Genomic DNA, 72,089 nt, shown 5'->3' with positions numbered 1-72,089 from the left:
TATATAAGCCTAAATTAATAAAATTAAACAACATATGCAACACTGTTTTATTGTGGCTTTTTGTCTGAACAGTCTGTCTGAAGAATGATAATTATACATGATTATTTAAAGAATATCAATGAATTTAAATCATAATTTGTTTACTGTATCATTATGAAGTTTAGGAATTATCACAATTGGATGATTTGAGTCAACTCCAGCTTTCGCTGGCCTACTAGCTGAACACGTTGCGGTCTGTAAATAATTTAGTCTGGACCAGACAATCCAGTGATTGACATCATGAGCATCGATCCACGCAATTGGGATACGATGACATGCATCAACCAGGTCAGCGAGCCTGACAACCCGATCCCGTTTGTCGCCTCTTACCACAAGCATAGTCGCCTTTGACAGCAAGTGATTCTCAAAGGCACTGTCCCCACTCGTGAACGAGAATGGCTGTAAAACTGAATAAAAACATGGAAAATGCTAAACACACAACTTTCTCTACCACAATTACATCAATTACCTGCATAATGCAATGATCAGCTGATCACGGAGTGACGATATAACCGGCAAGTGAACATGTGAACGAGACTCAATCGCGGATGTTTATGATTGTCTAGAATAACTATAATTTTTTTACTTTAATCCTGCTAAAACACATTTCTTAAATACTACTGTGGTTAGATTTTATCTGTTTGATAACTACTCAGTAAACGCACCCGAGTTACTTCAACTTTACGGCGTTTGTATACAAAAACAGCCCAGTCAGGGTCTTGATGAGAGTGCAGTCCCTTTACCCCATGTCCATATAAGGATCACCGCTTCCGATCAGTCAATTAACAGTAGGTATAATCTCTCGCGGAACACGAGTTCATTCTGTTTCTAGAACACTATGTCTTGTAAGACGTACAACACAGCAGGGTAGGACCCCCCCCCCCCCCCCGCCCCCCTTAGAATATTTTGAAAGTAAAATACGTTTTATTTACATTACGCACTCGGTATAAGTTCATTCATGAACGCATAGGAATATTCATAATTCATAATTGTAACCTTAAAACTCCGACATGAGAAGTATCTTATTCTTTGTTCGTTCTTTATTGAAAAATTCAGTAATATTCAAAATTACTTTAATTGCTGAACTCGTATATTCCCTCCCACATATATACATTGTAGAAAATCATCCCCTCTATCTTACACTGTCATGAATGTATCCTTCTATGTATTTTATTCCTGAATATCAGAAGACATATTCTTTGTAATGTGTAAACTTGCAAACAACAAAAATCTTACTTTTATGAACACTGACAGATAGCATAACACAAATATCCTAAGATTGTATAATATGCACTATATGAACTTTGAATTATTACTGTATATCCCCATTAAGAAGTGGCATAACATTTTTAATTACTATTAATTAGAGAATAATTAGATTTTTGTCTCTTGCTTTTTTAAAAAAAGATTTACTTTATTTATTACATATACCAAGTGTCCAGAAGTGGTCAAGATGGCTATTTTTAAGAGAAAGTTTCTATGTTATTTACACATATAACATCCCTTATATCTCTCGGGCTCGCATGTCAATTAGAGTAGGTATACAGAAATACGAGCCCTGGAGATATACGGGAGACAAATATCACCACCTCGTGGATTTTTGACAAGTTTTCCAGAACATCTTGTAACACCTTCATAGCTAATAAACTATAAACTGTTCCCCTATGCTGCTGTTTATTGTATGCACATGTTCTTCTTTTTTAATGAGGAGGGAGGGTGGCCCCGTCGTCTAAGACGCCACAATTCGATGTGCAGAGTAGCGTCCCTTTGGCACACCAGAAATATAGAACTCAGACGTTTACCACTTTGATGGAACCCACGAGCACGGGTATGGTGCTGACAAACCAAGAAACATAATCGGGGCAAACCGAGATTTGAACCCACTATCATAGGTTTCTGGCGTGCCCAAGGGACGCAACTCTGCACAGCGAATTGCGGCGCCTTAGACGACTGAGCCACCCGGGACCCCCGTCGTTGTCGGATCTTGTAGAGGACCTATATAAGGCGCTTGTGGACCTGCCTTCCTTGGTGTACTGATGAATCCGAGGACCTTAACATGTTCTAATATCCCCCCCCCCCCCCCCCCCCGAAAACCTAAGAAAAGAATGTTTCAAAAAGTTTGAACTCAGTAGTAAATTGTTCAGTGGATGTCCTGGGGGCACGGGTGGTCCAGTCGTCTAAGGCGCCGCGATTCGCTGTGCACAGTTGCGTCCCTTGGGCACGCCAGAAACCTATGATTGTGGGTTCGAATCCCGGTTCGCCCCGATTATGTTTCTAGGTTTGTCAGCACCATACCCGTGCTCGTGGGTTTCACCGAAGTGGTAAACGTCTGAGGCCTGCATCTCTTCGGGCTTTCCTCCCTGACACGCCGTGATATAACTGGAATAATGTTAAAAGCGGCGTTAAACCCAACTCACTCACTCACAGTGGATGTCTTATATAACATTTGACGTGTATAGTGTTTAGTTATCCTTTTCAAAGTAGGAACTTGTATGTTTTGAAGCATTCAGAGAAAAATATCCCGTCTCTAACTCAAAGAGAAGTCCTATCTGATTTAAACATGGTCGTAATGACCGCCATGTTGAATTTGTGATTTGTATCAACAATCAGTCACCAAACAAACCCTGTTATCTATACACCCTTACGTAAACATATTCACCATGCACACATGTTGCGTGTGTGTGAACCCTTTGGAAAAACGTCTTGTGAAGACTTTCACTCCGGCAACAAACATATAAATGACGTCAACAGTTTACATATATACACATATCTATTCACCAAAACACCCAAACATTTTTTGCATGTAGCATTGCTACCCCATAACCACCATACACCTGAAGCTGTTTCATCCCCTTTCATCCTACCACTCTCAACGCCCCGTGGGTTTCCGGGTTAGAATAGGTCCCCAGTAGCCAATGGTGGTCGACTAATTGAGTAGGTTGTCAGACTCGAATACTTAAAAGCTTGGTTCATTGCGTGTCAGCGTAATTCGACGGCGTGATCTCAGCATCGATCACTGGATTGTCTGGTCCAGACTCAATTATGCACAGGCCGCCGTCATACCCCTCGAATATTGCCGAGTGTGGCGTTAAACAACAACAATCAATCAATCCATCGATCAGTCGATCAAGCAAGTAAGCAAGCGAGCAAGCAAGTCTCAACGGAAGGCCAATATCACCTAACAATCTATCTGCAAAGTACTTTTGACCCGTGAAGATCCGGGGTAGAATAGGTCTTCAGGAACCCATACTCCCCGTAAATGGCGACTATGCTTGTGGTAAGAGGCGACATACGTGATCGAGTGCTTAAGCGCGCTGACTTGGCTGACGCAGGTCCCAATTGCGAGGATGGATGCTCATGATAACAATCACCGGATTGTCTGATCCAGACTCGATTATTCACAGACCGCCGTCATATAGCTGGAATATTGATATTCAGTGGATTTTTGTATATCTTTGATTTTCAACTAAAAATATCTTATGTTAGCGATATCATACCCAAAAACATATTCTGGCGTTTTGTTAGCACTCACAAAATACCCTAACATAGTTTTATTTTGTAAAATAAAGTTTGATTAAGAACTTTTAAAAATTAAAAATTTTTTTCCCATAATACACAACTGTGGATGGGTTGTTTTGTTTCCTACCGCAGTCTGCATTGAACCAATATATTTTTACACAAATTACCCAGCCACAGATTACATTGCACAAAATGTTGCAGGATGAGTGATGGTTAAATAGACATTATCAAATATAACCACAGTTGTTTAAATTTTCCATTGGATAAAAATGCGAACTCGGTATTCTTTCTTTTGACCCTCAGTTAATATCTTTTTTGCTCGTGTAGTTCTTTATACATATTGTTCAAAATTCTTAAATATTTTTTTATTCATATTCATCACAATGACTCAGGCCTGTATATTATCTCCATTCTGTTATGATGAATACCGCTAAAAATTACCATTTATTATTGAAAAAGCATGCGCGAAATTTGGAACTAACAAAATCCAAGCAATATTACGGAGAAGGGCGTCAAAATCGGCTCTACATGGTGTACCATTGTGGTGAATTTGTGTGACGAGTCAACGCTTTAAATCTAACCTCGCTGGACAAACACCACCGCCAATGGCTTTGTTGGTTAGGATTTATATAAACAAATGTCAAATCAAGTCAGAAGTGTTGTATATTTCACGCAGGTGTTCACCAGAATAGTCACGTGATGTCATGGTTACGACTTTAGCCAATCGGGAAACACTTCCGTTGCACGCGATTTCATGGATCGAAGCAGACGACGCTTACTAAATCAAATGTCCTGGTGCATGTTAAATTAATTTCAACAAGCTGTTTAGAATTCATTTAAAATAGAGATTACAATGGGCAATTTCTCATGTTTATAGTATTCACGCGCTTCGGTGAACGCTGTTTTTTAAACTTTGGTGTGTCATTTGCATTATGAAGACTTTCCTGCCCTGCCGTGTTTTCACTCTGGAGAGGACGTTGAACAAAACGACAAGGTAAGTGCAGCAATATGTAATTAAACAATCTGTTGGTGAACTTATAGTTATGTAAAAGTATAATCGCTGTGGCTGTAACGAATCACAGATGATGTGATGTTATATTCGATACAAAACAGCACATGCCATGAATACCAGGCCCGTTTGAGAGTTTTTCAGTCGTTGTGTGTGTTTGTATGTGTCTCCGTGTGTGTGTGTGTGTGTCTATGTTTGTGTGTGTAAGTGGAGGGGCGGTTGGGGGGTAGGGGCATTGTCCCATGTCGTCAATACATTTAAAGCATATTACCAAATAAGTATGTACATAAAACCTATTAATTCTAAATTCTGTCTCGCAGCAAATACTCTGTATGTATACAGATGTTGGCCAATGCGTGTGTGTAGTACTACTCGCACGGGCCTGTGTACACCTTGGGAAAAATGTTGTTATTTTTATCTTATGGGATATACAAGAGAGTTACAGCCACTATTATTCCAACTGACATCCAAGTTCCGTATTTGTTATGCTATCACTGATGACGCAAAATGCGAAATACGCTGTATCCGAAAATAGGATTTTCAATATATTGACCTTATATGTACCTTAAAGAAACTGATAAATGATAAACGACTCGTTCGTACGGGGGTGGGGTGGGGTGGGGTGGGGGGTGGGGTGGGGGATTTTAGAAATGGTTTATTAATATTGCATAACTGTGTTGAAGAAGCCGTTATGAAGAAACTGTTTTCTGACTGGTGTTGTATGGAGCAACCATGTTATTAAAACGTTCGCTCCTTTGACGAAAAACAGGGGCCCGTACCCCAAGTGGGTAAATGTGTGAAACGACCCGTGAACATCCGGGTTAAATTGGTCTTCAGCAACCAGTGCTTGCCGTAAAAGGCGACTATGCTTGTCGTTAGAAGCGACAAACGGGATCGGGTGGTCAGGCTCGTTGACTTGGTTGATGCCTGTCATCGTATCCCCATTACATTGATCGATCCTCATAATGTCAATCACTGGATTGTCAGGTCTAGACTCGATTATTTGCAGACCGCCGTCATATAGCTGGAATAGTGCTGAGTGCGGCGTTAAACAACAAACAAACCAAACCGTCGTAATGCGGCTGATATATGATTATTATTGTGTACTTGGCTAAGTTGAAAACACCAACGACATAGGTGTAATTCTTTCCTGTAGGTGTTATAAATGACCGTTTTGACCATACACTGAAACTCCATAATGACCAGCTCAGCTATGACAGGTGTAATAACATCAATACATGCGGTTTTCTTTGTGAAGCCTGCAAAATGTTGGTTTACTGTCAATAAAACTTAGTATCAATTGCAATAAAAACGAGTTTAGCTCCGCCGATTCATCAGTCTTACTTCGACGAGTGTAATCGTTTGGTCCGCTGTAAGCAGCCGCAAATTTAGTACCAGTGTCTGAATAGGTTAGGTGTCACGTTTTTCCTTCGGCATTATATTTTTATCAACAAATGTTCACATTGTGAGACTTTGCTAAACCCTTACACCCATTGGCCGACCTCGACATACATATAACGATTTTAGAAAACGAATTAAGATTCAATAAGAGTTTATATATTTATGTTGAGACTAACTAATATGCTTTTCAGTTTTGTCTTTGGACGCCCCCTCTCTCCACTGAGCTATAAAATTGTATGTTTTTGGTGAGCACCATACCCGCCCTCGTAGGTTTCTCCAAAGTGATAAAAGTATGATACTGCACCGCTCCGGGCTTCCCTCCCACATTAAGCTGACACTTCGTGATATGACTGGAATACTATTCCACGCGGCGTTGAACTCATTCTCTCGCTCACTCGCTCACTCACTCACTCACTCACTCACTCACTCACTCACCTAACTGCCTTCTTAAAGTCATACACACACCAGGGCTCAAGTTAACCTCTTAAGCTGAGTATTGTTACAATTCATATTGAGTATTGAACTTTTTCTTCCTATAGTTTAATTCCCTTGGACCCAATGTATTGGGTATATTGAAACGAATGAGTAGGCATAATTGGCAAAATAATTCTGCTTGAAATGGTGTTTCAAGTAACGTCTGTGTTTGATCTGCTCATGTGCAGCCCCGCGCGTCACGTGACTCTCAACAGCGACACATGTATGGAGACAGGATTTTCTTTCAGCTGCAGACGCAAAAGCAGCCATTTTAGGACAATTTAAAACTTTGAGCTTAAATTAACTTTTAAAATTCTTGTGGCAGACAATTTCTTTTTCAATACTCTGAAGCCTAATGACTTTTTTCAAGTTATTTCTGGGTCAAATTTGTTTTCGATAATTTGTTTTGTTAAAGACCAGCGCCGGTTGTAGCCATGTTCAGATATGGGTCCCTCGCAATTGCAGTAGAATCCGGCCGTTATAAGTAGACCACCAACCCTTTTAAATGTCATTGATATCATTTGCTCAAACCGTTATATTATACGTAATGTTCGCACTGTTGACGATGAGAAGCACGTTTCTTTTTCTATTTGATATCCTTTTCATTCTGACTTAAGAGATGAACTTTTATCACATGCAAATAACATGATACCTAAGTTTAACAATCTTAACGAGTGTGAAAAGTTTATATACATTATACAGAATGATAGTTTAGTAAACAATTTATCAAGAACACTGCTATTCATGTATTAGAAAAAAAAATTCTTTTAGGACATACGTCTGTATGAACATTATAACATCTTAACACGAAACTATTAATCATGTTTTTCTTTATACAGTGATTGTACGGTTGCATATACATAATACCGTGGCACTATTTTATGCATCACCATGAATTTGTGCATATTATACATACTATATGTTAAATACGCGCGACACGTTAATAATAAATCTCTCTCTATTTTAGCTCCAATTGATTCGCGCCACTTTCTTTTAAGATGAGTTAGTCTCTACTGTTTTAGCTCCAGATGAAATACGGTACTTCCTTTTATAATGAATTGGTCTTTTAGGTGACGTTGAGTTGCACCATTTTCTATTGTAATCAATTCTGTTTTAATATTTAAGCTTTCATAATGAGTTGGCCCTTTAATTCCAGTTGAGAAGCGCCACTTTCTATTCATATAAGTTGGTCTTTAATGTTTCAGCTACAGTTGTGACGCTTTACTTCATTTCATGAGTTTGTCTCTATATATATTATATGATGTTCTCTTATGTTTTAGCTCCAGTTTAGATATCTCCAGTCGCAATGCGTTGGTTTCAATATTTTAGCTCCAGTTGAGATGCGCCACCTCCTAGTTTAATGTGATGCTCTCCAATGTTTTAGATCCAGTTGAGAAGCGTCAAATATTGTTATTATTATGTGTTGGTCGTTTAATGTTTGAGCTCCAGTTTGAGACGCATCACTAAGACGAAGAAGAGTTCAGCTCCAGTTGTGACATCTCTTACTAATGATGTTCTCTCATGTTTTAGCTCCAGTTGAGATGCGCCACCTCCTACTGTAATGAGTTGTTTATTTATGATTCATATCCAGTCTGAGTCGCATCACTTAGACAAAGCAGAATATTTTTCCTGACAGAATCATTTTTTCAATATTATGGTTTAAACTCGGCGCTACTTTAACTCCATATAGTTTATATAGTAACGGTGACTTTGACTGAATGTCAACATGTCCTTCTACAATTGTAGGTTATACCCAGACGACCAAGGTGCCTGGACATGGGTTACACATTGCAACTGTCCGTGGTCACGTGGGCTCCATTCTGAGAAAGCCATGTTATGCTGGACTTTCTCTGTGAAGAATGTGGTCAGTAGATATAGGGGTGTATTTTGCTGGTCCGAATGTTCCGAGTAGTGGGGAAAGTATAACCTTCCGCATTCATGGTGAAGTGTAAGAATGAGTTGCGGGTGCTGTCCACACCCAATGATACCCCAGTTACCGTAGAAAGGCAGTTGTAGTGTCAGCTGAGGTCGTCTGGGAGTCTGATCTCTTTTGCACTTATATTGATAGTTTTTAAAAAGCTCTAAGCTTCAGGATAAAATCAAGCGATACACTGTCTCTGTTTGACCATTTACTTAGCACAATTGTCAGAGCAAAGATTTCGAGTTTTGGGCCTCTGTTCTGGCAATTAAAACTTGTAGATTTTTATATCGATCTGTTATTCACTTCCAAAGGCACAAACAAAACATCATAACTCTATATTGAAATGTGCCACCTCCTATAATGATGATTTAGTCTTTTAATGTTTCAGATCCCTTTCAGACGTGCAAAATCCTATTTTTATGACTTGGTCTTTCAATGTTTCAGACCCTGTTATATAGGGTTGCTGTTTTATGGTTTTGCTCCAGTTGAGACGCGCCACTTCTATAAGGAATTGGTCTTTAAATGTTTCAGATCCCATTGAGGCGCGCTACTTCAATAAGGAGTTAGTTTTTTTTATGTTTCAGACCCCGTTGAGGCGCGCCACTTCTGTAAGGAGTTAGTCTTTTAATGTTTCAGATCCCGTTGAGACGCGCAGCCTCCATAAGGAACACGTCTTTTTATGTTTCAGACCCCGTTGAGGCGCGCCTCTTCTGTAAGGAGTTGGTCTTTAAATGTTTCAGATCCCATTGAGGCGCGCTACTTCAATAAGGAGTTAGTATTTTTATGTTTCAGACCCCGTTGAGGCGCGCCACTTCTGTAAGGAGTTAGTCTTTTAAGGTTTCAGACCCCATCGAGGCGCGCCACCCCTATAAGGAACTAGTCTTTTAATGTTTCAGATCCCATTGAGGCGCGCCACTTCTATAAGGAGTTAGTCTTTTAATGTTTCAGATCCCATTGTGGCGCGCCACTTTCTGGTATAATCAGTTGGTGTGTAACGTTTAAGCTCCTGTTGAGAGGCGCCACTTCAATAAGGAGTTGGTCTTTTTTATGTTTCAGATCCTGTTGTGACGCGCCACTTCAATAACGAGTTAGTCTTTTTATGTTTCAGACCCCGTTGAGGCACGCCACTTCAATAAGGAGTTAGTCTTTTCATGTTTCAGATCCCATTGAGTCGCGCCAAGTCAATAAGGAGTTAGTTTTTTAATGTTTCTCTCTCTCGTTGTGACGCGCCGCGTCCCATAATCAATGGCTCCCTTTGTTTCAGCTCCAGCTGAGACGCGCCACTTCCTGTTATAATGATCTATTTGGTGTATAATGTTTTAGCTGCAATTGAGTCGCGCCGCTTTCTTATATAATGAGTTGGTCCCTAATGTTATAGCTCCAGTTGAAACGCGGTACTTCCTTTTATAATGTATTGGTCTTTTAGCTCACACTGAGGTGCGCCATTTTCTATTATAATCAATTATTTTTGGAATGTTTTAGCTTTCATAATGAGTTGGTCTTTTAGCTCCAGTTGAAAAGCGCTACTTTCTATTCATATAAGTTAGTCTCTAACGTTTTAGCTCCAGTTGAGACGAACCACTTCCTGGTATAATGAGTTGGTCTCCAGTGTTTCAGCTCCAGTTGTGACGCGCCATCTCATATAATGAGTTGGTTTCTAATGTTTCAGCTCATCAAGATGTGACATCTCTTACTAATGATGTTCTCTCATGTTTTAGCTCCAGTTGAGATGCGCCACCTCCTACTGTAATGAGTTGTTTTTTTATGATTCATATCCAGTCTGAGACGCATCACTTAGACAAAGCAGAATCTTTTTCCTGACAGAATGATTTTTTCAATATTATGGTTTAAACTCGGCGCTACTTTAACTCCATATAGTTTATATAGTAACGGTGACTTTGACTGAATGTCAACATGTCCTTCTACAATTGTAGGTTATACCCAGACGACCAAGGTGCCTGGACATGGGTTACACATTGCAACTGTCCGTGGTCACGTGGGCTCCATTCTGAGAAAGCCATGTTATGCTGGACTTTCTCTGTGAAGAATGTGGTCAGTAGATATAGGGGTGTATTTTGCTGGTCCGAATGTTCCGAGTAGTGGGGAAAGTATAACCTTCCGCATTCATGGTGAAGTGTAAGAATGAGTTGCGGGTGCTGTCCACACCCAATGATACCCCAGTTACCGTAGAAAGGCAGTTGTAGTGTCAGCTGAGGTCGTCTGGGAGTCTGATCTCTTTTGCACTTATATTGATAGTTTTTAAAAAGCTCTAAGCTTCAGGATAAAATCAAGCGATACACTGTCTCTGTTTGACCATTTACTTAGCACAATTGTCAGAGCAAAGATTTCGAGTTTTGGGCCTCTGTTCTGGCAATTAAAACTTGTAGATTTTTATATCGATCTGTTATTCACTTCCAAAGGCACAAACAAAACATCATAACTCTATATTGAAATGTGCCACCTCCTATAATGATGATTTAGTCTTTTAATGTTTCAGATCCCTTTCAGACGTGCAAAATCCTATTTTTATGACTTGGTCTTTCAATGTTTCAGACCCTGTTATATAGGGTTGCTGTTTTATGGTTTTGCTCCAGTTGAGACGCGCCACTTCTATAAGGAATTGGTCTTTAAATGTTTCAGATCCCATTGAGGCGCGCTACTTCAATAAGGAGTTAGTTTTTTTTATGTTTCAGACCCCGTTGAGGCGCGCCACTTCTGTAAGGAGTTAGTCTTTTAATGTTTCAGATCCCGTTGAGACGCGCAGCCTCCATAAGGAACACGTCTTTTTATGTTTCAGACCCCGTTGAGGCGCGCCTCTTCTGTAAGGAGTTGGTCTTTAAATGTTTCAGATCCCATTGAGGCACGCTACTTCAATAAGGAGTTAGTATTTTTATGTTTCAGACCCCGTTGAGGCGCGCCACTTCTGTAAGGAGTTAGTCTTTTAAGGTTTCAGACCCCGTCGAGGCGCGCCACCCCTAGAAGGAACTAGTCTTTTAATGTTTCAGATCCCATTGAGGCGCGCCACTTCTATAAGGAGTTAGTCTTTTAATGTTTCAGATCCCATTGTGGCGCGCCACTTTCTGGTATAATCAGTTGGTGTGTAACGTTTAAGCTCCTGTTGAGAGGCGCCACTTCAATAAGGAGTTGGTCTTCTTTATGTTTCAGATCCTGTTGTGACGCGCCACTTCAATAACGAGTTAGTCTTTTTATGTTTCAGACCCCGTTGAGGCGCGCCACTTCAATAAGGAGTTAGTCTTTTCATGTTTCAGATCCCATTGAGTCGCGCCAAGTCAATAAGGAGTTAGTTTTTTAATGTTTCTCTCTCTCTCGTTGTGACGCGCCGCGTCCCATAATCAATGGCTCCCTTTGTTTCAGCTCCAGCTGAGACGCGCCACTTCCTGTTATAATGATCTATTTGGTGTATAATGTTTTAGCTGCAATTGAGTCGCGCCGCTTTCTTATATAATGAGTTGGTCCCTAATGTTATAGCTCCAGTTGAAACGCGGTACTTCCTTTTATAATGTATTGGTCTTTTAGCTCACACTGAGGTGCGCCATTTTCTATTATAATCAATTATTTTTGGAATGTTTTAGCTTTCATAATGAGTTGGTCTTTTAGCTCCAGTTGAAAAGCGCTACTTTCTATTCATATAAGTTAGTCTCTAACGTTTTAGCTCCAGTTGAGACGAACCACTTCCTGGTATAATGAGTTGGTCTCCAGTGTTTCAGCTCCAGTTGTGACGCGCCATCTCATATAATGAGTTGGTTTCTAATGTTTCAGCTCATCAAGATGTGACATCTCTTACTAATGATGTTCTCTCATGTTTTAGCTCCAGTTGAGATGCGCCGCCTCCTACTGTAATGAGTTGTTTATTTATGATTCATATCCAGTCTGAGACGCATCACTTAGACAAAGCAGAATATTTTTCCTGACAGAATGATTATTTCAATATTATGGTTTAAACTCGGCGCTACTTTAACTCCATATAGTTTATATAGTAACGGTGACTTTGACTGAATGTCAACATGTCCTTCTACAATTGTAGGTTATACCCAGACGACCAAGGTGCCTGGACATGGGTTACACATTGCAACTGTCCGTGGTCACGTGGGCTCCATTCTGAGAAAGCCATGTTATGCTGGACTTTCTCTGTGAAGAATGTGGTCAGTAGATATAGGGGTGTATTTTGCTGGTCCGAATGTTCCGAGTAGTGGGGAAAGTATAACCTTCCGCATTCATGGTGAAGTGTAAGAATGAGTTGCGGGTGCTGTCCACACCCAATGATACCCCAGTTACCGTAGAAAGGCAGTTGTAGTGTCAGCTGAGGTCGTCTGGGAGTCTGATCTCTTTTGCACTTATATTGATAGTTTTTAAAAAGCTCTAAGCTTCAGGATAAAATCAAGCGATACACTGTCTCTATTTGACCATTTACTAAATATAAGCACAAAAGTCAGAGCAAAGATTTCGAGTTTTGGGCCTCTGTTCTGGCAATTAAGACTTGTAGATTTTTATATCGATCTGTTATTCACTTCCAAAGGCACAAACAAAACATCATAACTCTATATTGAAATGTGCCACCTCCTATAATGATGATTTAGTCTTTTAATGTTTCAGACCCCTTTCAGACGTGCAAAATCCTATTTTTATGACTTGGTCTTTCAATGTTTCAGACCCTGTTATATAGGGTTGCTGTTTTATGGTTTTGCTCCAGTTGAGACGCGCCACTTCTATAAGGAGTTAGTCTTTTAATGTTTCAGATCCCGTTGAGACGCGCAGCCTCCATAAGGAACACGTCTTTTTATGTTTCAGACCCCGTTGAGACGCGCCACTTCAATAAGGAGTTAGTATTTTTATGTTTCAGACCCCGTTGAGGCGCGCCACTTCTGTAAGGAGTTGGTCTTTAAATGTTTCAGATCCCATTGAGGCGCGCAACTTCTATAAGGAGTTAGTCTTTTAAGGTTTCAGACCCCGTCGAGGCGCGCCACCCCTATAAGGAACTAGTCTTTTAATGTTTCAGATCCCATTGAGGCGCGCCTTTTCTATAAGGAGTTAGTCTTTTAATGTTTCAGATCCCATTGTGGCGCGCCACTTTCTGGTATAATCAGTTGGTGTGTAACGTTTAAGCTCCTGTTGAGAGGCGCCACTTCAATAAGGAGTTGGTCTTTTTTATGTTTCAGATCCTGTTGTGACGCGCCACTTCAATAAGGAGTTAGTATTTTTATGTTTCAGACCCCGTTGAGGCGCGCCACTTCAATAAGGAGTTAGTATTTTTATGTTTCAGACCCCGTTGAGGCGCGCCACTTCTGTAAGGAGTTGGTCTTTAAATGTTTCAGATCCCATTGAGGCGCGCTACTTCTATAAGGAGTTAGTCTTTTAAGGTTTCAGACCCCGTCGAGGCGCGCCACCCCTATAAGGAACTAGTCTTTTAATGTTTCAGATCCCATTGAGGCGCGCCTTTTCTATAAGGAGTTAGTCTTTTAATGTTTCAGATCCCATTGTGGCGCGCCACTTTCTGGTATAATCAGTTGGTGTGTAACGTTTAAGCTCCTGTTGAGAGGCGCCACTTCAATAAGGAGTTGGTCTTTTTTATGTTTCAGATCCTGTTGTGACGCGCCACTTCAATAAGGAGTTAGTCTTTTTATGTTTCAGACCCCGTTGAGGCGCGCCAAATCAATAAGGATTTAGTTTTTTAATGTTTCTGATCTCGTTGTGACGCACCGCGTCCCATAATCAATGGCTCCCTTTGTTTCAGCTCCAGCTGAGACGCGCCACTTCCTGTTATAATGATCTATTTGGTGTACAATGTTTTAGCTGCAATTGAGTCGCGCCGCTTTCTTATATAATGAGTTGGTCCCTAATGTTATAGCTCCAGTTGAAACGCGGTACTTCCTTTTATAATGAATTGGTCTTTTAGCTCACACTGAGGTGCGCCATTTTCTATTATAATCAATTATTTTTGGAATGTTTTAGCTTTCATAATGAGTTGGTCTTTTAGCTCCAGTTGAAAAGCGCTACTTTCTGTTCATATAAGTTAGTCTTTAACGTTTTAGCTCCAGTTGAGACGAACCACTTCCTGGTATAATGAGTTGGTCTCCAGTGTTTCAGCTCCAGTTGTGACGCGCCATCTCATATAATGAGTTGGTTTCTAATGTTTCAGCTCCAGTTGTGACATCTCTTACTAATGATGTTCTCTCATGTTTTAGCTCCAGTTGAGATGCGCCGCCTCCTACTGTAATGAGTTGTTTATTTATGATTCATATCCAGTCTGAGACGCATCACTTAGACAAAGCAGAATATTTTTCCTGACAGAATGATTATTTCAATATTATGGTTTAAACTCGGCGCTACTTTAACTCCATATAGTTTATATAGTAACGGTGACTTTGACTGAATGTCAACATGTCCTTCTACAATTGTAGGTTATACCCAGACGACCAAGGTGCCTGGACATGGGTTACACATTGCAACTGTCCGTGGTCACGTGGGCTCCATTCTGAGAAAGCCATGTTATGCTGGACTTTCTCTGTGAAGAATGTGGTCAGTAGATATAGGGGTGTATTTTGCTGGTCCGAATGTTCCGAGTAGTGGGGAAAGTATAACCTTCCGCATTCATGGTGAAGTGTAAGAATGAGTTGCGGGTGCTGTCCACACCCAATGATACCCCAGTTACCGTAGAAAGGCAGTTGTAGTGTCAGCTGAGGTCGTCTGGGAGTCTGATTTCTTTTGCACTTATATTGATAGTTTTTGAAAAGCTCTAAGCTTCAGGATAAAATCAAGCGATACACTGTCTCTGTTTGACCATTACTTAAGTAAGTGCAAAAAATAGAGTTATGGGCCTCTGTTGTGCGTAGCCGTTCCGGCAATTAAAGTTTGTAGAAATTGATAACGATCTGTTATTCACTATCAAAGGATCATTGCGTAAAGAAAATCAAGACTGCATGTATATTGAAATGTGCATCATCCTTTAATGATGATTTAGTCTTTTAGTGTTTCAGATAGATTTGAGACGCGCCACTTCCTGTTATAATAGGTTGCTGTGTTATGTTTTTGCTCCAGTTGAGACTCCTATTGTTTCAGATCCCGTTGAGACGCGCCACTTCTATAAGGAGTTAGTCTTTTAATGTTTCAGATCTCGATGGCTCCTATTTGTTTTAGCTACAGCTGAGAAGCACCACTTCCTATTATAATGATCGATTTCGTGTATATTGTTTTAGCTCATATTGAGTCCAGCCAACTTTCATAATTAGTCTTTAAGCGTCAGTTGAGACGCGCCACTTCCTACTCTGAAAAGTTGGTCTTTTAGCTCCAGTTGAGCCACGCCACTTTCTTTTCAGATGAGCTGGTCCCTGACGTTTTATCTCCAGTTGAACCACGCCACTTTCTTTTCAGATGAGTTGGTCACTAACGTTGTAGCTCCATTTGAGCTGTGCCACTTTCTTTTCAGATGAGTTGGTCACTAACGTTTTATCTCCATTTGAGCCGTGCCACTTTCTTTTCAGATGAGTTGTTCTCTAAGGTTTTATCTCCAGTTGAACCACGCCACTTTCTTTTCAGATGAGTTGGTCACTAACGTTGTAGCTCCATTTGAGCTGTGCCACTTTCTTTTCAGATGAGTTGGTCACTAACGTTTTATCTCCATTTGAGCCGTGCCACTTTCTTTTCAGATGAGTTGTTCTCTAAGGTTTTATCTCCAGTTGAGCCACGCCACTTTCGTTTCAGACGAGTTGGTCTCTAATGTTTTATCTCCAGTTGCGTCGCGCCACTTCCTTTTCAGATGAGTTGGTCTCTAATGTCTTGTCTCCAGTTGAGCCGCGCCACTTTCTTTTCAGATGAGTTGGTCCCTGACGTTTTATCTCCAGTTGAACCACGCCACTTTCTTTTCAGATGAGTTGGTCACTAACGTTGTAGCTCCATTTGAGCTGTGCCACTTTCTTTTCAGATGAGTTGGTCACTAACGTTTTATCTCCATTTGAGCCGTGCCACTTTCTTTTCAGATGAGTTGTTCTCTAAGGTTTTATCTCCAGTTGAACCACGCCACTTTCTTTTCAGATGAGTTGGTCACTAACGTTGTAGCTCCATTTGAGCTGTGCCACTTTCTTTTCAGATGAGTTGGTCACTAACGTTTTATCTCCATTTGAGCCGTGCCACTTTCTTTTCAGATGAGTTGTTCTCTAAGGTTTTATCTCCAGTTGAGCTGTGCCACTTTCTTTTCAGATGAGTTGGTCACTAACGTTTTATCTCCATTTGAGCCGTGCCACTTTCTTTTCAGATGAGTTGTTCTCTAAGGTTTTATCTCCAGTTGAGCCACGCCACTTTCGTTTCAGACGAGTTGGTCTCTAATGTTTTATCTCCAGTTGCGTCGCGCCACTTCCTTTTCAGATGAGTTGGTCTCTAATGTCTTGTCTCCAGTTGAGCCGCGCCACTTTCTTTTCAGATGAGTTGGTCCCTGACGTTTTATCTCCAGTTGAACCACGCCACTTTCTTTTCAGATGAGTTGGTCACTAACGTTGTAGCTCCATTTGAGCCGTGCCACTTTCTTTTCAGATGAGTTGTTCTCTAAGGTTTTATCTCCAGTTGAGCCGCGCCACTTTCGTTTCAGACGAGTTGGTCTCTAATGTTTTATCTCCAGTTGCGTCGCGCCAATTCCTTTTCAGATGAGTTGGTCTCTAATGTCTTGTCTCCAGTTGAGATAAGCTACTTCCTATAAGGAGTGAATCTTTTAGTGTTTCAGGTCCAGTTGAGACGCGCCACTTCTCATTGTAATGGTCGTACCTCCCGTATTCATGGTCAAGTGAAAGAATGAGTTGCAGGTGTTCCAAATGATAGAGGGTAGACACCCTCTATCTTGACTCACCACGTCTAGGCATCCGGCCTACCACTTCATTTGTCATGGCATCCGATTTAAGAACTCCTGTTTGTTATCAATGTACACAGCTAGTAAATCAGAGTTTCATATAGAACGCATGACCATGCGAGTTTATAAGCAAAGGGCTATATATCTTTATATTTTTTGGTCACCCTGTATTAATAACTATATTATGAAAGTTAGGTTTCATCATGGACATACTGGCACCCGCTTACCAAATAAACATTTTGTGGCATCCAGCTTACTGCACTGCGACATCCAGTGAACCCAAAGGGGGGTTGGTACCCCAATGACACCCCTGTTACTGTGCCACCAAAACCCAATTGTAATCATAAGCATGGGCCTATTCAAACAGGTTATCGAAAAGATTATGACCTTTGCAGCTGGCCTAAATATGCTTAAAAGATAGGAAAACACATAGATAAGACACAAGTGGACCTCAGGTAAGACATGAGACATTTTGCCACATAATCGACAATGTTAAGTACTTAACACTTGTTTGCCTGGGCCTAGATTTTCGAAACGATCGTAGCCCTAAAATTATCGTAAATTTATCGTAAGGAAATCGTAGGCTATCGTAGCATATTTTCGAAACTATCGTAGCCCTAAGATATCTTAAGTTTGTGTTAAATCTAAGATAGCCACATAGCTGTCGTAAGGTTATTTTATCTTCATCCAAGATGGCGGCATACTTTGCCATAAATATTTTGACAAACAATTAGTCTGCTTTACGTCCAAACATTGACATTTCATTTTGTAAAACTGTGTGATTCAAATTGACACTTCGAAAACACGAAGAACGCATCAAGTATAACACGTAAAAAATGTTCTTAATCGCGACAGCGATCCACATAACTGTGGAGTCGATAGCCTACAACATATTTCTATCTGAGTCCATGCTGAAGGAGTGTGAAACAACATACCTTTTCGATAATTTGGGAAGGATAAAAACGGAAGGTGTCAGCAGGCTACTGTAATGACCGTGACTTTATTGATAACTCAGGGGGAGCTAATCTTAGTTCAAACTCTAGTTGAGAGTGGTTTCCCTTTGTATTCCCCCAGGGACACCTTGCTCAATGTTACAGTTTTCATAAAGCGCAGAGTTCCGCTGTTATATTTTCTGGATCGCATTTGTGTCAATGCTTTAGTCTTTATTTTCGCATTTTATAAAGTTATATCAATCTACATAAAAAAAACCATACAGGTTTCGCATAAGTTTTTACATCTAAAATCGTGTGGGACGGATGGTTTTAATAATTGAATTTTAACTATACAGTGTAGTATTTATTGACTTAACAAGGAAATACATGTGATCAAATATTTATCAAATATGTAATTTGTTTCGTTTTAAATTCAATACCTATGTTATCTATATCCTATTGAAAGACAATATTTGATAAAAAGTGATTAAAAACTGTCTGTTGAACATTTGCATTCTTTAAAAACAGGTGATTAACGGCATATAGATGTATTCCATTAAATATAACAATTTACTGAAATTATGACAGCAAAAGTTAAGCACAGATTTTCGTATCGACAAATCAAATAAAAATGGGTTCCCATGCTCGTTCGGGTTCTCGTCAAAATGTTGCATAGTTTGCACATTGTCCAAAATACACTTTCCAAAATATGTTCGTAGAAAAAATGTTTTTTGAATGAAATTGACTGATCAATATAAATTACACATTTTCAACACAATAATCTTTGCTTTCAATAAACCGCTTTTAAAATAGTTTGGTCTTTTTAATATTTAAGTCTACATCATCCCGTTTTATGTTTAAAATAAGATATAGATATACTTGAGACCATTCAGACAATACCATCGTAAACGTATAGGGTCAACGGATAAATACTAGTAAATAATTCTCAGCAATTCTGTCAGACGAGCCAAACATCATTGAACTACGTTCTGGAATAGATTTGACACATTACAAAGTATTTCGCTCCTCAGCCAGATTTAAATCAGACAAACCAGTTTATTAGCTCTACGTAATTTAAAAGGATAGAAAATGACATTATATGTGTGTTCACGTTAATTTGTGGCGTGTTCCATGAGACAATATAACTTGACAATTCCTAAATTATCTCTCTTTGCGAACGAAAATTAGCGTCACTGTTAAATTTTGAAAAGAATTATTGATCTAGACAGATAAAAGAAATAATTTCATCATCTAAATACTAATAGCTTGATATTGTATTTAAGTCCTTGGTTAATTCGTGAAATATATTGGATACATAAATAACAAAACAAACTAAACAAGCTTAGATCGTCGTAAAAACTTGCTTGTGGGTGCGCTGCTTCCTGAGCAATTTTTGTTTTGAGTGTTTCCACGTTTAATGTTGGTGTTCACACTAAAATAAACTTGACTTTTGACATAGACACAAAAATATACAGTATACATCACCTTACATCAGACTTGAACACGCATGTTAAATGCTGAACGCATATGCTGTTCGGTCAAAGGTCTCGTCATTGTCATTTAGAATAATGTCCATTACTTTCGTCCTTGACTTTGTACGCGTTGTGTTTATATCATAAAGTTCTGCGCGCTCACGAGAGGACCATTTGAAGGGAGAATAGTGAAGTATCTTTTGGCACGTTATTTCAATTCTAGTAGCTAAAGTGCGGTAACACTACACTTATTGATTACAACATTTATTGGTTTTGAAAAATGCTATTGTATGGCACACGAATGTTATTTGTGTTCCGGTAGTCATGGCATCTTTTATCATAAGAACAAAACGTCTACATGTAGGACATATGTAGGATTGTACAGAATTTCACTCAAATATGTGCATGTTAAACAATGTGACCTGACAATGTAATCATGAATTCCGTGTCACTTATCTATGTTGTTGTTATTGTCAGCAGCTGGGAAATCCTCGTGACGTCATTGGGAAACACCCCGCTTTTTCAATCTCTAACACAAATGAGTTCCTTGTCAGAGTTACGATAGGTATCGTAACTCTGAACGATCTGCGACAGGTTTACGATAGTTTCGAAAATCTATCTTATCTTAACCTTAGGATATCTTATCTTTGAACGTAAGTTGTTAAGATTTATCTTAGCTAAGATCGTTTCGAAATCTAGGCCCTGGTCTGGACTGAATTACTCTTAGGCCGCTGTAGTATAGCTGGAACATTGCTGAGTGCAGCGTTACACTAAACACAAACAATGATAAAGAGAGCTGAAGTAGTGCACTGACGGCAAGCCGATGTTTAATGGTGAGGAGAAAGGTCAAACATACTGATCTGATTTCTCATTGATTCTCCTTAGGGATAGACCCGTGAAGATCCAGGGCAGAATAGGTCTTCAGCAACCCATGCTGGACTAACGGGATCTGGTGGTCAGTCTCGCTGACTTGGTTGATGCATGTCATCGATCCCAGTCAGGGATGCTCATGCTCATGATATCTATCACTAGATTGTCTGGTCCAGACTCGATTATTTACAGATCGCCGTCATATAGCTGGTATATTACTGAGTGCGGTGTTAAACAACAAACCAACAAAACCAAACCTTAGGGATAACAATAAGGTTTCTGTCAAAACTATCAACAGTGAACGCATGCAGACACAGGTGAAAATATACGTATCGGTATCACTCATTAAAGCATTAACATTGACATCAAAATGCACATTTAGTATATGATGTTTTGGTTGGAAAAGGATTTTACCGAATTTTGTAATGTAAATGAAATACGTAGCCCCCACACAAAATCAACTGAAATAACTAAACTAAACTAAACGACAAACCTTTGCCTAATTCACGGGATGGTAGTTCGTCCATATAGTAAACTACGGTTACAACTAACTCAAAGGGACCACTTATTTTAGTTCGTAATAACCGTAGTTCGCTATAAGCATATATTTACAGCATATATACAACAAACGGCCAGGACTAAAAAAATAAGTTCGTTATATCGGTCAGTTCGTTATAAGCGTGTTCGTTATAAACGTAGTTTACTGTATTTGGCGTAGGTTATGAACCAACGTTTCCATGGCCATATGTTGTTAAACACTCTCAGCTGCACATTACTAGAAGCATGAGTACATTTGTGACATATCAAGGACAGAATGCAGGGCAAGATCTTGCTGCTGGTGTCGTGGATGACCCTCGTGGCCGGCGATGTTCCCGTCACCTTCTCCGTCGTATGGGCCAGTGCTGAAAAGGGATCCTTCTGTGTACCAGTTGCCCGGGATCTGCATGGATGGAGGATCCACCTGATGTTCAGTGACAGCATCACGCGACTAGATGTGAGTGTTCTCTCCAACAAACAACACGCTCATGTAGAAAGAGATGTAGTCCTATATTTATATCTTTAGTTAAGGGACAATGGGGTAGCCAAGTGGTAAAAGCGTTCGCTCGTCACGCCGAATACCCTGGTCTGATTCCCGACATGGGTACAATGTGTGAAGCCCATTTCTGGTGTCCTCCGCCGTGATATTGCTGGAATATTGCTAAAAGCGTCGTAAAACCATACTCATACACTCCTTTACTTTAACAAACCTTCAAAGAATAAGAGAGTTTTGAGAATGTGAAATTTACCATATGTATGCTATATAACGAAATAATACTAGTAACTAACTTAGGTTCAACTATAGCATATTGACGGGCGGTTTAGCAAGTATATTACAAACGATATTGTGGGTTTCTGGTAACAAAAAAACCTGAACATAAGCTGTATGACATTCAATTAAGTGTGATAATGCACTGATATGCACTGAAGAGTCGTTTTGCAGACAATCCAAACAACGCAGCAATAGACCGATCCAGTCCCGACCGATAAGCCCCGCCCACAAGCTGCCGTCCTCGTTTTAGGCGTTAGGGGGGACAACCACTGGCTATTCGCTATGGCGTCACAGCCGGCGAAACTTGAATGCGCGGGCGATGAATTTGGCTCAGGATGCTTTGTTACCAGTCGTTTGTCAAAAATATCTAAAGAGAGTTATACATGATCTCTTTGGGGTTATATTTTAGTTGTCAAATTGCATAGCGGGAGTGAGAATGAGTCATATGTCCGATGTACTGGTGTATTGGTCAATGAGGAAGCCCCCATGGCTGAAAGTTAGAAGCGTGCACTACTTCGAAGCAACCATGTCAGGCAGAGCATCCAATGGTGGTTTAACTAAATTTTGTTTTTACTTTCCGTCGTAATTTAAGTGCATGGAAAGTACTGGAAACCGTAAACACAAGCACAAGTTACAAATCATGTGGATATCTATAAATAGATTGTCAACAGTTACATTGCCCACGTTTTTTGTCTGGTGCTCTATGTAAAACCAATATAACCTGAAAGGCATAGATTTAGTGGGTCCTTTTAATGAATAAACATAAAAGAAAAGTTGATAAAATTAAAGCAGTCCATTATTTCCCCCCACTGCTACATTGGTTTTATTATGTAATAAATGAATCATAAGATAGAGAATTTATGGATGTCAACTGGATGTCAACTGTAATTATGAGCAACACCACCATCTTGAATTTCTCTTCCATATGTGTATCTCTACTAAATGCCATCCAAAGACTTAAATATGTCATAAGTTCAAAGCTTTAATCAACAAAATTACCTGTTGACATCATGATTGTTACTTAGTAAGAAGAAATAATTAAGACATAACGGTAAATAATATATATTTTATTTAACAAATCACATGTGAATTGAGAAGTATTACTTATGCATGAAGCAACATACATTCAAATGCAAATATCAGGTAGTTGGACTTCATATATCCCAAGTATGCCTCAAAAATATTGGTGTGAACATGACTTTTCCTTAAACAATAAAAAAAACACACAAACAGGGATTCAGACCAGTTCCTTTTCTAGGATACTGACTGATTGTCATCCATAATGTCCTAAAGTTGTTCTAAAATTTTGTAAATTCATATCAAAAGATAAAAACCCAACTTGAAAATATCCTTAAGCCAGCAAAATCACTGTGAAGTAAATATGGAGCTCATTCTCAACATAATCATAACCAAAACTTGAACAATGTGTAAATAACCATCATCTTTAATAAACACTAGTTTTTGCTAAATTTTCAAATATTGACAACCTCCTCAAATCATGGCAACGAATTACATTTTGGGTTAAATACATTTCAATATTCATCACAGTTATACATGAAATGTATTAAGAATTATATAATATATTCTGTATCTGGATTGATCAGGCACTCTGGATGATGCCTGATCAGGGTGTGACAAAGATAGTGTCTTTGTTATTACAAGTTATGTGTATCTTGAAATACGTAGCATGCATTATGATACTGGTAATCACTTTCAACACTATCTTTTAAAAAAATATATTATTTAAAAATAATTTTTATGTCCTACACAAAGAGCCAACAAGCTAAGTTTTATACCAGGTGGATGTTGTACCATCAAACATTTAGTGTTTGTTAGTTAGTGCAATTACATCATATTAATCTGACTTTTATACGACATCAATTAAATAACTGGTTAGAATAATTATTAATTATTTTATTAGATTATAATTTATATCATTACTTGAGTCAATGACCATGTTACCCTGAGTTCATAAACAATCTTGCTATTATTTCCAGTAAATTAATTAAAATGACTTGACACTTATAATCGCTTTTAACAGTTATATTGTTTCACTAAAATGTATATCAGTAATTTAAGCTTCCACTACCAGTGAATAACTTAATTCTAAACCAATAATTTTCTTATATTAACTAAGATGGGTTTTTTTTATTTCAAAATATTTATGTCAAAATATTTCAGTAATTCACTTCCTTCTCATGAAATTTTCCTCTCCTTTCTAGAACCTTGAAGGGATGATTCCATTTCACATTACTGCATGGGTCCTGTCTCTTCATAGAAATGCTGAAATAGTGAAAGCATGATTTAATGGGAACTTATATAAAATAAACTGAAAGATTTTATGGAACGAAAACCATTGACAATGATTATATTTCTATGTTGAAAGAATTATTACTACTGGAGTAATTTGCAATATTATGCTCGAGTAATTTGCAATATTTACAGATAGGCTTATTGCTTTTTTTTTGACTTTGAAACTAAATCATATCTAAAAATCTGTAACGAAATAAATCTAGAGAGAGGAATACAAGTTCCACCAGATCGTACTTCAATGTAAATAACAGTAGAATTCGTTCTGCACTAACCGAAATCAGATCACTTTCATATTTTACAGTGTGTAACGGCCGTCTCGCGTGTCACATTTCAGCAATATGACCTGCTAACTCAATGCCCGATGTTGCCAAAATACATTATTCGAAAATGATTTTGTAGTTACAAGCATTATCCTTGTTTATAACATGCGTAACTTGCTACGTGTTGTCATTTACCCGATTTGAGTATGCATATGTGCAAAAGTGCGGAAATTCGTGCAAATACTCACCTTCGAGCAGACGTGGGTCCCGTGGAGGATGGTGGCGAGGTTTAACTGATGGTGAGGCCTACCGCACATCTTGATCAGCCTCAAACATTTTTCTCCCGACCCTGTGGGTTTGAGTAAAAGTATACATCTAATCCCAGCGATACTAATGGATATCGCGAGTGAAAATAGCACAAACCGTAGCCATGTCGCTTCTCGGGTGTCGTTTGACCCCGAATGTAAGTCTGACAAATCCGCAAAGCGCGACCGGCCTTCTGATTGTCTCAAAAGACGCATGCGCCAATTTTGATTGACAGACTGGATCGGTCTATTGTCTGAATTAGCCTAACAGTGAAATCGGTTTCCCCTCTGATCGTGGACCTACGAGTAACATTATGTCGACTTGCAGATAACTGAGGCTTCTGTTGTTACAACATTAAACAATGGCAGGGAATTCATCCTCGAGAACAAATCCTGGAATGCTGATGAACACGTGGGTGATACGATTTGTGTAGACTTTCTAGCCAACACTGACCACCGCCTTGGGGTGCTGACTGGGCATGCGTACCTCGAGGGCTCAAAGAGAGACCACTCAACACACTTTCCTCTGACTGATACAGTTTCTTTGTCCAGTACGCCAGCCACAGTGAGATCAACACACGGAGCTGGTATTTATTTCAATGATCGTCTCATGTCCTGATTAGAGCTGATGATTTCTAAATCCGTACTCCGCCAACTGAGAACAACAGTTCGTAATTATGATTTCCCTTCTTCTCAGTCAACATTTCGAATACATCTTAGCATCTTTGCAACTGTCCCATGAAAGGTTGGGGTGGCCTAAGGACCGGGGAGGGGATCCGGGTTCGAATAGGAGTCTATTGTGGTCAGGTTCGGTGTTTTGGTTGACTCTTCACCCGTAACTTTGTTCATTACCTTAAACCCGATGCTTAGTTTGTCGATTACAAACAGCCAGCCATGGTATAGCAAGGGTATTGTCGTACGTGGCCAGAGCTGTTTTACAAGAAGTATCATTGTAGAATACGCTGAGTTTGAAAAATACTCCTCATCCAGTATTGATAGACAATATGATATTGTTTTCAGCTCATACTAGCGGGACAGCAGGAAAATACGACTACAAAGAAGTTTTGGGTCTCTCAATATTGTTCTATGACGCGCAACGATCCGGCAAACTTCCGGCAAATAATCCAATCTCCTGGCGCGGGGATTCGTCCTTGACAGACAAAGGGGACAACGGGGAGGATCTGACCGGGGGATGGTATGATGGTGAGATATTCATCACTTGGGGTGGTATGATGGTGAGATATTAGTCACTACGTGGTGACACGATGGTGAGATGTTCATCACTAGGAGCTGTATGATGGTGAGATATTAATCATTTGGGGTGGTATGATGGTGAGATGTTGATCACCAGGGGCTGTATGATGGTGAGATGTTCATCACTAGGGCTGTATGATGGTGAGATGTTCATCACCAGGTGTCTGTATGAAGGTGAGATGTTCATCACGAGGGGACTGTATTATAGTTAGATGTTGATCACCAGGGGTATGTATGATGGTGAGATGTTGATCACCAGGGGTATGTATGATGATGAGATGTTGATCACCAGGGGTATGTATGATGGTGAGATGTTGATCACCAGGGGCATGTATGATGGTGAGATGTTGATCACCAGGGGTATGTATTATGGTGATATGTTGATCACCAGGGGTATGTATGATGGTGAGATGTTGATCACCATGGGTATGTATGATGGTGAGATGTTGATCACCAGGGGTATGTATGATGGTGAGACGTTGATCACCAGGGGCATGTATGATGGTGAGATGTTGATCACCAGGGGTATGTATGAAGGTGAGATGTTGATCACCAGGGGTATGTATTATGGTGATATGTTGATCACCAGGGGTATGTATGATGGTGAGATGTTGATCACTAGGGGTATGTATGAAGGTGAGATGTTGATCACCAGGGGTATGTATGATGGTGAGATGTTCATCACCAGGGGCATGTATGATGGTGAGATGTTGATCACCAGGGGTATGTATGATGGTGAGATGTTGATCACCAGGGGTATGTATGAAGGTGAGATGTTGATCACCAGGGGCATGTATGATTGTGAGATGTTGATCACCAGGGGTATGTATGATGGTGAGATGTTGATCACCAGGGGCATGTATGATGGTGAGATGTTGATCACCAGGGGTATGTATTATGGTGATATGTTGATCACCAGGGGTATGTATGATGGTGAGATGTTGATCACCATGGGTATGTATGATGGTGAGATGTTGATCACCAGGGGTATGTATGATGGTGAGACGTTGATCACCAGGGGCATGTATGATGGTGAGATGTTGATCACCAGGGGTATGTATGAAGGTGAGATGTTGATCACCAGGGGTATGTATTATGGTGATATGTTGATCACCAGGGGTATGTATGATTGTGAGATGTTGATCACCAGGGGTATGTATGATGGTGAGATGTTGATCACCAGGGGCATGTATGATTGTGAGATGTTGATCACCAGGGGTATGTATGATGGTGAGATGTTGATCACCAGGGGTATGTATGATGGTGAGATGTTGATCACCAGGGGTATGTTTGAAGGTGAGATGTTGATCACCAGGGGTATGTATGATGGTGAGATGTTGATCACCAGGGGTATGTATGATGGTGAGATGTTGATCACCAGGGGTATGTATGAAGGTGAGATGTTGATCACCAGGGGACTGTATTATAGTTAGATGTTCATCACCAGGGGATAATGGTGAGATGTTCATCACCAGGAGCGGTATGATGATGAGACGTTGATCACCAGGGGTATGTATGATGGTGAGATGTCCATCACCAGGGGTATGTATGATTGTTACATGTTTATCATTAGGGGGTGGTCTGATGGTGAGGTATTCATCACTACGGGGCGGCAGCTTTTTTGCAAAGCTACGTGCATTTTTGTAAAACGGGTAATTGATATCATTTACAGTTAGGGTTTGTGTTTTTACATCGCGCCATGACTGGTGTAGGAGAACTGTTTACGACATTGAGATATCTGAATAGAAATTAATGAATGTGTATTGCTTTCAGCCGGAGATATGATCAAGTTTAACCTACCTATGGCTTCGGCAACAACAATATTATCCTGGGGTTTCCTGGAATGGTCGGATGCGTACAAGACGGCTGGACAAGAGGATAATATGTATGATATGATTAAGTGGCCTTTGGATTACTTTTTGAAATGTTGGAATCCTGTCAAGAAAGAATATTATGTCCAGGTTAGTCCTTGTATTTATTATGTCAACCAGCCTCTGATAATCTGTGTATACCAGCGTGTTAGCAATTCAGAGGTTTCGAGAGGGCGATTCGAAAGATCATTGACGCTTAGTTGTTTGTTTGTTGTTTAACGCCACACTCAGCACTATTCCAGCTATATGACGGCGGTCTGTAAATACTAGTATTCGAGTCTGGGCAAGACAATCTAGTGACTGATATCATGAACATTGATCCACGCAATTGGGATGCGATGACAAGCATCAACCAAGTCAGTCCCGTTAGTCGCCTCTTACGACAAGCATTTGTTGCTGAAGACCTATTCTAACCCAGATATTGACGGGCCATTGACGATAAATTGTACTCCGGGTCTGCGGTTTGCCTTGTGTGTATACCAAAATCCTATTTTTTACCAAGATACTGATCACATAGTCCTATAACTAATCACTTTAACTCATAACTAGTCGCCAATAGTAATAACTCGAAAAAAATAAATTCCTAAAGTGTAAATATCATCATCTATTCAAGCGTCGTTCTCTCGAGAAAAACGAAGTGACCTCTCAAACCTTTTGTTCTTGTTCAATGTTATGAAGCCATATTTGTTTACAGACAGGAAGTCGACGTGGTAGACATGATGTCACAGTATATGCTGGAGTAGAGTCTCGCTTGACAAGCTGTGTCGAACAGCACAATGCAATATTCTCTTGGAACAGCGGGCGTGTCGGTTGAAACGAGAGCATCCATTAACATTGAACAGGGGACTGTGGGGGAGTGTGACGCGTGTACGTGCAGTTCCTGCTCTATGAGACTCTGCACATGCACTTTAACAATGAACTGGCCCACGCATACCTTCCAACCCTGCACGGATTATGCAGATCCGCGGGATCAATGTGTCCGTTTTGGTTCAGCGGTAGTCGTTTTTCGTTTGGGTTTCCTGTTTAAAGCACATCGTCACACTCGCTTCAAATAATTTAGGAACTGCAACGGGATGTTTGAAAATGAGTGTACTTAAGTTACCGGTCTGGTTTGAAAAAGGGGTACATGTACTCACCTTTTCGCGAACACATGGCATTCTCACTATTTGATAGTGGTTCAGCAGAATATTTTTATGAATGTGGAAAGGGTTTTATCGCATACATTTTATTCAAACAAATATTTTCTTTCGCGTTAATGTGGTCATTTGCAAAACAGTGCGCTGAGGTGAAATCGATACCGATCGCGTTTCTAAAATGTCATGGTAGAATATGGATTGGAATTTGTTTCAGGTAGGTGAAAGCAGCCTCGACAGCACATTTTGGGGCAGACCAGAAGATCTGCCAGCCAATCTGAAAGCGTTCAAGGTAACGGCTTCAAAGCCCGGAAGTGACGTTGCTGGCATCACAGCTGCAGCTCTGGCAGCTGGGTCAATGCTATACCAGACAAAAGGTAGAATTAATTAAAGCTTAGAAATACAATAAAGTTGACTACGGTAGTAGGGTAGCCTAATGGTTAAAGGGTTCGCTCGTCACGCTGAAGACTCAGGTTCGATTCAAGACGTGTGCACATTGTGAAAGATCTGTTTTCGGTCGGGAAGTTAGTGGCGTAAAACCCCATTCACTCACTCATATTCACTAACATTAAGACATGTATGCGTGTCTTTATGTGTCAGCATGCATGATGGCAATATATTCTAACACAGCATACGCTATGTACAATTAGTTAAACTTACCAATCATTGATCTAGGCCATCTGTAATGACAAAGACCGCCCCCTTGGTTTAGTGGTAGAGCGTCCGCCCGGAGAGCGGAAGGTCTGGTGTTCGATCCCCGGCCGCGTCATACCAAAAGACGTTAAAAGATGGTACTTGTTGTTACCCTGTCTGGCGCTCGGCATTAAGGGGCTAAAACAAGGACTGGTCGGGTCGGGGTGGGGTATTCATGTTAAACTGCGGCATGGTACCTCATTGAGCTAGCACTATAAATCGGCATCAGTCCGGACTAGTACAAGCAGCCACACAAACACACACACGTGCATGCACGTCGCTATATAAGTGCAATAATCTAGGACGCGACGTTAAACCCCATTTCACCTCACCTCACCTCACCTGTTCTGACAAATGATGTTCGTGTGCAGATGCTTCATATGGAGCACGTCTTCTGAGTGCAGCGGAGAGTCTTTATGCATTCGCCACGACCTACAGGGGTATCTACAGTGTCAGTGTGCCAGCCGCGGCATCAGCATACGCGTGAGATTATTCATATCCATCATCATATTGTATCAACATCATGTACAAGAAATTTAGACCCGTGAAGATCCGGGTTGGAATAGGTCTTCAGCAACCCATGCTTGCCGTAAAAGGCGACTATGCTTGTAGTAAGAGGCTTCTAACGGGATATGTTGGTCAGGCTCGCTGACTTGGTTGATGCATGTCATCGTATCCCAACTGCGTGGATCGATGCTCATGATGTCAATCACTGGATTTTCTGATCCAACAGCGATTATTTACAGACCGCAGCCATATAGCCGGAATATTGCTGAGTGCGGCGTTAAACAACGAACAAACAACAAACAAGGAAATGGTGCACATGGTGCCTTTAAGTCTTGAAACTGTTTCGCAAATATGCAAGCATGAGAAGTTCATCAGTGTAATCACATATATCGTGGTTATTTTAGATGGTTTGGAACATGATACTTCGGGATTTCCTGATTATTTATTTAGATCATGTGACAGTCATGTATGCCAAGACAAAATGTCAAAGCGTTCAGCCTCTGTAATAATGTCCTTATTCCGAAGAGAATCGTCATGCTAATCTCGTTTTTGAAGCCATTTCAAATCAACAAGTTTGATTATATGTTGGTAAAAGCACGTGTGAGTTTCCCCTGGTTCTAAGGTCCACTGGTTATAACGACGAGCTGTGTGTGGCGGCAGCCTGGCTGTACAAGGCAACACGTGACAAGAAATACCTTGAAGATGCGAAAACTTATCACAGTTCCGCCTCCCCCTGGGCCTACTCATGGGACGATACCACTGTTGGGTGTCAGGTAAATACATCGAGAATCTCACCCAAGTGGGTTTGGGTAACAATAATATCAACTCGAATCGATAAACGTTTAAAACTAGCCTGACGAGACATTTTAAACTACTCCCGGTAACTTGTTTGTATATATGCTTATGACGAACTATGGTTTTAACGAACTAAAGTTAGGACGTCACAGTGGTCTACAAGGCATTATGCAATTCCATTTCTTTTTCTCACCCAAGCGACATCTCCTGTGGAAGCCAGTCTCAATTGTAAAATAGCAATTAATGTCACACATCTGACACAGACCGCGTAATGGATTATTGGAAGGATGGGTCTCCATTGTCTCATTCTTGATGTAAGAACCGACTGATGAGGATCGAGCTGTACCATGTCCGACATGGCGGTGTGTGTGCCACCCGTATCCTGACTGCGTAGATAGTTGCTGTCATGCTACCAACCACATGTCCACCTTTACCAGCTGCAAAGACAGAGACAGATGATAAGTGAGTGAGTGAGTTTTGCGCCGCTTTTAGCAACATTCCAGCAATATCACGGCGGGGAACACCAGAAATAAACATATTGTACCCATGTGGGGATTCGACCCCGAGTCTTCAATTACGCTTTAATCACTAGGCTACCCCACCGCCCCAGATAGATGATACAATCTGACTGTGGTAAAACAACATGCACTCACTCTGTTGACATATGTTTGCGCATTAATGCCCAACATTGCCAAGTGTACGATTAGATTCCGGTGAAGTGATACATTCTGATTTGTCATTCTTTAAAGGTGAGGTGAAATGGGGATTAACGTCGCGTCTAAGGTTAGTGTATGTGTATGTATGGCTGCTTATACTAGTCCGGACTAATGCCGATTTTTAGAATGTCAGCCAACTTAGATACCATCCCGCAGTTTAACGTAAATACCCCAATCAGACACAGTATTCTAACTCCGAGCCGACCAGTCCCTGCATAAGCCCCTTAATGCCTAGCGCCAGACAGGATAAAAACAAGGATTGAGTGAGTGAATATGGTTTTACGCCGCTTTTAGCAATATTCCAGCAATATCACGGCGGGGGACACCAGAAATGGGCTTCACACATTGTACCCATGTCGGGAATCGAACCCGGGTCTTCGGCGTGACGAGCGAACGCTTTAACAACTAGGCTACCCGACCGCCCCGGATAAAAACAAGGACCGTCTTTTAACGTCTTTTGGTATGGTGCGTACGGGGATCGAACCTCGGACCTTCCGCTCTCCCACCGACACTCCACTATTCTTTACAGAGACCTATATCATGTCGATCTGTGACAAGGACAATGACGGTTTAATATCGAACTACAATCCTAGGAGATATCGCTACAATGAAATTGCATCACAATGCATTTTCGACCATTATGACGTCATCAGTATCCATGACATAAAAATCAAATAACATCCCTAATCTCTGCCAATGTAGCTGGTTAGCTGTACCTCTTCCGCCAAAGACACGGGTTACTGAATGAATGAAAAATGAAAAGATTTCAACTCGACTCGTTTATATATAATTATAAACATATTCTATATCTAAAGACACTTGGTGAGATTCTGTAAGTATTCCACATGTATTTGTTCAGCTGATGCTGTACGATCTGACCCGTGACGTCACCTATAGGACTGAGGTCCAGCGATTCCTGACCAGTTGGAAGCCAGGTGGCTCTCTTCCCTATACACCTTGTGGAATGGCCTTTAGAAGCAAATGGGGGTCACTCAGATACGACGGTAGGTCTGACACCTGAGTGAGTGAGTAAGTTAGTTGTAATTTTCACGCTATTTATGTTGGAGGCAAGCTTGAAGTGATGCAGGTCTCAAACATTTACCACTTTGATGAAACCCACGAGCACGGGTTGGTGCTAGCAAACCTAGAAACATAATCAGGATGAAACAGGATTCGAACCCCAAATCATTGAACGCATAAGGGACGCAACTCTGCACAATTACGGGGCCATAGGCGACTGGTCCACCCGTACCCCTCATATGATGATGATGATATTAAAGTGGTACTTCTGATAAGTATGTAAATGTTCAAAGTGTATTTTTTTACCCATGGATGTGGAAAAGTGTCCCTTCAGACTGCACTCTCAGGTCCCTGGGGATCATGCAGCATATACAAACACTACATGGAATTTGTATATCGACAAGAAACATTTAAAACTGTACCATCATTACCTTTTAAAACCTTTTCAACGCTCGTTATAGCAAACGTCGCCTTCATTGCCTTAATGGCCGCTGAGGACGGAATTGATCAAGTGGAAAATCGACAGTGGGCGCTGAGTCAGCTGAATTACATACTTGGGGACAACAAACAACATTTGAGCTTTGTTGTCGGATTTGGGTCCAAGTATCCGTTACAGCCTCACCACGGCGCTAGGTAAACCTTTCCATTAACTTGTTACGCTCGAACAACATTTGAACTTTGTGTCCTGATTTTATGCCCAATATTTGTTACAGCGTCACAACACTGTTCTCAGAACCTGTTATTCTCAGGGATAACAACGGAATTATGAGCTTTGTTGTCGGATTTGAGTGCACGTAAACCCCTCACTGTAACTTGGTTATGTTGTCAAAGACCTAGTTGGACTTGATCAGCTACCGAAAAGTGTTAATGGATTTCAGGGTGAGGTGCAGTGAAAAGAGAGTATTCCCGGATAGCGGAAGGTCGGGGGTTCGATCCCGGGACGCATCATACCAAAAGACGTTAAAGATGGTAGTTCTTGTAACCCCTTCCTGCACCGTGCATTAATGGGATAAAACAAGGACTGGCCGGCTTAGAGACAGTATACTGTGTCTGAGTGAGATACCTATCGTAAACTGCGGCATGGTATCTCAGTGGGCTAGCGATATGAAACCGGCATAAGTCTGGACTAAACTGCCGGACAAAAGAAAGTATGCACCGATGTTTGATAGTGGCTTATAACTGAAACAAACAGGAAATGGTTGTTCGATGTGATTTGGACCTTAATTAAATTTGCAGTGTTTCAGCCAAGTAACATTTTGATAACGTTTGTATGTTTTGGGTCAAATCCACGTTTCCAGTGTATATTTCTTTTGCCCGGCAGTTTACAACAAGCAATCACACACACGTACATGTACGTACATGTATGTTCTATATAAGTGAATCAGGCCGGGTCAACTGCAGTATTTGGTCCCCACTTCGGGGGTTTCCGTAAAAGTTTCGCGTGCCGAAATCCGTTAGGGGGCATTTAAGAGCAAAAAGGACCAACAAAAATGAGCTGGACGTGAAAAGTTTGGTCTAAAACTCCGCCCCTGTGGGGGCCGACAGTTTAACGATAGAAAGTAAACCCGAATTATCGTGGTGTCAACTTTCTGTTGTTTATGGGCGGGACATAAATGACGTAAGACGTCACGTGTCTGATCACGTGACTTTCCTTATATGGACTCGTTACTACGAAAGCAACTTCGCTCATAACTTGTAATTTCATAAACTGTGGCTTGTATAAATAAAACAGAGTCGAGTTAGAGAACAGCGAAGACATCGTGGCATTGGTATGGGACGAATGCGTGAATGTATAACAATTATTTTGTTCAAAACATTATCAGAAAAGAAATATTGCAGTTGTTCAGTTGATCATTTTATTCAGCCGTGTTTACATTGATTAGAACTTAGAAGCAAAATGGTCGTTTAAGAAAAAAAAGCAGAAAAAGAAATTGAGCTAGGTCTCGATGGATCAACAGACTTATTTGACAGTTAGGACGAATTCAAAGTCTCAAAATATTTGTTTGAATGAGAAATGATCATTTTCCAATGGAAATCCACATGCGTTCATGAATGAAGTTATACCTTTGTGAGATTTATTTGAAAAAGGGGGATCCGCCCCCTTTACCCCCCGTATCGTAGTTTTATAATGTCATAAAGGTGGGGTTGTACCTGCCTTGAACCCCACTGTGTTGTCCGCCCAATATATTGTTCTAAAAACAGAGTGAACTTACCTTCGTGCGATTTATTTGAATAAACCATACCCCCCTTGAACCCCCTGTGTGTAGTCTGTGTAAGAAAATACCGAACTGCAGACAGCGTTCGGTAGAAAAAATGACCGTAAATAACGAACTGCGCATGCGTGGAACGCTTTTCATTCGACAACGTCCGTAAAAACGTAAAAACGTTCGGTTTGGGGACCCAAATACTGCAGTCTACCCATCAGGCCTAAAACAATCCACGAACTGGCCATATTGTCCCTGTTGCTTCTGCTACAGCTCCTGTCCGGATCAACCCGCAACATGTGACTGGTCCAACTTTCACAGTCCTGGTCCAAACCCCCACGTCCTTAAAGGGGCTCTAGTTGGAGGCCCGGACGGAACTGACACTTATTCTGACAAGAGAAGTGACTACGTCGGGAACGAGGTGGCTGTTGATTACAACGCCGGCTTCCAATCCGCAATAGCAGGTAACTCTGTTCCAGTGAGATCTATACTGGTGACGTTGGCAAAGATCAGACAAGGTGTTTTCTTACGTGATGCATGTGGATGAGGAAGGTCCATTTGTGGTACTGTCGAACACTTCTTCACATTGGTTTCTACCATCATCCTCAAAAGAATTTCCCTTGTGCCTCTGTGAGCATCTTCTATTATCAACTGTAGAAACAAATATGGGTGCTAGGATACAATTGGGTTGTGACGCCATAAAGACGTTTGACGTCAACATCTGCACGACGTGTGCGGACTGTACAAAAATATTGTATTATTCTCTCGTTAGTTCGTAATGTAATAAAAACAGTATTTCAAAACCTTTCGACATATATATCTACTTTCAATTCATCAGACATTGTTTCTAAAAACTGCAATTATTGCATAAACAGTTATAAGTCGGAAAATGAGCCCAATGTTCGATGTCGTCACTTGTGGATTGTATTTGTGTGTGCCACAGATACTGTAGATCTAAATTATAATGAAATGCCCTATTGTGATGATTTTTCACCCATAAGGTCCCTTATCCCGATAATGCTCATAAAAAAGTTAAAGTTTCTTAACGCCCACCAAACGCCCATTAACGTTAACATTCATACCAGAAACACATTTAGTGATTCACCATTGTACGTACAAAATGTGCTACATATTCAGATTGTCCGGTGTAAATCTCTGAAGTTATGACTTTGAGGCTTTTGAAAAACTTTGTTTTGTGGAAATATTTGATGTACATTGTACCAGAACTCTTTGTAGCCTGTATTCCTACTGTATGAGTCGATCTTGAGAAATGTGTCGATGATCAAAATACACGTTGCCCATGTTCCGTCGCGAGCTGGTCCCTGCAGTGCATGGCACAAGGCACTTTGCTATTTCGTGGGGTTTTAACGAGTATTTTATCAATAGAGTGTACATTTTTCATACATATGCATGTTCATGCGTGTAATAGGAAATATAGATCCCTGAATAAGGACATATATAGTTCTCTTGTGTTTTACCTTTGATCTGACGACCCAGAGTGACACGAACCTTAGTTGGTTCACCTTCCAATTGACATACAGATTCATGACCTGATGACCCAGTGTTAAACGAACCCAAGTTGGTTCACCTTGCAATTGACATGCAGATTCATGACCCCAGTAGCAGTTGGTACACACCTCAAACAACTGTAAGCAAAGCATTTTATCACTATTGAATGTTTCTTTCTTATTTCAATCAAACTATTATTGTAATGTTTTTTCCCCGTTTAAGGTTTGGTTCATTTGTCAACAACCGGTGGTCTACCTGCCAGTCCTACAGCCAAGTGCTAGACTTTCTGTTAAAACCACTGATGTTCATTCTGACACAGGCGTTCTCAAAAGACTGTCAATAAAATTCTGTCTGCAATGTTTACGCGTCTGATACCCTCTATTACTCTATTATTACACATAGCTTAGGAGATTAGTACACACATCATAGTAGATTAGTATATAACTTAGATGAGTATAAGGTAGATTCGTATACATCTTAGTAGATTGGTATTTAGTTCTTAGTAGATTAGTATATAGCAGATTAGTACACAAATCTTTATAGATTAGTAGATAGTAGATTAGTATACATATCTTAGTAGATTAGTATACATATCTTAGTAGATTAGTATATAGCAGATTAGTATACATATCTTAGTAGATTAGTGTACATATCTTAGTAGATAAGTATGCATATCTTAGTAGATTAGTATATAGAATATTAGTATACATATCTTAGTAGATAGTATGTAGTATATTAGTATACATATCTTAGTAGATTAGTATACAGTAGATAAGTATACATATCTAAGTAGCTAGTATGTAGTATATAGTATACATATCTTAGTAGATAAGTATTCCGTTGATAAGTATACATATCTTAGTAGATCGTATGTGGTATATTAGTATACATATCTTAGTAGATTAGTTTATCGTAGATAAGTATACATATCTTAGCACATTAGGACACATATATCTTTAGATTAGTATACATATCTTAGTGGATTAGTATACATATGTTAGTAGATTAGTATAAAGTATATTAGTATACATATCTTTGTAGATTGTAGTGAGTGAGTATTCCAGTTATATCACGGCGTGTCAGCTTAATGTGGAAGGAAAGCCCGAAGTGATGCAGGTCACAGACATTTACCACTTCGGTGAAACCCACGAGCACGGGTATGGTGCTGACACATAGAAACATAATCGGGGCGAACCGGGATTCGAACCCACAATCATAGGTTTCTGGCGTGCCCAAGGGATGCACATCTGCATAGCGAATCGCGGCGCCTTAGACGACTGGGTCACCCGTGCCCCCTAGTAGATAGTAAGTTGTATATTAGTATACATATGTTATTAGATTAGTATATCGTAGATTAGTATACATATCTTAGTAGACACTATAGTCGAGTATGAAAAACTGCTATCAGTTTGTTGTCTTACCTGTGCATGATGACACACAATCAGTCACACTGCTCGATCACCCTATTCCAATGTTAGTCGATTACGCAATCCTGATATATTGCGGACCCAGTCTCCTGCCGTTCATACTCTAAAACAAATATTTATTTTATAGTTTATATGGACTCAAAAGACGTTATTGAACGTTAACACTCCATTCTTAACATTCATATTTCTATAGTTAATCTAGCATGGCGTTTGTTACAGGTGCCACCGTAGGGGCAGGATACGCTCACCTTTTCGCCAATACCTGTTTACTATTTGTTAGTGATTCATAAACACATGCTTATGATATAGTCGGAATTGTACTATCGAGTCTGCTTTATGCAGAACTTTCGTTTGGATATGGAAAGGATTTTGTTGCTTTAGGGGGCACGGGTGGCCCAGTCGTCTAAGGCGCCGCGAATCGCTGTGCAGAGTTGCGTCCCTTGGGCACGCCAGAAACCTATGATTGTAGGTTCGAATCCTTGTTCGCCCCGATTGTGTTTCTAGGTTTGTCAGCACCATACCCGTGCTCGTGGGTTTCTCTGAAGTGGTAAACGTCTGAGACCTGCATCACTTCGGGCTTTCCTCCCATATTAAGCTGACACGCCGTGATATGACTGGAATGCTGTTAAAAGCGGCGTTAAACCCAACTCACTCACTCACTCAATGGTCGCTTTATGTAAATTAATATATCGTAGGATGACAACAACAGTAAGATAAGAGCTAATAAAATGTTGACAATGAATCTTCGAAATTCATGCATGCCAATTGCAACTGGGACATGATGAACATCATATTAGTGAATCGAATATGTTCATTTGTTGCAACGCCGCAATGTTAGGTCAGTTGTGTGTGCGTGTGTGTGTGTGAAACAACATCGTGCCGTTGAACGTCTTTTCTGATATCTAGGTCAGTGCTAAGATAAGGGTGAAATGACGTGGAGGTAAGAACAAGATTTCAGTCACGGAGCTCTGCTCGTAGCACAGATTGACATAATGACCATACTATGTTTCCAGAATGTTAATTCTGAATAGGTGCATAATATGATCAATAACATTCTAATATGAATAGGATGTGAACATTTCTGTTGAAACGTTCTCCCTTGCGACGACAGAGTCGAAGAGTGCTGTCCAACAGAATCTTACTTTATTTCAAGATTTTTAGCATGCCGCATTTTGCAAAACTGAATTAAAATGGATGACTTGGCGAACGCGTGGTATGATCAATATTTTAAAGTTTTGAGATAAGCCTACTGTGTTTTGAAAGTTTATGTCGTCCCACTGTGGAGTAGATACCTCTTTTTTCAATTTGGCACCGAGAGCTTTAGACACGTGTATCTTCATGCTACCGTGACGACAAGAGCGCTTTGAAAACGGTGCTCACGTGGATCGCATAATTACACCTGGGTACAAAGGTCCGCTATCTTAGAACATTTCGAGAAAGGGTCACAGGTTGTTATAATGTAACAATTATTCCTTAAATTCAAGATTGAAATATTCATAGTTCAAAATAATGATTCAAAACACAGTTTTTCAAAATGTTTGTCAAAAAACCCTCCAAAGATATATGTTTTAATTTCATCGCAACCTGTTGTATATTTTCACTGTTTGAAATCAACCAAGTAATTTCTTAGAAATCGACAGGACACGTCATTATTTTAATTACTTGAGACAAAATACTGAATCAGTAGGTATCGGTAGGAAAAGGGATACCTCTTTATAACCCATCAATTTTTTTATATTAAATCAAGCGTTCTTCAATGTCTTGGCCGAATGTTTCATAAATAAATGCTTAAGATATTCTTGGAATCCTAAGCGGAGATTTCTAATGCGGCGTTGGCAACGGACAAAAACTTGCTCTTTTATGCAAATTCGTGGCATGTGCTGCCGGTAGAGCGTGACATGCTGGCCCTTTTCGGTGATCCATTCAGATTTTCAGTGATCCATTCATATACCTTTCCCCACAGAGGAACACCTATCTACCTTTGTTTTGTCGAGACTGGTTGTTCACCGGGGTTGACGTTTTGCATCATGATCATGGAAAGGTCTTCGTCTCGGTTTCATCGCCATATAGTTATATATAATCTTTACTTACATGTAAATATTGTGTGTCCCTTCAACGTGGGCAGTTGCTGAAGACCAAATCTAACCCGGATCCCCTCGGGGTATTGCCCCGTTGTCGCGCGACTGACCATTCCGCTGTTTACTGAGACTTATCAAAATTTTTCCTTTTATATCCGTGTGTCAGCTTAATGTGGGAGGAACGCTCTAAGTGATGCAAGTCTCAGACGTTTACCGGGGGCACGGGTGGCCCAGTCGTCTAAGGCGCCGCGATTCGCTGTGCAGACTTGCGTCCCTTGGGCACGCCAGAAACATATGATTGTGAGTTCGAATCCCGGTTCGCCCCGATTATGTTTCTAGGTTTGTCAGCACCATACCCTTGCTCGTGGGTTTCACCGAAGTGGTAAACGTCTGAGACCTGCATCACATCGGGCTTTCCTCCCACATTAAGCTGACACGCCGCGATATAACTGTAATACTGTTAAAAGCGGCGTTAAACCCAACTCACTCACTCACTCACTTACTCACTCAGACGATTACCACTTTGGTGAAACCCACGAGCACGTGTATGGTGATGACAAGCTTAGAAACACAATCGAGGCGAACCGGAATTCGAACCCACAATCATAGGTACCTGGCGTGCCCAAGGGACGCAACTCGATTCACAGCGATTAATGACTGGGCCACCCGTGCCCCCTTTAACAAGGGAACCAGTGGCATGGCTGGCAGGGTTACAACAAGTACCATCATTTAACGTCCTCTGGTATGACTCTGCCGGGGATCGAACCACCAAGCTTCCCCTCTCTCAGGAAATGCTCTATCCACTGCACCACGGAGATGGTCCATAGATATCAGATTGATTATTTTCTAGGCATAGATGTCTTTTTGTCACTTTCAGTTCAATACATGCAATAGTTATCACATGTAAGGGGGCATTGTTTGTTTAACAGCTATTCCCAAGCAAAGAATATTCGTGAAAGGTGTGAAGTCGCACAAGAATGTTTTGCCTTCACCACAGGACAGATGTGATCATAATTCTATCCATGTTATGGACTCTGCAAGGGGTGTGGTCTGACACGCCCCTCACATTCACGTCGTCATGGGCAACCGGACACAAGGGGACCTTCTGTGTTCCTGTGAATAGGGAACTGCACGACTGGAAGATACACATTGTGTTCAGTGACACAGTGCTGAAAGTAGACGTGAGTGTACCATCTCTCTGTGTGTCTCTGTCTGTCTGTCTCTTAAACACATACTCTCCCTCTCTCTCACTTTCGCTCTTACTCTCTCTCTCCCTCGTTCACTCTCTCTCTCTCTCCCTCTCCGCCTCTCTCTCACACACGGAAACACCACGCCTTACCTTCAAGAGTGGTTGGCCTGGTTTAATACCATATGACAATCTGCCCAATAACCTTCATTATTCGCTACGACAACATGTCGATTGAATTAGCACCAAATACCAATGCAATATCAATGAAATAACAGATAGGCAACATCACAAGACACGATGAATGTTCTTCTTAAGCGTGGTGTTGAGACTGTGAGTGATCATGTAAACACAGGTGGCAACGCCTGCTTTACAGCAACCAGATAAGGCATCATGTCGTCTTCTTATATAACTGTTTGTTGAAGCTAACAAGCTCATTCAATTTTCCATTTCCAGGTATTCCAAGCTGAGGTTGTTTCATCGCTAAACAACGGCACAGAATACATCATCAAGAACAAAGTCTGGAATGGCGCGGAACATTCTGGCGACAAGATATGTGAAGGGTTTATAGCACACACAAATAAGGGTGTTGACAGTCTTTCTGGCCATGCATATCTTGAAGGAACAGGGGGAGGTATTTCTGGTCAAACATTCCCCCCCGGCGTCTCGGGAACAAGACCCTCACTCACTCTACCACCCACAACTGGCACAGGTACGAAACATGCAGCAGTCATTGTTTCAGATAGGAGTGATAATCTACTTGCCTGACTGCATTCCATCAGCAGTATCATGCAGCCTGTGGTCCTGTGGTCCTGTGATCAGTTTCCACACAGGGACACGTGTCAGACTCTTTGTCGGCATCCCTGTCGATGGAGATGTTGCTGAATCCCGGTTCGGCCCGATTATGTTTTTAGGTTTGTCAGAACCATACCCGTGCTCGTGGGTTCCACCGCATGCAAGTCCAGGTTTTGAGTGATGTTCTTAGTGTGTAAAACTTAAAAATGTTTCGGTCTTACTGGGGACATTATTTAATTCTAGACATACATGTATATACCCGATTATTTCACATTAACTATATTCATATGAGGTGAGGTGAGGTGAGGTGAAATGGGGTTTAACGTCGCGTCCAAGGTTTTTGCACTTATATAGCGACGTGCATGTACGTATGTGTGTTTGTGTGGCTGCTTGTACTAGTCCGGACTGATGCCGATTTATAGTGCTAGCTCACTGAGATACCATGCCGCAGTTTAACATGAATACCCCACTCAGACACAGTATACTGACTCCGAGCCGACCTGTCCTTGTTTTAGCCCCTTAATGCCGAGCGCCAGACAGGGTAACAAGTACCATCTTTTAACGTCTTTTGGTATGAAGCGGCCGGGGATCGAACCTCCGACCTTCCGCTCTCCGGGCGGACGCTCTACCACTAGACGACGGAGGCGGTCATATTCATATGAAAGAATCGGGTGTAACATAACTTCTTTGGAGTAGTATATATCATAACATTTGAGTCTGCATACAAACACGCACTGCTTTATGGACTAGAATCGAACTTGCTGGGACTGTCAATTGACACGAGGTCAGGACTCCTTTAAAGGTTGTTAAATAGATCATAGTGTGAGTGAGTGAGTTGGGTTTAACGCCGCTTTTAACAGTATTCCAGTTATATCACGACGTGTCAGCTTAATGTGGGAGGAGAGTTCGAAGTGATACAGGTCTCTGACGTTTACCACGGGATTCGAACCCACAATCAAAGCTTTCTGGCGTGCCCAAGGGACGCAACTGTGCACAGTGCCTTAGACCACTGGGCCACCCGTGCCCCCGGACTTGCAAGGGTGTGGAGATCGTCGATCGTGGAGTATACGTCTACTTTAATTCCTTTCATTTGAATGAAATATTTTTTTCTCTTTACTTTTCTTTTCTTTGAATGTATGCCTCTATAACCGAATGTAACAAAATAATTTTCATTCATACATCATCAAATGTTTCAGAGCACACGGGAGGGGGAACTGCCAAATACGACTACAAGAAACTATTAGGATTGTCCATCTTATTTTATGACGCACAACGATCTGGCAAACTCCCGGCAAATAACCCCATATCCTGGCGCGGGGACTCCTCCTTGACTGACCGAGGTGAACACGGTGAAGACCTCACCGGCGGCTGGTATGATGGTGAGGTTCTGTAAAAGTAAAATCGATTTTAGCGTGACGAGCTTACGCTTTAAACTGTCTGTCTGTCCGTCCGTCCGTCCGTGCGTGCGTGCGTATGTATGTTTTACTGATAAAATTACTTTCCTGATGTCAATACCAATGTGTTTTAGCGGGGGATTTCATCAAGTTCAACCTTCCTATGGCTTCGGCAACAACTATATTGACCTGGGGGTTCCTGAAATGGTCAGACGCTTACAAGACGGCTGGACAAGAGGATAATATGTATGATATGATAAAGTGGCCGCTGGACTATTTTCTTAAATGCTGGGATTCCACAAAGAAGGAATATTATGTGCAGGTGTTTATTATCTTTTTATAATATATATATATAAACTGACGTCCAAAAGAAACTTTACCAGAGTTTGAAATCACTCTTGCTCAAAAACAACAAGACATACATGCATGAAGTAAAGTGTATTGAGAAGATCAATATATCAACATAATCAACACTGAAAATGACAATCATACCGCGACCGAGAATGACGTCAGAGCCCCCAAAGTTGGGTGTGGTCCATCAGCCCTAAACATACAGAATCGACTTTCGTCAGTGAAGACAACTCTCTCCCAGTCACGTCGGGCCCATCTCAATCGCAGACGACGATGTTGCGCTGTCAATAGCTGTCCTCTGTATGGTCTAATAGCCCTGATTCCATGAGCCCTGAGGCTCCTGGCCACTGTCTGTCGACTATCCCTGTGACCTAAGGCATTTGTCGCCGATGACGTCACTGTCAGGAAGCGATTTCGGAGGTGGAAGGTATCATGGGGCGTGGTCACCCTGGGTCTGCCTGTTCTTGGCCTGTCAGCGGTCCGCCCTGTCTGTCTGTAACGTTGCATCAAGTTGGTAACGGCAACACGGGAGCAACCGAAGGTTCGTGCAATATGGGCGTGGTTGGGTCCCATCTGTACCATACCCAAGGCTCGTTCACGTTGTTCGACTGAGTCGTGGCATTTCTTTTGTGTTTTTTTTATCACTGTGGATGTCTGACTTGCCGTTGCAACCATTTTATACCCTTACCCGCACGTGCATTTGCAGTTGTCCGTGGTGCACGTGTTTTTTCACTTTTTCGCGTGTTATCTCGCAAACATGTAACAGACGATTAACGTTTTCTGCATACACTATTGTTGTATTTAGGACGTGTTTTAGATAGACTTCATCGAAAAAATATTTATACTTTGTCTGAAATTTATATTTTCAGTTGGACGTCAGTTTACATTACTTAGCGTACATTAGTTTATCCTATGTAGCACTGCCAATTACTATATCCAGATGTATTCTTTACAGACTGATAAGTCTTATTATGGTTACAAATGCGCTTCAGTAGAATGCTTATTCAAGAAATCCAGAAATATCATGTATAATCTTAAGTTCATGTTTGTCAGGAAGAGGCATTTAACTTTCTCAAATAAGGAATATCTGAGTTACCAACAGCATCAATACAAAACAATGTCTACGGAAACTCTATTGCGACAGGTTGGCGAGTCAAGTCTTGACACAAGTTATTGGGGAAGGCCCGAGGACATGCTACCCAACCAGAAGGCATTCAAAGTTACCGCCACAAAACCCGGAAGTGACGTAGCTGGCATGACTGCTGCTGCCCTTGCTGCCGGCTCATTGCTGTTCCAATCCAAAGGTAGAAGACAGTTATCTGTCATACACAGACTACTCCATTGAACATCTTTATTGGTTTATGAAGACTTCACTTGTCGTAAATCGCCATTGACTTTACAATAACATGTTTGTTGTTTAACGTTGCACCCAGCAATATCCCAGCTATATGACGGCGGTCTGTAAATAATCGAGCCTGGACTAGATAATCCCGTGATTGAACTCATGAGCATCGATCAACGCAATTGGCACACGATGACATGTATCAACCAAGTCAGCGAACCTGACCACCCGATACCGTTAGTCACCTCTTACCACAAGCATAGTCGCGTTTTACAGCAAGCATTGGCTGCCGAAGGCCTATTCACCGGTTATAATAGGCTGACAGTAATTAAGCATTTTCAGGTGCCCTCGCCGTGGTTTTGTTGGAATATTACTCAAAGCGGCGTAAAACTATACTCACTCATTCACTCTTAAGTATAATATACTATTATGGTTTCATAAAGACAATTAGCATCTTCTTCTTGCTCCAGATCCATCCTACACAACAACATTACTGGATTCAGCTGAATCTCTGTACAACTTCGCTAAAACCTACCGCGGTATCTACAGCCACAGTGTTGATGCAGCTGCCGACGCCTACCCGTGAGTGTCAGCGATCACTCTGGTCGGTAGTTCAGTTCCACGATCATTTATCTATAATTACAAATTGTAGAAATGGAGGGAGCACGGGTGGCCCAGCCGTTAAAGGCGCCGCTGTGCAGAGTTGCGTTCCTTTGGCACACCAGACATCGAATCACAGTTCGCCCCGATTATGTATCAAGGTTTGTCAGCTCCATACTCGTGCTCGTGGGTTTCACCGAAGTGGTAAAAGTCTGCGACCTGCATCACCTCGGGCTTTCCTCCACATTAAACTGACACGCCGCGATATAACTGGTTCACTATTACAAGCGGCGTGAAACGCTCACTCATTCATTAATGGAGCAATCATGAGAATCAACAGATTCGAGTGATTCCTAAGACTTAAACCATGTCACGGTTGATACATTATTTCTCTATAATTTTGCACAGTGACCTATAGTTGTTAAAATGCACGTCCAAAATTGCCAGTGAACGCATAGCGTGACGTCATCAAAATTGTTTTAGAACACAACAAATACTCTTAACCTCGCGTTCTGCAATAACCCTAAATGGAGTTCCGTTAGATTATGTTCCTTCAGGTGTCATAGGGCGGTCGGGTAGCCTAGTGGTTAAGGCGTTCGATCGTCACGCCGAAGACCCGGGTTCGATTCCCGACATGGGTACAATGTGTGAAGCCCATTTCTGGTGTCGCCCGCCGTGATATTGCTGGAATATTGCTAAAAGCGGCGTAAAAAACATACTCACTCACTCACTCACTCACTCACTCACTCACTCACTCACTCGGGTGTCATACTTTAATAACCTGTTGTAGGTAAACACAATCATGACTAGTCTCGCATCAGTGGACAAGCAGTTTGGGGACAAGGGACGAGTCCCTCTTGTGCCTTTATATTGACGGGGTCCGGAGCGGTAATGTTTAGGAGCAAAGAGACAAAAGAAGATATTTAACTTATAGTTGTGAGTCACCATTGAGATTTTCCGAGTGGTAAAGTTGTTATTTACAAAACAATACATCTAACGTCGTCGTGCAGGCTTTTGAAATGAGAAAGTCGGGATAAATGAGTGATGAGTGAGTGAGTGAGTTTGGTTTTACGCCCCTTTTAGCAATATTCCAGCAATATCACGGCGGGGGACACCAGAAATGGGCTTCACACATTGTGCCCATGTCGGTAATCGAACCCGGGTCTTCGGCGTGACGTCGGGATAAATGAAATTCAACAGAATAATAGTATTGTTTAATTCTCATCTTTAACTGACGCATGTAAACAATAGCAAACACGCATACATAGACATACGCCGAGATGCATACACACACATACATATATGTGCCCGTGAAGATCCAGGGTATAATAGGTCTTCAGCAACACATGCTTGCTGTAAAAAGCGACTATGCTTTTCGTAAGAGGCGGCTAACGGGATTAGGTAGTCAGACTCGCTGACTTGATTGAAGCATGTCATCGTATCCTATTTGCGTGGATCGATGCTCATGTTGTCAGTCACTGGATGGTCTGGTCCAGACTCTATTATTTACAGACCGCCGTCATATAGCTGGAATATTGATAAGTGCGGCGTTTAACAACAAACAAACAAAACAAAATATACATATATCGCACGAATGTTATAATATAAAAATACATAACATTTGTCTTTTCTTGCCAATTAAACAACAACTGTTCTGATCTCATGACCTCTAAAGGTTCATATACTACAACAGTCAGGAGTAGGTCCCTTGATGTGATAATCATTATTTGACAAGAGAAGACAACTCTCCTCCGTATATTCATCATGCATGTGCAGGTATTTTACAAAATGGTTGATACTGTGCAATAACGTGACCGACTTCCACTCCCCAGGTCCAGTGGCTACAATGACGAGCTCTGTGTCGCGGCTAGTTGGCTGTACAAGGCAACAAAGAACAACACCTACCTGAGAGAGTTTCCATGTGGCCAGCCCTGCCTGGGCACTGTCGTGGGACGACTCCATTGTGGAGTGTCAGGTAAACATAATGTCAGCACACCCTCACGTTATATGATGTAATACTGGATAGTACGTATTAGACTGAGGGACCGGTCATTTGTTAGAAAGTTCGTCATTTATCAGTGGGAGAAAATCACAAAAGAATGGAACAGTCTCTAGGGGAGGGTCGCAAAAACTGATACACATATTGGAGGAGAATCATGTAAAATTAACATTTTATAATAAAATATAAAGTGGTTTTACATTTTGTATTTTCAGGGAGGATCTTAAAAAAATGTTCAGGGCATGGGGGGTCATCCAAAAATAAGTTGGACCCCCAACCCTCCTACCCTACAATAAATGACCGGTCCCTAAAGTAACCTCTGACCTCTTTCAAAAGTTGCTCATATCAGTGTTCACTGGAATGAAATTCATAAAATAGAATGTTCATGCATTAGCCGACGGATACGGATATGGATATCGAAAGGGTATATATATCTACACATACAATTGTAGAAAAAGAATGTTGTTCAAACATGCCTATCGATACAATAACAATTTCCTGTTCAACTTTGCACAATCTCATTAAAATCAGATCTTAGTTTTCTCTACCGCTAAACAAAGATCTGAGAACATCCCAGACCGACCTTGCGCGAACTGTGACCGACCAATGGAATGACCGACAAGAAGTCGACATTAGCCAATCAGAAGGCAGCTTTCTCGTGCTTTACGGCACTAATTTCAAATTCGCGACTACGCTTCGAAACATATTTTGACAAATTCTCGATTAAAAATTTGAAACCTGAACAAAAGAACATTCTGGAATGAGTAATAGATGGTCTAGATTGTTTGAATTCAGCAACTATCGTTCGGAATACCCCGTGTTAATGTTTTCGAGGTTGCATGATTAGAAACCACATTCCGACTGTCACTTTCGTCATCTGGTAAGCGACGCTCTTATTGGTCAAATGAAAGGTCGTTCTGACGTGACCCCTAAAGGGATGTCCTCAGATCTTTGTTTAGCGGTAGCGAGAACTAAGATATGATTTTAATGAGATTGTACTTTGCACAGCTTATGTTGTACGAGCTGACAAATGACACCAGCTACAAAACTGAAGTGGAGACCTTCCTGACGAGCTGGAGACCCGGGGGTACAGTGCCCTACTCCCCGTGCGGCCTTGCGGTCAGGAGCCAGTGGGGGTCTCTCAGATATTCTGGTAAACCACATAAAAGCATAAAAACATATTCGAGAGTACAATGAAGCAGGAAGTGCTGCTGTACATGTAGGGAACGCGTGAGCGAGGTGGGATGCACATGTACTTCTCTCTGAAGAGTAGAGTCCAAAAGGTCCAAGGATCCGCTGAATGCGAATCATTGACCCGCTTAACATTTTGTATTAGTCAGCACTTTTGTGTGCTCGTACGTTTCGACAAGGTGGTAACGTCTATATGTGCCAGTTTGGGTTTTTGGTAAACCATCTGCCCTAACCCCCGCCTTGACAACTATAAAAATCATAATCCCTGGCTAGAAGCAACAAACATCATTTATGTTGGGTTTCCGTTATGGCTAGTGTTAGGTCAGAGACCATAACGTTCGTCACCACTCGCCCCTTTCCGTAACCTGCAAGAAGACTCGTCCCCCTATCGATGAATGTTATGTGCGAAAATACGACAAACCAATCAGAATGCGCGTATGGTTTCAAGTTCTTCGTCAAAGAATCCCTCAGAAATTAATTTTTGATTTTACATATGTCTTGCATCTAAAAATATACCCAAGACACAGTTAAATGTGTTCAATCATGCTGTATAATTCCACATGTCCCGATGTGCTTTAAATTGCATCGTAAATACATATAATATATGGGGAAATATATGTGAACCATTACGCAACGAGTTGACAATTGCTGTAGGTATGCTCGTTTGCGCTAAGACGGAACCCGGTCACAAAAATGGCAACGAGATGGACACGAGTCGCTATATATTCGGCTTGTCCCGGATTAACACGAGTTGGTCACGAATGAGACCATAATGGTCTCTGGTTAGGGTTAGGTAGACTAACATTTAGTCTCTGAAATCTTACATTACACAATATCCTTCTTGACTCTAAAAATAAAAAAAATCCCTATGCTGATTTCAGAATAGAGCTAGCTTGAGCTGGCTAGACTTGCTTTTGAATGCATTTCTAGATTATTATTTTTTCATAAAATAAATATATTCCACGGTCATGGTGCAGGACTAAGGGTTAGGGTGAGGTTGCCCTGACCCAGGCAAAATGTGAAGGAGGGGTTACGGGCAAAACTCTTTCCTGGCTTTTCTCTAACATATTTTGCCATGGTATTGGTACGCCTGAACGTGTCTGTGTCATTTTGATGATGTACATGTATCTTCTTCAAGCAAATGCTGCTTTTGTTGCCCTGGTCGCTGCTGGAGAAGGAATTCGTCCACTTGAAAACCGACAGTGGGCGTTGAGTCAAATAAACTACATCCTTGGTGACAACAAACAACACATGAGCTTTGTTGTCGGATTTGGAACCACATATCCCTTACAGCCACATCACCGAGCAAGGTATTTGTATTTACTTTACTAGGGTGTATTACGTCATTGTTTTATCATGTTTGTTTTCTTCGTTTTCACCCTTTACGTTGTCGGATTTGGAACCACATATCCCTTACAGCCACATCACCGAGCCAGGTATTTGTATTTACTTTACTAGGGTGTATTACGTCATTGTTTTAGCATGTTTGTTTTCTTTGTTTTGACCCTTTATGTGCACATGCCGAGGTTTATAACCATGTAGACGACTGACAGTGTGTAAAAATATGAATCCAGTTTATTAATGAGCTTCCAAGCGTGATCATGTGATATTCTGCATTCGACTGTATTTGTGATTCATTCAGCTCTTGTCCCGATCCACCAGCCACGTGTGATTGGACAACCTTCAAAGATCCGGGTCCTAATCCCCACGTTCTAAAGGGGGCGCTAGTTGGAGGCCCGGATGATAATGACAGTTACACAGACAAGAGGAGCGACTATGTCGGGAATGAGGTTGCTGTTGATTACAACGCCGGATTCCAGTCTGCCGCTGCAGGTAGACAGTATACGAGAGTTCTGATTGATTTCAGTTACTAATTAGCCTGGACAAACCTCTTTGATGTGTACACCGTCTGGAGCTACCTGTAATCTGGTGAATGAGTGAGTGGGTGGGTGAGTGAGTGGGTGACTGGGTGTATGGGTGAGTGAGTTAGTGTGTGGGTATACGGGTGGGTGAGTGATTCGGTGGGTGCATGGGAGTATGGGATAATGGTTGGGTGTATGAGTGGGTGGGTGAGTGAGTGGCTGGGTGAGTTGGTGAGTGAGTGAGTGATCGAGTGAGTGAGTGAGTGAGTGAGTGGGTGAGTGGCCGAGTGAGTGGCTCGGTGAGTTGGTGTGTGAGTGAGTGAGTGAGTGATCGAGTGAGTGAGTGGGTGAGTGTGTTAGTGTGTGGGTGAGGGGGCAGTGGGTGAGTGATCGAGTGAGTTAGTGGGTGAGTGGGTTAGTGTGTGGGTGAGTGGGCAGTGGGTGAGTGATCGAGTGAGTGAGTGTGTTAGTGTGTGGGTGAGTGGGCAGTGGGTGAGTGAGTGAATGCGCCATTCAGTAGGTGTTCACGCTTTCAATCACCGGTGTACCTGCTAACGACCCAATTATTTACAAGCTGTTGAGATATATCACTGTTAACTCGCACATAAAGCATCACTCACAACATTGTTGTCTGGAACCAAATGGATCTTCCTACAAATCGTTCAACTTGTGTTTTGTATGCCACAATTCATGTTTATGAAGTAGCAAGAATAACTTATTTGAAAATTGCATATGTAATGACATAAAAGATCAAAGGATGCAAATACTTGTGTTAGCAATGGGGTGTTTTCAAATTGAATGTAATAACCTATTGTATACAAATAATTTTTACTGTCGTTTTTAGATACAACTGTTGCTGAGTGATGTTGTGCTACGCAGTCAACAGTGTTCCAGTTGTTTCACGTACAATATAAGAACTATGCACTTATTAATGTCACCCGACATAATCACTTAAACTTCCATCAGCTGTCCATCTTCTCGAGGCAAGGGCATTAACTGACTATTAAAGTCCAGTTTCCACCCTTGCCAAACTCGCCTCGAATTCCGAAGTTTCATTTTGGCTGGACTAACGAGTCTATGCATAGTCCAATCAAAATCGAGTGACGAACTAGATATCCAGTTCCCACATAATACGCGTGCAGATGTTGGTCGACTGCAGGATTTGCAAAGCATCTGATCCGGCAACTGGCCGTCGACAGATATTTTGCAAATCTTTTCATGTTTTTAATCAAGGTGCTCAAGTGATGTGATGCACCTCGCGAGGTTAGACCCGTTTTATAACAACATAAATCTTGATTATCGATCAGATCGTCAAGACTGGGGGCATCCATTTTGTTTGCAGCAAATGCAAGTGATACGAGAGATTGAATCTGATTGGTCAATAGGAGGGAAAAACAAGGGACATAACAAGTATGAGCGACAGGTGGCGCTACAATCGAGTCTGGAAATTCCAGCCTATTTCGGCAAGGATGGAATCTGGATTTTTTGAGTCGGTTAACTCCCTTGCCTCGGGAAGATGACAACTGTCACAAACGCAGTATCAAACTCTGTATTGAAGTATCAAATAATTTCATTGCCCCTTCCAGATGAGCTCGTCGAAGTGGTTCTCTAATTTAAGCTACATGGCTATCAGTTCAACGCCTCATGAGAACTATGACGTACCTGTATCTAGAACATGAGTGGTATTTAATCTGTTACACTGGAGTATGTCATGTGTGGTGTATTCACGGATTGTTTGCATCTCCTCACAGGCCTCATCCACTTGACGGCGAGCGGAGATCTACCGCCAGCTCCAAGTGCCAAGTGTTGACTTTCCGACGCGCCTTTTAATTCATTAATAATAATAATAATAATAATAATAATGATGATGATGATGATGATGATGACGACGACGACGACGACGACGATGATGATGATGATAATGTATGATAATGTATGATGATGAATAAAATCTGACGAAGACTCATGTGGATTGTGTCGTGACGTGATTCCAAATGGCCTATAAATGTAGTAGTACTTTTCATGAAGATCCCTTGTGGATTCCGGGATCGATTAGGTTCCCAACAACCTGTGATATGGAAACCTACTAGGGGTATTGTCGCCCTACAAAAACAAAGGAAAAAGTTTCAAAATTAACCAAAGCGCGAGAATGGGACATTTTGGTCCATTTGTCGCATTGTCGCGTAGTCGCATCGTCGCGCTTGGAATAGAATAACTATTTTACGCCTTTTAATAACGTATATAATTAATTAAGTATAATAATAACGTATGATGCTGAATAAAAGCTGACGTAGACTCATGTTGAATGTGTCGTGGCATGTTTCCAAATAGCCTTTACATGCTGTACAGTCCGTTTGCTGAAAAATCGTTTGTACCGATAAAATGCAAACTTTCCACTTGGTTTCACTCAGTATCTAACTGCCTTGTTCCAACAGTCAATAGGTGAAATGTCTTGATAGCTAGACCACAAACAACCGTAGCTATCCATGTAGCATTCCATTTCATTAAGTACTTGAAGATGATTTGAAAATACATTTGGCATAGCATATGAATATCTGTGAACAGTAGTATATTCCATACATTCAGTCAATGCATATGAACAGCTGTATTACGCCAACAGATTGTGTTTAACCTATGTAATATGAAGCCATGAATTAAAAACACAAAGTAAAACTAGCGTTATCTTTAGATATTTTCCTTCATGACGTCACATTAAAACAGACGCGTCTCATCATATAATGTGTCCATGTTCTGTCATCAGGCATATACACGAGTTGCGGCCATGTGGCCGGACTCCATCCATCTGAATACAATGACCTGATATAACCTGTTATACAACCCTCAAACAACGCTTACTTTGTATCAATTTGGATTTCGAAGTACAATTTACACAATGTGCCGTTTTAACACGAATCATTGTTCTACAAAAAAAGCATTCCCATATATGCAAACAAATCACATTTAGAAAAGTAAAGCGAGACACAATAAATAATGATGAAAAGGAGCACATTAATATAGTACAACTTGAATGAATATTTTTTTAAATTTAGCTTTCATAATATGCACATTATTTCTCAAACATTCTGACACCGTGCAACAGAACAAGCGGCGGAGACGACGATGCCTTATTCTAGTTCTAGTTTATTTATTGACAAACTGTACGGTCCAACTGCATTGTTCACCATTGGTCAGAAGAACTAATTATCCCGTACAAAGAGGTTTGTTTTCCTTGCTTGCCATTTGTTAAATATCGTTAGATATAAAAGGAAGAGAAATTATGGATGTCAACGTCTTAGAATAAGGAACACAACGTTTCGGAGAATATGCTTACTCCTTAATCAGTGGTCAACCACTCCAATACAATCTTCTGAACGTTTACCGACACAGGCAGAGATCAGTTATAGTTGTAACATGACAACCCTTTCATCAGAGTGCAGTGGATACGAAATTTACAAGACGCCTGACTTCCATGACCAGCTTCTGCAGGAATCGTACTCGCAAGCTTTAATGCTGTGAAAACGATTCTGTTTTTTTAAACAAATATTAATGAGATACCTTTAGTGTAATGGTTTCTCAACCATCCCATTTATTGCTTTGAATGTCCAGCAAAATCCGCATAAGAAAACTTGTTGTTACCCTGTCTGGCGCTCGACATCAAGGGGCTAAAACAAGGACTGGTCGGCTCAGAGTCAGTATACTGTGTCTGAGTGGGGTATTCATGTTAAACTGCGGCATGGTATCTCAGTGAGCTAGCACTATAAATCGGCATCAGTCCGGACTAGTACAAGCAGCCACAGACACACACGTGCATGCACGTCGCTATATAAGTGCAATAATCTTGGACGCGACGTTAAACCCAATTTCACCTCGCATAAGAAAATGCCAGCTGCACCGCTGTACTTCAGCTGTACACGATATGAGGAATTACTTATGGCTACATCCCGGGTTCTAAAAATCCTTACTCGCACAAAGCGATCATAGCACTATCGCAAGTCTATCTTAAACTGTGGGAGTTTGGTCTTGCAGGTTATGTCCTATGCTTTCTTACTCTCATGCTTTCTTGCAGTGGTTATGTTGTGGTCATATAGTGGTCATATAGTGGTCATGTGGTCATGTAGTGTTATGTAGTGGTTATGTGGTGGTCATGTAGTGGTCATGTAGTGTTATGTAGTGCTCATGTAGTGGTTATGTAGTGGTCATGTAGTGTTATGTAGTGGTCATGTAGTGGTCATATAGTGGTCATATAGTGGTCATGTGGTCATGTAGTGTTATGTGGTGGTCATGTAGTGGTCATGTAGTGTTATGTAGTGGTTATGTGGTGGTCATGTAGTGTTATGCAGTGGTCATGTAGTGGTCATGTAGTATTATGAGGTGGTCATGTAGTGGTTATGTAGTGTTATGTAGTGGTTATGTGGTGGTCATGTAGTGGTCATGTAGTGTTATGTAGTGGTTATGTGGTGGTCATGTAGTGGTCATGTAGTGTTATGTAGTGGTCATGTAGTGGTCATATAGTGGTCATATAGTGGTCATATAGTGGTCATGTGGTCATGTAGTGTTATGCAGTGGTTATGTGGTGGTCATGTAGTGGTCATGTAATGGTCATGTCGTGTCATGTGGTCGTCACGTAGTGGTCGTGTAGTGTTATGCGGTGGTCACGTCGCGGTTATGTGGTTGTCACGTAGCGGTTATGTAGTGGTCATGTAGTGGTTATGTAGTGGTCAAGTAATATCATGTGGTCGTCACGTAGTGGTTATGTAGTGGTCATGTAGTGTTATGTAGTGGTCATGTCGTGTCATGTGGTCGTCACGTAGTGGTCATGTAGTGTTATGTAGTGGTCATGTAGTGGTCATGTAGTGGTCATGTAGTGGTCATGTAGTGTTATGTAGTCTAATATAGTCGCATGCAGTGATCATGTAGTTGTCATGTAGTGTTATGAGGTGGTCATGTAGTGGTTATGTAGTGTTATATAGTCTTATGTGGTGGTCATGTAGTGTTATGTTGTGTTATGTGATGGTCATGCAGTGTTATGAGGTGGTCATGTAGTGTTATGTGGTGGTCATGTAGTGGTTATGTTGTGTTATATAGTCTTAAGTTGTGGTCATGTAGGAGTTATGTTGTGTATGTGGTGGTCATGTAGGAGTTATGTTGTGTTATGTGATGGTCATGCACTGTTATGTGATGGTCATGTAGGGGTTATGTAGTGTTATGTGGTGGTCATGTAAGGGTTATGTAGTGTTATGTAGTGGTTATGTGGTGGTCATGTAGTGGTCATTTAGTGTTATGTAGTGGTCATGTAGTGGTTATGTAGTGGTCATGTAGTGTTATGTAGTGGTCATGTAGTGGTCATATAGTGGTCATATAGTGGTCATGTGGTCATGTAGTGTTATGCAGTGGTTATGTGGTGGTCATGTAGTGGTCATGTAGTGTTATGTAGTGTTATGTGGTGGTCATGTAGTGTTATGCAGTGGTCATGTAGTGGTCATGTAGTATTATGAGGTGGTCATGTAGTGGTTATGTAGTGTTATATAGTCTTATGTGGTGGTCATGAAGTGTTATGTTGTGTTATTTGTGTTATGTGATGGTCATGTAGTGTTATGTGGTGGTCACGTCGCGGTTATGTGGCGGTCATGTAGTGGTTATGTAGTGGTCATTTCGTGTCATGTGGTCGTCACGTAGCGGTTATGTAGTGGTCATGTCGTGTCATGTGGTCGTCACGTAGTGGTTATGTAGTGGTCATGTAATGGTCATGTCGTGTCATGTGGTCGTCACGTAGTGGTTATGTAGTGGTCATGTCGTGTCATGTGGTCGTCACGTAGTGGTTATGTAATGGTGATGTAATGGTCATGTCGTGTCATGTGGTCGTCACGTAGTGGTTATGTAGTGGTCATGTCGTGTCATGTGGTCGTCACGTAGTGGTTATGTAGTGGTCATGTAATGGTCATGTCGTGTCATGTGGTCGTCACGTAGTGGTCGTGTAGTGTTATGCGGTGGTCACGTCGCGGTTATGTGGTGGTCATGTAGTGGTCATGTAATGGTCATGTCGTGTCTTGTGGTCGTCACGTAGTGGTCGTGTAGTGTTATGCGGTGGTCACGTCGCGGTTATGTGGTTGTCACGTAGCGGTTATGTAGTGGTCATGTAGTGGTTATGTAGTGGTCAAGTAATATCATGTGGTCGTCACGTAGTGGTTATGTAGTGGTCATGTAGTGTTATGTAGTGGTCATGTCGTGTCATGTGGTCGTCACGTAGTGGTCATGTAGTGTTATGTAGTCTAATATAGTCGCATGCAGTGATCATGTAGTTGTCATGTAGTGTTATGTGGTGGTCATGAAGTGGTTATGTAGTGTTATATAGTCTTATGTGGTGGTCATGTAGTGTTATGTTGTGTTATGTGATGGTCATGCAGTGTTATGTGGTGGTCATGTAGTGGTTATGTAGTGTTATATAGTCTTAAGTTGTGGTCATGTAGGAGTTATGTTGTGTATGTGGTGGTCATGTAGGAGTTATGTTGTGTTATGTGATGGTCATGCACTGTTATGTGATGGTCATGTAGGGGTTATGTAGTGTTATGTGGTGGTCATGTAAGGGTTATGTAGTGTTATGTGATGGTCATGCAGTGTTATGCGGTGGTCACGTAGAGGTTATGTAGTGGTCATATAGTGGTTATGTAGTGGTCATGTAGTGTTATGTAGTGGTCATGTCGTGTCATGTGGTCGTCACGTAGTGGTCATGTAGTGGCCGTGTAGTGGTTATGTAGTGGTCATGTAGTGGTTATGTAGTGGTAATGTGGTGGTCACGTAGTGGTCATGTAGTGGTCATGTCGTGTCATGTCGTGTCATGTGGTGGTCACGTAGTGGTCATGTAGTGGTCATGTAGTCACCATATGTGTGTTGTTACCTGGGGTAGTACAGGTGCACGTTGCCGTGTCCAGGGTCTGTGGGGAGGTGCAGGTCAGATCACAAGAGGTTGGGATTTCTGAAAGCACACAGGAGACATAGATTACCCCAAGACTTTATAAATACTATACACGAATATTCCCCCGATACGTAATTCCATCACCTAGCATTGAAGGCATTGATTAGCTAAGTCGGATAAATGTCAACAAAAACGTGCTTGACAATTATTTGCGGATAAACCCTGAACTGAAGAAACGATAATCATTAACGTTGAGTAAGTACGAAACTTCTGACAGACAAACACCAAAATAGTGATGACAAGTTAGCTTTTCATATGAGAATGAATGCTTATGAATGGATCTACAGCAATAGGATTACAACCTACAGTGAAGAAGTCACATGAAACTAAGGTATTTCAATATTCGGGGGGGAGGGGATGTATACACGCATGCACGCACGCACGCACGCACGCACGATCGCACATACAAGTATATACACATGGCCCTTGATGTTTACAATCAGAAATTGCTGGGTGTCCTTGAAATAAATAAGTGTGTGTGATACAACACACAACTTTGTTACTCCTTCAAAAACAACATTTCAGGGTGAATAACAACACCTATTCACTTCCAGACTTAAATTATACTTTCCAGTGGATTCTGGAATATATATAAAGGTAAAAGCATAAAAGTAAAACTACTAAATGGTCAGTCTTCACGCAGATCGGTCTGATGCTCACCGCAGGAATCTCCAGTGAAGCCGTTCCTGCAGCTGCAGAGACAGAGCGCGTCCAGCAGGAAACCATTCGCCCCACACTGACGGCTACAGATCTCTGAAATAGACATGGTGCATGGTCTCTGTGGGCAGACATGGAAGCTGGTCAGTTTTGGCATAGTGGCATCAACCTTACGTGTAACATGGCAGTGAACTAAACAGGATGACTCCGTAATTTGCGGAATTATTTTTTAGAAAGCCCGCAAACTATTTATTTTGATGTTCTGTTCAGTTCTGTTAAGTTATCTATTCCTTAGTCGCAATTATTCGCCATTCAACTTCCAATATCAAAATATAATCAAAAGGAGAGTTTCTACGCCATTTGTCATTCAACTTCGAATATTAAAAGAAAATCGAAAGGAGAATTTCTTCGTCGTTTTTCATTCGTTATTCTATTGTATTGTAATCGTGTTAGTTGAATGACGAATGTCGAAATAATTCGTCTTTCGTCAAACCATAACGGATGACGATGATGAATGAATGACGGATAACACGCTAACTTCTGGTTGCTATCTATTTTGTACTAAAATTCTATATAATAGTAACCATATTATTGATAATATGTTAATATGGTTAGCCCAAATGTAAGATCCTGTGATAAATACAACGTTTCTGTGTATTCCAGTAGTCTGGCCATTGAATAACCGTAATACAGACATACATATAATCAAGACTTTAACTTGGATATAGTTATGCGGTTAGCATGGAATAATTTGTCAGGGAAATACTACAATTGTGCTTAGGTTAGATTCATGCATATTTTGAAAGTTCTTTTGTTTAACGTTTTACATTCATTAAATAGAAATGGTGCAATGATAGCCCTGCCGAGCAAAGATAGACGTGTTACGTTCTCTAAGTTTTGTAATAGAAACTCATGTCAACGATAGCAGTAATCATAAACGCTTCCTCTTCAGTACTTGGTTCAGACATTTAATTTAGAAAATGGTCAAACTAATCAAAAATGGAAATTGTACAAAAATATTATTTGGCCATTCTGTAGTCGATAGATTAAAAAAAGAATACATCACCAGTTTTAATAGAATAAACTGCCAGTTTTACATAGAATACATTTCCAGTTTTAAATAGAATACATTTCCAGTTTTAAATAGAATACATTTCCAGTTTTACATAGAATAAACTACCAGTTTTACATAGAATAAACTACCAGTTTTACAAAGAATACATGACCAGTTTTACATAGAATACATTACCAGTTTTACATAGAATATATTACCAGTTTTACATAGAATACATTTCCAGTTTTACATAGAATATATTACCAGATTAACAGAATACCTTACCAGTTTTGCATAGAATATATTACCAGTTTTACATAGAATACCTTACCAGTTTTACATAGAATACATTTCCAGTTTGAAATAGAATACATTTCCAGTTTGAAATAGAATACCTTATCAGTTTTACATAGAATAAACTACCAGTTTTACATAGAATACATGACCAGTTTTACATAAAATACTTTACCAGTTTTACATAGAATATATTACCTGTTTTACATAGTATATATTACCAGTTTTACAAAGAATAAACTACCAGTTTTACAAAGAATACATTACCAGTTTTACATAGAATACATTACCAGTTTCACAACTATAAAGGTAAACCTTCCCAAGAGTCAAGGTAAAAAGAATCAGTAAATGTAAATCGTCTACACCAGAGAATAGCCAGTCTCCATTATCCAACGAAACAGAGATTCTACGCACGGATAACAATAATGTTAATGATAACACAGGTACTCTCTACCATGATTTAAGTAGTGACCCTCGACGATGCCGACAACACTTTACATTATGTTTTTAGAAACAAAAACGCATTAACAGAATATTAACAATGACTGTCATACTTTCAAATTTATTCCATCTTCTGTGTTCTAAGGATGAGGACACAAACAGGTGTGAGGCCACATGGTCAGCTGTTGGACAAATACCGAGGGTGGTTTTATGTCCATTCCTGTGTCCAGGTGTCTTAAGGATCAACTGGGTCTCTAAAATCAAACACATTCTCTGTTCGTTTGGTTTTGGCTACATATGGGAGATGCAATTTAGTAATAATAGTAGAAGCTTTATCTTGGAATTTGTAAACCGTTTAAAAGCCTCGTCTGAGCAAGATTGGCATGCAGCTGTTTCATCTAGCACTAAATCCAAAAGCTACTCTCTTTACAAAATTTCATTTGGCTTAGAAAGCTACATGTATATAAAGGTGGTAAATGGTTCAAAATTCAGAACTGCACTTGCTCAGTTGAGATGCTCCTCCCATCGGCTGCGAATTGAGACCGGTCGATATATTAAGGAAATTAGAGAACAGAGACTGTGTTTGATGTGTAACCAGAATTTTATTGAGGACGAATATCATTTTGTGCTTGTATGCAATGCTTATAATGATTTAAGAGCTGAATACATTCCTCCTAAATATTTTACAACCCCTTCTAAAAATAAATTTAATGCTCTTATGTCATCCACTAACTCTAAAATCATACGAAATCTAGCAGTCTACGTTTACAAAGCTTCGACTTCGTTCATTACATACAGTCTAAATATTTATTTGTATATATGCATGCGTTTGTGTATGATTGTGTATGAATATGGATATATATGTAAAATAGTGGTAATTCTTTTTTCTCCCTCTCTCTGTAAATAGTTCTGTGTAATAGGCCTACGGCCTAACATTTTTTGTGAATAAACAATTACAATTACAATTACAATTACCTGCATGGTTGTAGTTTAGTTTACTGTTGCTCGTCAACATAATAATAGAGGGATAACTTGTCTTATATCGATTAATTTTTTTTATTAATTTACACAAATATTCTTTATGGATGTGATCATAATGTGATCTCATTGACTGTCGTCATATATAGAATCCTCTTTTATAAGACAAAACGACAGATTACTATTACGTATGGAGTTAACACTATGTTGTTGTTTTTAAATGTGATAATGAATTAATTATATAGTACACGTTGGCAATTTAAGGCACCATACAGTAATGTTGAAATGCAATAATTATATTTAACTGAAAACCCTCATGACCTTTCTATTATATCCACATCTCTCTCTATCTGTATGAGAAGACTACCGACATGTAGAGCACTATTTCATAAAGTACCTAATGGAATGTCTTCATCAAATTTGAAATACAAACATATACGGTAGTGTTAAAGAGTAGCGCGGGCACGGAAGGATCAGTCGTGTGAGGCGCCATAGAGATGCGTGCCAGGATGCTATTATCAATGAAGCCCGCGTTCGCTGTGATTATGATCCATGCTTGTTGGCTTATATGGGTCATTCTCAAACTGGTCCTGTTTTTCATGACACCATTTGACCAAAATACAATAGCCGAATTCAGTTAACACATCACACATAAGGTAATATCATTGTGTATCTCGTGCAGAGATTAATCAAACAGGAAATCAATGAAATATTTTTAGAAATCTACAGTTTATATATTTAAATATACCAAAAGCCGTCAGTGGCGTAACACTTTTGATATTGTTATTTTATTAATTTTCCACAATGTAAATGTTATTTCTATGTTGACTGATACCGTTATTTGTAGCTATAATGCATAGGCCAACAGTTTTGGGTTGCCTTGTCTACTACAGCAATGTATTTGTGAAATAAAATATTGTTTTGAGAAAAAGTATGTTTCTGCTCGATACATATTTCAAATAACAATGTTCATGTAGTCCCTACCGTTTACATTCATTTTTCTGATTATAATTATTCTTGAAAAGGTCATGCTATGTACAGATATGTTTAAAAGGGACAATACTGAAAATTAGTCATAAGCAATATGGCTGGAATAATGCCGACGCGAAGTTTTAACTCACCCACACTGAAAATTAGAATGTATAAATTAGTATGAGTTATACTAATGCTATCAGTGTTACCCCCTTGACCAGAACCGTTATTCAAATGACAAGAAATATATGCCACTTAAATGTTCACTTCTTATTACACATAATCCCCTTAATTACAAAATCATTCTCATTTTAAAAAAAATATATAATCGTAAAAAATATAAATGAATAGTTTGCCTAGTACATGTGTACCACCAATGACACGCTCCGTCAGCCCACGTCTCTCCGCATTTGACATTGTCATGGTTGCAGGTAGAAACGAAGTCCCTTGAATCAGTGCACGTGACAGATAACAATGTGACACTAATGACAACAGAAAGAATATGGTGCAAGTCAAGCTTACAATGTTTTTCAACTGATCGGTTGCCTGTTTTTCATGTCGATCGCTACTTTGCCTCATGCACAGGAGGTGACCAGAAGGGACAATTCAGTTTCTTCTCAATTTTCAAAAGGTGATTACTTTGATGTCAGCTATTTATGATAACTTAAAAGTTTAAAAATAATTATGAACTCTTGGTTAGCACGTGACCTGACCCCATTTGGTAGAATACCTGTACTTAAAATTCCCATTTTTACTAAACTAACCCACCTTTTCTCAACCCTATCAAATCCAAGTGAAAGGTTTATAAAGGAATTCTAAACACTGTGTTTGCGTTTTATATGGAAAAATAAACCGGACAAAATCAGTAGAAATATTATGATTAAACCTTATGAACAGGGAGTATAAGAACACCTGATATTAAAAAATATAATCAATGCTTAAAAGATATCTTGGATTAAACGTTTGTTCCGTTCCCATCAAAACTCTAAACTAACCACTCTTTGGATTAATAATATAACTCCGAAACCAATTGATTTTCTGCAAAAATGCCAGTTCTATATTTCGGAAAAGGTTATTAATGATAGGCCCAATGCCTCCTGGTAAGATGATCTGTGTGCCTGGGAAAACTTAATGGAAAAAAGGAAATTCTATCAAAGAGGAAAAAGATATATTATCACAATCTTTATGGCAAAAATACGAATATAAGAATCGGGAACACTCCTGCTTACTATAAACATTACTCGGGAAAAGACATAAATCTTGTAAATTGTAAACCAAATTTCCCCGTAGAAAATTTCCGTTCTCGTCTATCAAATCATTTACAAGATTAATTGGGTTTTTTTATTCCACTTTTTTGTCGTACAGCATTTCATACATATTAATGTTCATACAGCGAATCTTAAAACAAAAAAACGGAATCATAGATCATACATCATGGGGGCATATGAACTCAGATAATTCAGTATTTGAGTTGATATGGTTACAAAAATAGTTTGTGGCAACTGGACCAAAACGTCACAAACTTGTTGTAGTTACAGTCAGAGTAAGCTATCGCTTTAGTTATAAAGTAGTAATTTGCCAACTCTCTCTGGATCAACTCGAAAGACAATTTTTTTCTTTTTAAGATAAAATTGGAATATAGTATCCTTAATGACAAGGCATGTAGATGGATCATTTCCTTTAAATGGAAAGCCCAGTAAAACGTTTTCTTTGGTGAAATTGATATGAATTTCCGCCTTATTATTTATCCATCTTTCAAGTTCGACCCAGAGAGAGCTAGCGTTTTCACAAGTCCATAGTACATGAGAAATGTCAGCAATAACTTTATCACAACTTGTACACATGGGAGACTCTTTATATCCCACTTTAAATAGGTATTTACCAACTGGAAGTATTTGATTAATGATTCAGTACAGAAGCCAACACAATTGCACACTGTCAGTACATCGAAATGGTATTTCATTTATATTTTTCCATTCATAATCTGTATAATATTTTATATCATTTTCTCATTGCTGATTGGCTGATGTCCTCTGAAATTTTGAACTCAATGGCACATCATAGTAGTATTTTGAACCCTTTGGACTCTTCATAAGTACATGAATGTTAAATGGTAAAATTGGGGCTACCAATGGTGTAACATCATAAGTTTCTAAAGATTTTAAATAAACATTTATAGCATTTCTTACCCCGTAAAAGGTTAAACGATTACACGAAACATATTGTATCTATTCTCAAATTCCAAGTATGAAAGAAGTCGGCCCTCATGATCTACCAAATCATTGATATATTTTACTCCCACATCATCCTACTTGTTAATAAATATATATTTCCCATCAATCTGCACATTGTCATTGTACCATATATACTGGGAATAAGCATCCTTTCGTGTTTTCTTATGATTTTCTATTTATCGGCCCCAAGACGACACTACATCTCGCCAAAAGGATTTCTGAGAGTTTTGACGATGAGGTCTCTTATGTATTTTGCATCCATTTGAAAAATATCAGGTGGGATAATATTAACCTCAAATATAAACGATTTAAGGGTAGTATTTGATAGATGTATGTGACGAAGCCAAGAAATATTTTGAGATGCAATAATATCTTTTACTAGGGGTACTTTAAAACCACCGTTAGGAACATGTTCATTACCCTTTCCCTTTTAATTTTATCCGGTTTTTCATTCCAAATAAATTTGAAGCAATTTGTTTGAAATTTATTTATAATATCTTCGGATGGAGCAGGAACAGTAGAAAACAAATGATTAAGTTTTGGTAACAATAATGATTTCAATATTGTATTTCGTCCAAAGGGTGTAAGTATTCTACTTTTTCATAATTGCATTGAATTTCCAGCAATATCACGGCGGGGGACAGCAGAAATGGGCTTCCTACATTGTACCCATGTCGGGATTCGAACCCGGGTCTTCGGCGTGACGAGCAAACGCTTTAACCACTAGGCTACCCGACAGCCCCTATTCACAATGTAATTACACACAGTTCATAACATTTTGGTCTCTCTGTCACCATCTATTGAACAATATGACACTGGAATAGTTTTTGTTTGTTATCATCTATAGATCTACTTTGTTACTTGTAAGTATTTAAGGTTGTATGTGAGCTATATTCTGTAAACTTATTGTTTGTGTCCTCCAAAAAGAAATAAAATAATAAAAACAAACATTTGGTGAACCACTGACAGTGTTTAGATTTTTGGGACAAGCATATTATTGTGTATTTGTATACCTTGATTAGACTGTAACACTTGGTAAATTCACGAGGTAAAATGAAAAGATCATAAATGAGCTATATGAATTTAAAATTTTAAAATTTTCCAAACATTTCATTTAAGAGGAAAAAATGCAAGCTGAAAGTGCTGTCACAGTCCCCTCAAAAGACAATTTACTGCATTTGGAATTATTGGAACAACTACTAATCTATTATTTGTCCAAATAATTAAAAAATAATATAAAAAAATGGTCATTTTGTGAGAATTATTCAACTGACAAGATACAGTTCCGATCTGGAAGTCAGTCAGTTAGTGAGTGAGGTGGGTTTAACGCCGCGTTAAGCACTATATCGGTTGTATCACGAAGTGCCAGCGGGAAGAAAGTCTGTCTGGCGCAGAACGTATACCTAGGACAAAGTAAGAATCAGGGTGAGCCGATTATCGGATTCGAACCCAGCGAATTGCGACACCTGAGATCGTTGAGCCACTCGTGCTCATACAGTGCAACTGTTACAAGGATAAACGGTTAACGCAGTGACAAGGATGTATTCCTTACCTGCTTATGGTGCTAAGCTTTTCTTTGTGGATGTCAGCAAGCAAATGGCTGCATTTCACAGTGTGAACCCATTTTGTTCCAAGTTTAGGAAATAAAAAATAGAGAGTACAAAAGGCTAAAGACGCTCTTGGACACTTTGAAGTGCTCTCTGTAAATAATACGTTAGGTTACCAATATAATATATAAATTCAGAGGAGTCATAGTTCATATTTTCATCACGTGATTTGTAGTTGTATTTTTACGTCTCATTCATCACAGATGTACGGATGTGTACACACACTGTCTGTATTAATATACTCGCCAGGCGTCATACAGGTGGGCGTGACGTCTTCAACATTTGGACATGATTCCCGCCGAACACAAATATTTGGATGCGGTTATTAATGTTTACCATCACCTATGCATATTTACTATGTGCGTTATCAGTTCATGACAAGTATAAATATTATGATATTCATACGGCGCATGCCGATACTGATATTTTCCCATTAGGGCGTTCACACATCAAGAGTTTGTCTGGTCAAGACATGATTATTTACAGACCGCCGTCATATAGCTGGAATAATGCTGAGGGCGGCGTTTAACAATCAAACAACCAAACAAACAAACAAATAGCATCTGTACTCCCCCGGGGTTCTTTGAGTATGACGAGTGTCAGCTAAGTGTCAATTCAGTACGCATCCACGATTTGAACCCGGATCCCGGGACGACAAAGCGACATAACAACTGTATTACCATTCAAAGCGATGTTACATCAACACTCATTTGGACTACATAAGCCTATATATGTGTCGAAAGTAAATTTCACATGTCAACGTTATAATCACATTGCCCATTGAGTATGACATGTCATGGGCTGTGTTTGTGCATCAACACTCACTCACCCATTTACTTTACATAGCCCGTATATGTGTCGGAAGACACCATCACCATCATAATCTCATTGCCCACTGGGGGGACACGCAATGGGCGTATTCGTGCATCAGCACGCGTTACATCGCGCCCCACCCTACAGGTCGGGTAACAAAACAGGCCAAGACGTGAATTGCGTGTACATCATGTTTCTGAACAGGAAGATGGAGTTGCGTGGACATAGACTCCGGCAAACAAACCCAGAGAAGTCCCCGCTGCGTGAATAGGCCTCCCCTGTATCAGCGACCTTTTCATACCTGCACACCTGTGTCAGTCTTCCAATACGACAGTCTACAGCAAGCCTAACCTGTAAACTTCGTGGTGGCTTGTTAAGGATTTTAGAATCGTCCCTAATTTTTTTTCGTCAAATTTGTCGAGTAATTCAGTAACGTGTAAAGGTATAGGGTTTGAGGAGGAGGCCAATCTGCCATGTATACCAGAGATGGGGTGTCCGAGATGGTGAGTGAGTGAATACTGAATCGTCACGAGGTAACTACAATCTTCCCGAAGCAAGGGTGTTAACTGACTATAAAAGTCCAGTTTCCACCCTTGCCGAACTAGGCTGGAATTACGCGACTTGATCAAAGCGCCACCAGTGGCTATTACGAGTTACATTCCTTCTATGTCCCTCCGACTTATAAATCAATTTCGACCTCTTATATTACTTGCGTATGCTTCAGACAAATTGGCGGCGCCCAGTTAAACAATCTGCTCGATAATCATGGTATTTACTGTAGTAAAACGGGTCTTGCCTCGTAAAATGCATGACATCAGTTGAGCATCTTAATTACAAACATGAAAAATTTCTGCCAATGCCAGGTTTACGGTAGTACTACGCATTCTGTGCAAATTCTGCTATCGTCCGAAATCTGCACTGGCTACTGCCCCTGTACGCACTGGCAGGAGTCACGAGGTACCTAATAGCCCTGTACACATTCACTTATGAAACCACACACAAGAGAGTAACGAGGTTTGGAGGAGGTGGTTGTTATTTATTGCTTCACAGCGAGATGTACATCAACAAGACTCCTCACGTCCAGCTGTGTCCGAGTCAGGCACACTTGCACGCCTGACCGTACGCCAGACCACATAGGTTGTTGCTCCTAATGAACGTGCAAATTGGGTTTTCTGAAATTTGATAACACATTGTTTTGTCAAGTGAGAACTTATAACGTTACCTTCCGCACAGTAGCCTCAGCATATTGCCTGACGCAGTTGTTCTTGACATCTTTCAACGACCTGTTACTTGTTCATGTCTTTCGCAAAAGCGGCAAATGACATTCCGGAAGTAAATATGAAACCCTACATTGCTGAGGTTGCGGTAACGTGCCCTATCTTCGACAGAGCAGCTGACGATACACAAAGTTGAACGAAGGAGATGTTATAACAACGTCATTGCAGCAGTGTCATACCAAGTGCTTGCACAGAATATTGCATTTTCCAATAGCAAGAGAGTTAACTGACTTTAAAAGTCCAGTTTCCACCCTTGCCGAACTAGGCTGGAATTAATGGGGTTGATCGTAGCGCCACCAGTGGCTATTACCAGTTATGTCCCGTCTAAGCATCTCCTATGGACCAATCAGATTCCACTTCTCGTATCGCTTGTGTTTGCTTCAAACAAAATGGTGGCGCCGAGTCAGGACAATCTGATCGATAATCAAGATCTATATTGTGATAAAACGGGTCTTACAACGCGAAATGCATCAAATCACGTGAGCACCTTGATTAAAAACATGAATTTTTTTGGAAAATATCTGCTGAGAACGAGTTGGCGGTGCTCATTCTTTGCAAATCCCGAAATCGACCGAAATCTGCACAACAGTTTACGAACCGGATTTCGATTTCGGTGCGCGATTTTGATTAGACTATACATAGACTCGTTAGTCCAACCAAAATGTAACTCCATAATACCAGCCTAGTTCGGCAAGGGTGGAAACTGGACTTGTATTGTCTTTTAACTCTCTTGCCACGGGAAGATGGGAATATTGAGTCTAAACACTATGGCTGTTTATGGTGGTTCTACTGCGCAGCACTATATTGACACTTATCCCTGTGGCTGTATGTTGTGGTTTTACTACAGTATATTGATACTTACACCTATGGCTGTATATGGTGGTTCTACTACAGTATATTGATACTCACACCTGTGGATGTATGTGGTGGTTCTACTGCATTATATTGACACTTATCCCTGTGGCTGTATCTTTGGGTTCTACTGCAGTATATTGACACTTATCCCTGTGGCTGTATGTTGTGGTTCTACTACAGTATATTGATACTTATCCCTGTGGCTGCACATGGTGGTTCTACTACTGTATATTGATACTCACACCTATGGCTGTATATGGTGCTTCTACTGCAGTATATTGACACTTATCCCTGTGGCTGTATGTTGTGGTTCTACTGCAGTATATTGATACTCACACCTATGGCTGTATATGGTGCTTCTACAGCAGTTTATTGAACACTTATCCCTGTGGCTGTATGTTGTGGTTCTGCTCCAGTATATTGATACTTATCCCTTGGGCTGTATGTTGTAGTTCTACTACAGTATATTGATACTTATTCCTCTGGCTGTATGTTGTGGTTCTTCTACAGTATATTGACACGTATCCCTTTGGCTGTTTGTGGTGGTTCTACTACAGTATATTGACACTTATCCATGTGGCTGCATGTGGTGGTTGTGGTATAGCATACTGATACCTATGCACTGACAGGTGGCTTCGTCCAGCATCAGTGGAAGTTCGCAGACCTCACACGTCGATGGGCCGACTGTAAATAACATATTGTGTCTTCATTAATTTGATACATTTGGTTGACTTAATGTTATGGTGTGGATGCGAACAAATAAACTGAACCTGCAGCTGTGTTGCCGCGTCTATTTGTCCACAGGTAGTTAATGATCTTCACACAAGGTGCATATCTACACACAATTTAGGCTACACAGCACATACCCTGCCAACAACAGACTGTAAAACAGTGTTTTATTGCAATACAGACATATGTTGCATGTACGTCTGATAGAGAAATGGATATCGCCATGCACATGACTGCGCTGTGTGTTAATGCCCAAAGGCACAGTTACACAGACAGGGGATGGAGTTCTGACTATACAGATTTAATGGTGTGTAACAGAGGTCGCCCGTCCCTGGGAAGGAGTTCTGACTATACAGATTTACCTGCTGTGTAACAGAGGTCGCCCGTCGTTGGGCAGGAGTTCTGACTATACAGATTACCTGGTGTGTAACAGAGGTCGCCCGTCGTTGGGAAGGAGTTCTGACTATACAGATTTACCTGATGTGTAACAGAGGTCGCCTGTCGTTGGGAAGGAGTTCTGACTATACAGATTTACCTGGTGTGTAACAGAGGCCGCCCGTCCCTGGGATTGAGTTCTGACTATACAGATTTACCTGGTGTGTAACAGAGGCCGCCCGTTCCTGGGATTGAGTTCTGACTATACAGATTTACCTGGTGTGTCAAAGAGGCCGCCCGTCCCTGGGATTGAGTTCTGACTATACAGATTTACCTGGTGTGTAACAGAGGCCGCCCGTCCCTGGGATTGAGTTCTGACTATACAGATTTACCTGGTGTGTCAAAGAGGCCGCCCGTCCCTGGGATTGAGTTCTGACTATACAGATTTACCTGGTGTGTAACAGAGGCCGCCCGTCCCTGGGATTGAGTTCTGACTATACAGATTTACCTGGTGTGTAACAGAGGTCGCCCGTCCCTGGGATTGAGTTCTGACTATACAGATTTACCTGGTGTGTAACAGAGGACGCCCGTCCCTGGGATTGAGTTCTGACTATACAGATTTACCTGGTGTGTAACAGAGGTCACCCGTCCCTGGGAAGGAGTTCTGACTACACAGATTTCCTGGTTTGTAACAGAGATCGCCCGTCCCTGGGAAGGAGTCCTGACTATACAAATTACCTGGTGTGTAACAGAGATCGCCTGTCCCTGGGAAGGAGTCCTGAATTCATAGATTACCTGGTGTGTAACAGAGATCGCCCGTCCCTGGGAAGGAGTTCTGACTATACAGATTTACCTGGTGTGTCAAAGAGGCCGCCCGTCCCTGCGATGGAGTTCTGACTATACAGATTTACCTGGTGTGTAACAGAGGCCGCCCGTCCCTGGGATTGAGTTTTGACTATACAGATTTACCTGGTGTGTAACAGAGGCCGCCCGTCCCTGCGATGGAGTTCTGACTATACAGATTACCTGGTGTGTTACAGAGGTCGCCCGTCCCTGGGAAGGAGTTCTGACTATACAGATTTACCTGGTATGTAACAGAGGTCGCCTGTCCAGCCAAGCACAGACACAAAGGCAGGGGATGGAGTTCTGATTATATGGATTACCTGGTGTGTCACAGAGGTCGCCCGTCCAGCCAGGGGCACAGTTACACAGACAGGGGATGGAGTTCTGACTTCCACCGTTCTCACACGTCTTGGAACATTCTATTCACAAAAGATTACAGGGATAATAAATGGACAATGGAAGCTCTCTGTTGCAGCTTGGTAAAATATAGATTGAACCATCATGGCCAACGAGGGCCACCTCATCATCATGGTCCCCTCCAGCAAGCGATGCTGCGAATCTTTCAAATTATAAACCTATTCATTGGGATCTCTATTAATTAAGAGAGTTCTTTCTATAGGCATTAAAACCTATTGTGAGGATTTCCTTTCAAAGTAAAACCTAGTAAGAGGTTTTACTTTCAAAGTAAAACCTATTAAGAGGATTTACTTTCAAAGTAAAACCTATTATGAGGTTTTATTTTCGTTCGGGAGGTTTTACTTTGAAACCTCAAATCCCAGGTTTAACCAAGTAACTGAAAAAATGACAACAAGTAGCAATTCAAAATTTTAATTCAATTAAAATTGAATGTCATGTGTTCAGTTCCGCGTGGACATTTAAAAGCGACATCACTTCAGAGTCTCTGGTGAAAGGACAGCGAGGTTTCAAAACACGTGCTTTTAAACAAGTGCTTATCAATGCTGCACAATTTGCACGTGCAGTAACTGCAAGCCGCTACGTCACAACTACCTCTATGTAACAGTTGGATTGTTTAAAGTCGAAAATCTTGTAAAGCAAAAAACACCTTTAAAATATGCGAATTTTCGTTTTGAAAAGTTTAAAAGAAGTGGAATATTGCAACACAAACATTTAGAAACCGAAGAATTCACTTCCATTTAAAAGTAAGTATTTTAGTTGTGTTTTGTTGTTGACACATCCAAGTGCTCTTGAACGCCTGGCAAGTCAGCGAATTTCACGTGCAAGTTATGATATCACGTCTTCAAGGAAGCGCTATAATGAAGCGCCTCATTTAAAGATGCTCGTTATAACATTTAATCAATTAAGACGGTTCATAAGTATGGAAAAAGACTTTCCTTCGGTTTTGGTAGACAGGGCATGCGCTG

The 72,089-nt window shown here is 40.6% G+C and overlaps 1 protein-coding gene and 1 pseudogene across 1 annotated transcript in view; one reads left to right on the top strand and one right to left on the bottom strand.

Moving 5' to 3' along the window:
• The first annotated feature begins 17,620 nt into the window (after positions 1-17,620).
• On the top strand, positions 17,621-52,503 carry LOC124118173 (annotated as a pseudogene).
• A 15,140-nt stretch (positions 52,504-67,643) lies between these two features.
• Positions 67,644-72,089, bottom strand: part of LOC124118185 (multiple epidermal growth factor-like domains protein 10) — a 4,525-nt gene continuing 79 nt past the window's right edge. The window contains exons 2-4 of the mRNA XM_046480296.2: positions 71,028-71,126; positions 69,376-69,444; positions 67,644-67,800 (exon numbers count right to left, since the gene is read on the bottom strand). Coding sequence (XP_046336252.1) covers positions 67,724-67,800; positions 69,376-69,444; positions 71,028-71,126 — 245 coding nt within the window. The 3' untranslated portion in view covers positions 67,644-67,723. The remainder of the gene's footprint in view (positions 67,801-69,375; positions 69,445-71,027; positions 71,127-72,089) is intronic.

The sequence above is a fragment of the Haliotis rufescens genome, unplaced genomic scaffold, assembly GCF_023055435.1.
Source record: "Haliotis rufescens isolate VD_foot unplaced genomic scaffold, xgHalRufe1.0.p SCAF_13, whole genome shotgun sequence".
NCBI classification, from domain to species: Eukaryota; Metazoa; Mollusca; class Gastropoda; order Lepetellida; family Haliotidae; genus Haliotis; species Haliotis rufescens.
Note: the sequence above shows the minus strand (reverse complement) of the source record. Positions and strands in the feature narration are given on the sequence as shown.